The sequence below is a fragment of the Panicum virgatum genome, chromosome 9K, assembly GCF_016808335.1.
Source record: "Panicum virgatum strain AP13 chromosome 9K, P.virgatum_v5, whole genome shotgun sequence".
Lineage (NCBI taxonomy): Eukaryota > Viridiplantae > Streptophyta > Magnoliopsida > Poales > Poaceae > Panicum > Panicum virgatum.
Window position 1 is genome coordinate 14789321 of NC_053144.1, and position 66240 is coordinate 14855560.

At 48.2% G+C, this 66240-nt stretch overlaps 4 protein-coding genes across 7 annotated transcripts in view; 2 read left to right on the top strand and 2 right to left on the bottom strand.

Annotated features, from left to right (window-relative positions):
• Nucleotides 1–293: 293 nt before the first annotated feature.
• LOC120650297 lies at nucleotides 294–2011 on the bottom strand. Its single transcript, XM_039927359.1, has 2 exons — nucleotides 1331–2011; nucleotides 294–602 (listed from the first exon to the last, which is right to left on the bottom strand). The coding sequence occupies exons 1-2, from the start codon at nucleotides 1958–1960 to the stop codon at nucleotides 516–518; spliced, it is 717 nt and encodes a 238-aa protein (XP_039783293.1). The 5' UTR covers nucleotides 1961–2011; the 3' UTR covers nucleotides 294–515.
• A 16548-nt stretch (nucleotides 2012–18559) lies between these two features.
• On the top strand, nucleotides 18560–39718 carry LOC120650298 (DNA-directed RNA polymerase IV subunit 1-like). Of its 3 annotated transcripts, none has more exons than XM_039927360.1 (20): nucleotides 18560–18953; nucleotides 19315–19442; nucleotides 22018–22093; nucleotides 22346–22466; nucleotides 22577–22701; nucleotides 23754–23798; nucleotides 23871–24134; nucleotides 24661–24813; nucleotides 25941–26078; nucleotides 26799–28661; nucleotides 28762–28931; nucleotides 29018–29081; nucleotides 29183–29301; nucleotides 35358–35500; nucleotides 36657–36883; nucleotides 37018–37191; nucleotides 37283–37420; nucleotides 37912–38171; nucleotides 38307–38418; nucleotides 39103–39718. In XM_039927360.1, the coding sequence occupies exons 1-20, from the start codon at nucleotides 18585–18587 to the stop codon at nucleotides 39265–39267; spliced, it is 4854 nt and encodes a 1617-aa protein (XP_039783294.1). In that variant the 5' UTR covers nucleotides 18560–18584; the 3' UTR covers nucleotides 39268–39718. The 3 variants fall into 3 exon arrangements, with proteins under 3 accessions (XP_039783294.1, XP_039783296.1, XP_039783297.1); XM_039927362.1 differs by having other exon boundaries at nucleotides 23874–24134; XM_039927363.1 differs by lacking the exon at nucleotides 19315–19442 and having other exon boundaries at nucleotides 18671–18953.
• Nucleotides 39719–45746: 6028 nt separating this feature from the next.
• Nucleotides 45747–48289, bottom strand: LOC120650299 (protein IQ-DOMAIN 14-like). Of its 2 annotated transcripts, none has more exons than XM_039927364.1 (3): nucleotides 47237–48289; nucleotides 46843–47085; nucleotides 45747–46768 (listed from the first exon to the last, which is right to left on the bottom strand). In XM_039927364.1, the coding sequence occupies exons 1-3, from the start codon at nucleotides 47675–47677 to the stop codon at nucleotides 46061–46063; spliced, it is 1392 nt and encodes a 463-aa protein (XP_039783298.1). In that variant the 5' UTR covers nucleotides 47678–48289; the 3' UTR covers nucleotides 45747–46060. The 2 variants fall into 2 exon arrangements, with proteins under 2 accessions (XP_039783298.1, XP_039783299.1); XM_039927365.1 differs by having other exon boundaries at nucleotides 45747–46753; nucleotides 47237–48281.
• A 17225-nt stretch (nucleotides 48290–65514) lies between these two features.
• Nucleotides 65515–66240, top strand: part of LOC120650300 (VAN3-binding protein-like) — a 6930-nt gene continuing 6204 nt past the window's right edge. The window contains exon 1 of the mRNA XM_039927366.1: nucleotides 65515–65910. Within this exon, the coding sequence (XP_039783300.1) occupies nucleotides 65623–65910 (288 nt within the window). The 5' untranslated portion in view covers nucleotides 65515–65622. The remainder of the gene's footprint in view (nucleotides 65911–66240) is intronic.

Consider the following 66240-nt stretch of genomic DNA (forward strand, 5'->3'; position numbering starts at 1 on the left):
TCAAAGACTAGTTTGTCCTCATAAGAATTCTTTGGTTAGATTGGTGCTTTGATGCTTGAACTCGAACCCCATAAACCAGCTAGAATTGTCTTCATAAGAAATGAGATTATTTACTTTTGTCGAGTTGGTTTACATTTTCCTAAATAAACTCAAATAGGATAAACTCCTATTTTCTACAGGCATATTTACAGTGCCGAGCAATACTTTAAGAGTTCTTTCAAGGGAGAACGAAATGACCTACGCAAATGTTACAGAAAAGTCTGATAGAAGTCAACCACGAACACAGAAGCTCATGCACGAATAGTATAAACATTATTATTAGCCCAAGAATCGTCACTGCCAAGAAATCAATGGGGGCACAAGTTTGACGTAGCAAATAACCGAAAACACACATCAGAACAATCTTTAGCATAGCTGCACAGGTTGGAAATGCATACATTTTCATCTCAAATTTACCATATTACATTAGCATCTTTTTTATTGTAAAATTCTCTGGCAACAAACGGAAGCGATGCTCAGATCTGCATGTGTGCTTCATCTCCAGGAATGGCGCTACCTCCAGACTCTGTTTGTTTCAGCTCCGAAGTAATGCACCAGCAAACCTATATAAGACAAGTTTTTGTAAATGAATATAATCACGAGGAGGTTTAATGCCAGCGATGACAATGCACAGTAGGTGCTGCTACCAATACGATTGTGAAAGATCCACACGAGATTCAGATTTAAGAGTTTCCAAGACCATGAGGCTATTTAGCATCATGTCAAATGACAGCAGATGGTGATGTCATCCATTAGAGAAAACCGGCTTATGGATCTACCAGCTTATCAACCATTAGCACACTGCCCGCTTCAGCTAAGCTTATCTCAGTCCAAATGCTGAGAAATTTTAATGTCCATGTTTGATGAACACACTCAAAAGAAAATGTTTTTCTACAACACTCATTGACCATAAAACCAAACCCCTGCTTCTCTTCCATTCTGTACTCCAGTTGGTAACATAATCACACAATTATACAACAAGTTACCATATACTAGTAGTAATACAAAATGAACTGCCCGGTTAATCATATCCAAAAAGGTTAATAACAAAAATCTTCACATACATACTTGTCGATAACAAATCCTACCAATATATAAAAAAATAAGTATGTCTCTCTTTATTTGTTTATTATCTATGGTGAAGAGGTCGATAATCGTTCCCTTGTCTACCGACCAAGGCACTACTTGTGTTCATATGGATACCGAAACTACTGCAGTTGACCAAAAAGAAAAAAAGAAATCCATAATAATTACAGAAGAAAGAAACTAAAACCAGCAAGATGATGATTACCTGGGACCGAATCGGCCTGTGATGGACGCCGGCGTACCCTGCGACGGCGGCCTGGCACAAGGCGCTGAGCTTTCCCTCCATCCCCCCATCGCAGGATTCGCGGACCTCCTCCTTGGTGAGGTCGCCGAACTGGTTGAGGCCGTAAGCTGTTTTCCCGGCGGCGGCGGCGTTGAGGTCGACGACGACGCGGCGATTGCCCTTGAACAACATGTACCGGCACTCCTCCTCGCCGACGTCTCTGTAGGTCTTCTTGTACTTGGCCTTCCACCCCACGAACATCCGGCGGGTCTCCTCCTCGTACGATCCCTCCCCGATCTGGACCCCTTCCCCCTGGAGGACCTCCTCACTGGCGTGGGCGCTGAGACCGTTGAGGCCGGTTGTGGTCAACCCGGCGGCGTTAGACCGGGCAACGATGCGGCGGGCGTCCTTGAACAACGCGTACCGGCACTCCTCTTCGCCGGCGTATTTATAGGTAATCTTGTACTTGGCCTTCCACTGGACGAACATCCGGCGGGTCTCCTGCTCGAACGTGTCCGAGGCCGCCGGAGACAGCAGCAGCATCAGCAGCGCCGGCGATACCAGCAGCATCAGCAGCGCCGCCGCCATGAGAGCAGCCGTGGAGCCCCTCATCGCCGCAACCCGAGGCCAACGACGGGGTGGGAGGAGGATATCACTGGTGGGCTGCTTCATACATGGGCCCATACACTAAACGGGCCGGGCCTAAGACGTACAGTCGCAAATCAAAATAGCCCTAGGCATCAAATGTGTCAGATGTACTTGACCAATTCGATGCCAAGCTTCTCTTGGAATCACTGATTAACGTTGATCTTCGGATCTAGCTTTTTGTGTTTTTCTGAGCTTTTCTCTTTGTTTCTTGATTAACTTTTCGGAATCACTGAGAAAATTGTCCGGAAGATTAGCACTTAACATACATTACCCTGAAATAAAATAAAGAAAATAAACAAAACAAAGGGTGAAGCTGTTATGAGTAGAAGATTATTGGTTGTTTGAACTAATTTCATAAGTGTATTAATACTTTCTAAGTTTTAAATCTTCCCCGGCAACGGCGCCAAAAATAATTATTGACACTGCTTAGCGATATTACTAAAACAACAACGGCGCCAAAAAATGCTATAAGAGCAATGGCACCAAACAACGTTGGTATTGAAAATTACTTTGCCACCAATAAACTAGTCATGATCAACTACCTATACTTCTAGTTGAGATCAGGTTGTCATCACCAACTATATAACTAGAAAATATATCATGGCATAAATAATATTATAAGAATAGGCAGAAAATAATATAAAGAATAGTATAAATAAAGAGATATCATAGGTTCCGCAAACGGACAGATAATTATACCAATTGTAGCATTTTACCTAGAGTATTACCAGGTTGTCATTTATATTCTAGCACTAGGAAGGTGTAACATCCCTATTTTTATTACTAAAATAAAACTTATTTTGTGATTAAGCAGGCAACGTAAATTAATATAATACTATCTATATAAGAGGTGTTATATAATTAAACTACTAAGCAATCCTTGCGGTACGCACATGCTCGAGCTGCTGAGTCCACTCCACGTACGAGCTCACAAACCAGGCTTGCTTGTCTCCTACGCTTGCCTGGCTCCCTCACGGAGCACGTGGGCCCGCGTCGGGACCGCACGCTGCACCCGGCACCACGCCGTGCCGACCAGCGTCGTGCCCCCACTCCGCTGCAGCTTTGCCCGATGGCTTGCCCGCCCTCGTCGCTCGCACTGCTCGACGAGGACCTCCGCAATCCACGCCTGAGCCGTGCCCCACGGCAGGTCGAATCATCTTACCAGCCTCGGAACTCCACGACTTAGCTGTGCCGTTGTCGCCGCGCACAGATCCCGGCCGAGATTTTTTTTTTTTGCCACGAACCGCTTTTGGCCGCCTATAATTTGAGCCGGGTGCTGCACCGTGATGCTCGCACCATCCGCAGCTCGTCGCTGCTCCTTCCCGGGAGCTGATAAAAACTCTGTTTGTAGCATCCCTGTTTTGCTTGCGTAAAGAAGCTACCAAGCCTGCCTACTGCTGCGCTGCTCCGTCGTATCGCGGCTGCACTGTGCTGAGTCGTCGCGCACAGCACCGGCCCAGATTTTTTTTTCCGCGCGAACCGCCTTTCCCTGCCTTTAAATCGAACCAGCGCCCCTCCGTGACGCCTCGCACTGCCCGTGCTCGTTGCCGTGCGCCACAGCCCTGAGCCAAGCTCATCTTCCTCCTCCTGCCGACTCACAAACCACCCATCGATCTCCTCGCCGAGGCCCGCACCCGTCGATTCGAGTAGCAGGTGAGCAAGCCGAGACCTCCAGCTACCTCCCGACACCGCCCTCTTGGCTTCTCCCTCCCTCCACCATGCTCACCCCGAGCTCCAGACAGCCATGGCCGCCACGCCGGACGCAGCTGTCGGCCGCCGTCACCTCGACCCAAATCACCGCTCAAGACACTCTCCCTGTGGTCCGAGGAGCCTTTCCCCTCTCTCCCCAGTCACCCACTCCCCTCTCCCGTATGGATTTTGAACTCCAGTAGCTCCCATGGCGAGCGGAGGAGAGGAACGAGCTCTCTCGTCTGTTCTCCCCCTCAAGCTCCTTCCGTTGTGTACAGTGGCAGATGTCCACCGTAAGCCCAAGTGATAAGCCACTCATCAGCCTTATCCTCCACCTGACCTTGGGCTAATCAATTGATTTGGACCAGCCAATCCAGCGGCTCAATAGCACACGCAGAGCACCAAAACACCTCAGCCAATCACGTGAAGCTCCTTCTATTTATGTTAAGTCATTTTCAGAATTAATTAAACATCCAATATTTCAACTACAATATCTCACTCATGCCAACTCCGATTCCATTGATTCTTCTTCATAAATTCATCTAAAATCAAACTCTATTTAATGCAACTATATTTGTATAATGTATTGATGTATGTGCTCTGTTTGTTTGCGTACGATGAAGTAGAACCGGTTCCAGAGGAGAACCCGGAGGAACCAGGAGACCAGGAAACCGCCGCCACCGACGCGTACGAAAGCGAAGGCAAGTCTCATCGATCCTTTACGTTGACCATGATTGATCCTAAGTGAGGTTAAATTAAACTTGATAGACATAGGATGACATGAGATGAATCACTGAGAGAATGAGAGAAACCACTGAATGAGGCCATGTTGCATGTTGATTTACTGCCAAACCTGCATGTTATCAGATCTTGTTAAATGATGAAACTGGGTTGGTAATGAGATCAGGGCAGTATGGGATGTGTTGGTGCGTGCGCTACCGTGGTGGTAGACATGCGACCGAGCTCTGTCGTGGTGACATCTCGGGTTTGGTTGGTTATGGTTGTGGCTGCCCTGATGAACCTTAAGGACTGTGTGTTGTGGTGCCATCTCACCTAACCTACTATCAGTACGACCACATGAGCTTGTATGGGCAAGCCTTAGCCCAATCCCACTGGCTAACCTGGTAGTCGTCCGAGGTGGTTATGTTTGGGGTGAGACCTGGATTGGTCAAGACCCGGGGATTTGTGGGCGACTAGTCGGGGTTGAGCCACGGCTGGGTGTCGGCTATGACGGAGCCGTCTCTGGACGGTGAAGTGCGTGTGGGCAAAGCGTACAACCTCTGCAGAGTGTACAATCCATTCGAATGGTCCGTGTCCTCGGTTTGGACAGGTTATGGTGTGGACATCTCAACTAGTTGAGCCACCTAGCCTATGAGATGGATGACTGGTTGGGTTACCTTGAATACTACATTTGTTATTTATTCTGGTTGATTAATGGACCTTGGCATATTAATCTGTAACTCCCTCCCCGTAAGGGTGAGGTGGAGCTTGCTGAGTACTTTTGTACTCACCCTGTTGATTTTTTCTTCAGAGGATCCTGACTTTGTGCCAGAAGACTACGAGTAGATCGTGTCCGCACCCAAGCTGATCGAGTGGAGCCGTGATGGATGAAGAGCTAGTCCTGCATGTTGCTATGCTAGTTGTTATCCTATGGTTGTTCTGTGTAGCTTTGTGTTGTCACTTTACTCCTCATGTACGTGTTAAATAAAGCTCTGTATGACTCTGGACTCCACTTGATGTAACATGTATTATGCCGGAGACCTTATTCGGTATTTAATACATGGTTTAGCCTTGATCTTCGGGTCGGGGCGCTTCAGAAGGTATCTATAACTAGAATGCGTAGTATTAATAACCCCTTTATACTATGAAATAGTAATAAACCAATAATGAATAATGCTTCTACTCAATAAGAGGGTTAATGTCACAATAAAGATAAATAAATATGATAAAGATATATATGATAAATAATAATAAAGATAATGATAAATGTAGGGATCAAGCATCATAAATATAAGATAAATATTCAATAGAGTAATCTAGTCTAAGGACTCACATGGAATAATATAAGGAAAACTTACTAATGAGTAACTATCATCACATGCTATTGTCTAACTCTAATTAGTGCAAACATCTAGCTATCATTGTTAGCATTACTACTTCATACCATACTTAGGGAACATCAACTAAGAAGGATTCAATATTGAGATCTTCACCTTCCACGCGACACACGTCCTACCGTTCACTATATGCGGAGGGAGGATTACAGAGGACTCAATAGGGCTGTAACCCCTATGATCTACCACACGACTCAGCATATAGCGGGCATTTGCAGATATAACGTATCTAAGCACCACGCTTACATAAGTTATAACACCTATCTTGCATGTTACAAGATGAGGGCTATACAATCCTAAGTATGCAATCCATAATAAATATCTAACTCTACTAGACATATCAAAGCAAACAATAAACATTGCAATAGATAATATAATAAAGATGAAGCACAATGTCATAGATAAACTTGAGTAATACATCAAAGATATAAATTGTACCTATAGAACACCTTGACAGAATCTGAAGTCCAAGCCTTTTTAGACTTGAATCTCCTTCTAATCTACTACTATGTAGCTAATCTCTCTAGAACTAGAACTACCCTTAAGAACTAGGGTTTATGGCTCTGGATGACTTGATCTCTGGAACTCAGATAATGATCTTCAATACTGAATTGATCTGAATTAGGGTTTCAGGGGTGAGGTCTGCCCTTGCTTATATAGCCCCATAGGATGAATCTCGGCCATTGGATCAAACCGACTTGATTGGATGGATTAGATTTGATCTGAAGGTCGGTTGTGAGAAGCTTCTAGAAGATGGACACATGGCGTGCTTAGACACGGCCGCCCGGCCCCACTTGTTAGTAGGTGGGCCCCATATTCCTCGGGATGTCTTCTTTTGTCCTTTAGGTCCCTGGAATTTATACTAATCACCTTGTTTCGGTCCTTTTCTCCCGTTTCTCTATTTCTCCCCTTTTCTTCTATTTTCTGGATTTATCCTCCAAAACTGGATATGCAACAAAACTCGTGGAATTCATTAGTATAAACCCTACCTTGTAGTCTTCTTGTTCTTATTTGTTCTATTATTTATGATAAAAAGTTGATGTTATCCACCATCAACAGCGAGCGTGTCTACGCCATCTATGCCTTTGATTCCTTCCATATCGGCCCTAAAGAGTGCACGCTCCACGCTGCTCCACTGTGTGGCTTCAATGGCTCCCTCGACGATGGCCTAGAGCTCAGTGTTGACAAGGTGGCACTCGCAGCGGTTGCGACACTCTGTGCCGATGCTGTTTGTGCCACAGGAGGTGGCCCAATAGCATGGGAAGCGGTGGCAAGCTCAGTGCAGACCACATGCATGACGATTTGCCTATCTGGCGGGCAATGCTTCGCCGATGCCCTCACCGGCGCTGGCCCCGTCCAAGACTTCGTGGAGGCAGCGTTCTACCCATACGCGTCCTGACCTGCTGACGTAGGCTAGGTAGTGACCGTGGGACTAGACTCCGTGGCCGTGCTTGCCACGTTCTGCACGGACCACAACTTCAAGCCCCCCGCCCGCGTCCACCGCATGCTCCAGCACTTTGTTAGACACCACGTACTGCATCAATTTCCACCTGAATAGTGCCTGCGCCATCCTGGAGGCGCTGCACCGGTTCCTCGTTGCCACCGACCACAGGCTCAACGTCTCACTGGATGCGCTTCTCCACGGCATTGTCAGGCCTCGTCTTGAACCCGGCTGCAGCATGGGTTGCACCTGACGAGCTCGCACCAACATCTGCCCTTGCTTATATAGCCCCATAGGATGAATCTCGGCCACTGTATCAAACCGATTTGATTGGACGGATTAAATTTGATCTGAAGGTCGGTTGTGAGAAGCTTCTAGAAGATGGGCACGTGGCGTGCTTAGACACGGTTGCCCGGCCCCACCTGTCAGGCCGCCCGGCCCCACTTGTCAGCAGGTGGGCCCCATCTTCCTCGGGCTGTCTTCTTTCGTCCATTAGGTCCCTAGAATTTATACTAATCACCTTGTTTCGGTCCTTTTCTCCCGTTTCTCTATTTCTCCTCTTTTCTTCTATTTTTTGGATTTATCCTGCAAAACTGGATATGCAACAAAACTCGTGGAATTCATTAGTATAAACCCTACCTTCTAGTCTTCTTGTTCTTATTTGTTCTATTTATTTATGGTAAAAAGTTGATGTTATCTACTATCAACAAGCTCCCCCAAGCTTACCTTTTGCTAGTCTCTTAGCAAAACCATTTATTAATAATAAACTTGGATCAGGAGTTGCTATAAAGCTTTCATTCTTAAAAAGTACACATGCTTTTAAACAAAAACTCTACTCCGGATCAGATAACAATCATTCTGACTTCAAACTCACCCATATTACCTTAAACCATGGAGCTTTAACTTTCACTTGGGTCTTGAGTAATTGAAAGACAGAACAATCAAGTCAACCACTATGTCTCAAGTCTTCGATCAACCAATATTCCAGAGTTTTTTTTATAAATTTTCAAATAAAACTCAGAGCTTTGTATTGAATGACACTCTCTTATAAATCTGGTATTTATGGATCCTCACTAGGCAATAATAGTGTTATGCCTCCTCTCTTAAATATGTAGTATTTATGTGGAACAAGGCTGATTATATTAAGCCTTTTCTTATCTCTCTTTTACTCACTCACTCTCTAAATAAGGCTTATGTGGAGCTCATAGGAGTGGCACTCTTTAAATAATATAGCATACTTGCAAAGAATATATTATAGCTCAAACAATGGATCCATAGAGAGTTTAGCCAGTCAAAACAAGAATTGCATGTGTATGGAATATGGTGGATAGGTGTATATTTGGTGGCTAAAACTAATTCTACTTTTACTCCTTCAAAGAACATATCTCTCTTTTGAAACTTGAAAACTTGAGAGAATTTGGGCTGCATACTTTCTTTTTCTTTTCTTTTTGGGCTGCATACTTTCTTTTTCTTTTCTTTTCTTTCTTTTTCTTAGAGAGGCGGGCATCTGAGTACCCATTGTTTTCATTGTGGACACTTATCCTTTTTTCACTCTCTTTTTTTAATAGCGACCAAAATCTCTTTCTACTGATAAACTTTTGAGAGATAACAACAAAAATATATGGAGTAAATAATCATGGGCTTCCTATAGTTTATTTGGGTTGTTTATTCCCAATGTAGGAATAAAACATTTTCAAGTGGATATAGATGGAAACAGAATGGTATTGCGATTATTCCCAGTATAGGAACAATGCGTATGAATATATGTGGAAGGTGTGTGGATAAATCTTGACTTTTCATGACTAAACTCTCACAGGAATCGGCAAAGCTTGAACTACTCAATCCAAAGCTAGCAACATATGTAACTGGAAAATTTTCCTAATCTAAATATCAAATATATGGCTTTGGTAGGAATTTAACACTATGCCAAACAAGAGCTCATCATGAAAGATTTTAAATTTTCAAAAACAAATCTCCAGAAATATAGTTTCACTAAGGACAAGATAAACAGCAGCTCAGACTTTCTCATATCATATCCCCCAATTACCTAGACTTAGATCAAGTATATGCTACCCACAAGTTTAGGTTTAGAGCAAATCTTAGATCAAAACAAATGTATCCAAAACATCGGAGGAATTTCAATTTAAAATCAAGGTACTAAAAAGGAATTAGAGCAGAGCAACTATTCATCATTTCCAAAGCAAATTTATTCTAACTCTAAATTTATTAACCACACCTTAATATGTATATATCTAAGACAAACTTTATTTAATTTAATACGTTATGCATATTTTTATTTCTTTTCAAAGCAAGCAATAAAATAAACTAATAATAATAAAGAGATACTTATCTCGATAACAGGGGGTGCTTTCCCCTAAGCTAAATTTGAAGACGGGAGATGTAGACAGATGGAGGTGATGACGTCTTTCCTTGGTGGAGCATTGATGATGATGGCAGCATGTTGAATTGATGCTCTACCAAGTAGTCGGTTCCTCCTGTTGTCATATCCTGTAATTCCTGTTGATGAAACTCAAATAGACAACAAAGCTCGTAGAATTTGTTAAGCGTTAGTAGTTGGATATTTAAGCTTTAATTATCTAGAGCTTCTTAATGAAAATTAAAGATTAAATTTCAACAGGGATTAAGCAAAAGCTAATATTTTTGAATTTTCTTATTTAGTATGCATGCAGAAAATTAATAAGGTAACAACATGAATGAATGCAAACTTATTTTTATGCCTCCACAGTAATCCTGAGGGTGTTTATGCCACAGAAGTACTTACATGGGGCTTCAAGTTTTTAATTGATGACATGCATGAACATATTTATTTCCTTTTCTAATGTAGATATATGTGATGAAGTAAACATGCTAAAAATTACTTATGCAAAATAGTAAAGTAAATATGCAATACTAAAGTAAAGGGAACACGAGTTCACGGAGTCGGTGCTCCTGTGAAGACGGTGAATGTACCATGTCCAGCTTAGGGGGGTGTTTGTTAGCAATAATCTGAACATGAGAGTGTTAGTGTGTGTACGCGTTGCGTTTGTCAGCATGTACGTGTGCGTGCATGGCGTGTGTCGCCATGGACCGGTGCGGGCAGCAGTCTAGCTGCGTCCGTGCGCGTCGTTGATCGAGTCGGGGCCGCACGAGCAGGGATGCTGCATCGTGTGCGGACGGAGTTCGTTGGAGGAGTGGCGTGAGAGTCGCTGCGCCGTTAGAGCGTGGCCATGTCGTACGGGGCAAGCGACGCGCCAGTCGCGACGTGGTGCGTGGCCACGGGCAAGCGAGGAAGCCGGGGCGTGGAGGTGTGCTCCTGGGCGCGCGGCAGGCTATATGTAGCATGGTTCTCCTCTGTAACGGGTGCCAAGTCAGTGAATGAAAAGGCCAACATACAGGGCGTTTTTCGCCCGGAGCGTTCGTCGCCGAAAATTACTGTTCATCGTCTTCCACCTCGGGTCGCCGGTGAGTGAGCGAGAGAGAGAGAGAGAGAGCGAGGCAAGCGGCGCAGCAGCTGTCCCTGGGCTCCAACAAGATCGTCTTCTTGCTCCCTTCAGATTCCGTTCCACTCCCTCTGGCTCTACCAGATTACCACCCTAGTCTAGTCTGCCCATGCATTTTAAAGAAAACAAAACTATCAGAGAAGATGCATAGAAAAATTCAGAAACTGCCTGCCAAGGCGAGGAGGAACCGGTAGAGATAGGCCCCTACCTCGTGCCACCGCGACGGGCTGCCCCAGCCGCCAGCCGGCCGCCGTCCTCAGCCTCCCGGGCGCTCGGCTCCGCGCCGCCGGCGCTCATCGGCAGCTTGTGAAAAGTGAAAATCGCTGCTCTGTGTACTTCAAAGTCATAGACCTCGTCAAGAGCTTCAATTTCATTGTTTATATGAAAAAAATCTGATTTTTTGAAGTTGTCCCACGCAGAGTTGGGACCAAGGAAAATTCCGCCAGCTGAACCGATTACAGCTATTTCAAAAGGCTATGTATGTGCAGATTTGCAATTTTTTACCCAGACAATTATTTCCGCAGAACACCAAATTAAAAAATATATAAAGAAAAAAAATCGAATTCCGAAGACCAGCAGCAAGCCAAATAAGGGAACACCTCACTCATGGGCAATACAGTAAGCACGGCCGCCGAACGAAGCCGCTAGGCCGGCGCGTTCCGATCAGCGGGACAGCGGCCGCTCGCGCCTGCGCCCGCTGCGGCGCAGCTGGATGTGAACGACGCATCGCGCGGGTCATGTAGTGCACGGACGCATGAGCATCTACTGATGATCATCAGAACCTTTTTGGTTTTCCCGTATCTACGTCTTTGTTTTCTCCATGTGTGCTGTACACCTTCACCAGCTTCCATTTAATCTGTTCGCCCAGCTTCGTGTTTGTACTACTAAGAAATGATTTGCGGTTTGGAGAAACACAATGTTTTTTCTAGGGCAGATCAAAACGTAATTCGCACGAACGGGGCTACTGTAGTAGTTCACCTGTTTTTTAAAATGGCATTTGTAGCTAGGAGCAGGTGACGGGTGGGTGAGTACCGCGAGCAGAAATTTATGAGAATTCCCATTCAGAGATTCGGCTAGAGGATGAATATACTGTAAACTTCTGCAATAGCTTGGGAAAAAATAGAAAATACACGAAGAATCTTTACCCAGGTTCAGGTCTTCCGGAGGATAACAACCCTACGTCCTGTTTGTCCGTATATTTTGTGGTTCTGTCAATCTGAGAATATATAGGTAGAGAGCTCGTACTTGAGCTCTAGAATCTGAGAGAAAAGACCCCTTTTTCCCTACCCTGACTCCTCTTTTATAAGGGCAAGGCCAATGTGTCGTTGCATACTGACCTTAAAGTCGGATAAGATATGAGCAGGCCATAGTTATTTCTATTACCACAATGTATAAGTAATAAAAAAGAACTGTTCACATCACAACATGGAACAGAGAGAGAAGAAATATGAGAGAGAGAAAAAATTCCACTATTTTTTGTTCTCCTATGGTCACACTTTTAAGTTTAAGATGAATTTTAGAAGATTCTCGTATATATGGTGGAGTTTCACAACGGCTAAGGTGCATTGTGCAATAACATTAGATACTTATGATCACTTTTTTCTCAATATTGTGGCTGTTCTAATCTAAAACTAAAAGGGATCTTCACATCGGCCGTATACAAAAAAAATAGGTGAGATGTCCTCCCCGAGGCCACGTGCCCTCCATGCATGAGCTTTCTTTTTAATGCATGCAGGTGTATGTATCTACTACATACTTGCACTTGTGCTTGTGTGTGGTAGGAGCCCCCTCTCTCTCTCCCGTGCAGCAAGTGGGCAAGAGAGATACAACTTTTAACATGCATGTGCCCTTTTTAATGAGCATGCATCCCGGATAGGTGTTTAATGTGCATGTACCCCGGGATGCATGCAGTCCACCCTTATTTGCATGTCTTGTCTTATCCCTGAGACCACACCTTAGGCTGCCCGCAGTGGGCGCGCTAAACCACTCGCTACGCTCTTTACATATCTTTTTGGCACAAAAAAGGCTGCAGCGGGGTTCTGTAAAAACAACGCTATGATTCCGAGCCATTCCGATTTCTCCATTTCTAGCGCGGTAGAGAAGCTCTCTAGAGGCAGACGTGGCCGCCTGGCGCGGGGCCCGCGTGCTCCACCCACCCTCGCGCTCGGACACACCGGCTCGCTGGCGAAGGGACCAAGGCAGGCGGGGAGGAGGCCGCGACGGAGAGGAGCTCGGCATGGCCTCCGCCGCGCGTGGATCCTGCCAGCGGGGCGCCGCAGCTCCATGGCCTCCACGCCACTGGCTGCCGGCGGAGGCCGCCCCGCCTCGCCATGGCCGCCGGCGGAGGCCGCCCCGCCCGCCATGGCCGCCGGCGAAGCTCGAGGAGGCCTCCGCCTCCGCTGCTCCCCCGCTGCCGCCGCTGCTGGCCCGCGCGGCCTCGCGCGCTCGCCGGCGCAGTGAGCAGGGGAGGGAGGGGGGAGAGGAGGGGGTGGGTTGGGGTGGTCACGGCGGCCCCGCCCAGAGCCGAGGAGGGAGGAGGAGGGGTGCGCTCGGCCGGCGTGGGAGGAGGGAGGAGGAGGGGTGCCGGCAGAGGCCGCCCTGCCCCGCCGCGTCGTGTGGGCCGCCGCCGCCCTGCGCCGCGCGAGCTCCGGTCCGTGGGCGCCGCCGGGCCTCGGAGCAGGGGCGGCGGAGCTCGGAGCAGGGGCTTCACCGCGCTGGAGCCGCGGCCGGCGCGGGGAGCGGCTCGCCCGCCCGCGGGCTGCGGCGGCGCGGAGCTCCCCGCACGCCACGTCGCCGCACACTGAGCAAGGATGGAGAGGAAGGGAGGAAGGGGGCGCGGCGTCCTGCTCCTGGAGCTCGCCATCTCCGCACAGAGCTCCGGGGGCAGGGCCCGCCGCCGGCCTCCGAGCCATGGCAGGTCAAGGGGGAGGGACGAGGGAGGAGGGGGCGGCGTGGCTCGGCGAGGCTCGCGGCGGTGGCCGGGGGAGGGTCGAGGTGGAGGGTGGCGGAGGGAGAGAGGAGGGGGAGAGAGAGGGGCTGCGGGGGAGAGAGAGCGGGGAGGGAGGGCGGGGGGTAAAAAAAGGGAAAAAAATACGACACGTGGGCCCCACGGTCTGGTAGTTGGTATAGAGAGTGATATAAAGAATGAATGGGTGCGGAGAAACTGAATATAGAGAAGAGAATCTCGATGACCAGATAGGAATATTTCTTTTAGAGAGTGAATTTAGAGAGTGACGAGTGCGGAGAGCCTTAGAATCTCGTGCATATATTCCTGTAGAGGAGTTTTCCTTGGTCTTGTCTTGTCTTTTCTTGTGCTATCCTGGTGCGTGCGTGCATGCAAAACATGCAAGGCATGCAAACTTCTGCAGGAGCCATTTAGGGCCTGTTTGGTAGGGCTCCGGCTCTGGCTCCTCAGTTGGAGCCGTTTTAGAAAATGTTTGGCAAAACAGTTTCACTTGTTAGATTGATGTGTAAGCCGCGTGAAGCCACGATTTCATGGTTTCACCTTGCTTGTGTAAGCCGCTGATGGCTTCAGGACCGGCTTCACACGTGAAGCCGGTTACAAAACAAACGTTTGGGAGGGCTTCACCTAGAGCCGCTCGTGAAACCGCTGGTGAAGCCCTCCCAAACGGGGCGTTAGTGTTGCCTGTTCTTGGGAGCTACCAGAGCGTTTTCTTAGGGAGAAGGTAATTTTTAATCCCCCGGATGCTTTTGTAGTAGTATTTGGGGGTCCTCTGGGCTCTCGGGGCTTGAGAGCGGGGCATGCCTACTTGGCGGCTCAGCTCCCGTGTCATAATGTGGCGGATGAGCATCTCCACGAATCACTAGCGTTAGGACCCCCATTTCTTAGCGCTGACAGCGGGTGACGTGACGCCATCACCTGCCCCTAAAATGGTAGAAAAAATACAGCTGCACCTTCTTCTTCTTCTCAACAGACGCTTGCTTAGAGGAGGTGCTACTTGAAATTAAAAAAAAAGAAAGGTGGAGGGAAGAGTTTAAATTTGATTTCCTTCAAGTTGGAGGTTGTAGGAGGTAAGTTGGTGATAATCGCGTATCTTTTTTAAACTTTTAGGATAGATTTAAGGTTTAGATGTAGTTCTCTTTGTCTCTAGCTAGATCCGAATCTCTATTATGTGGATTTACTATTTGAAGTTCCATTTGACTCAAATTTTTAGATGGAGTTATGTTATTTGCTGCTGGACACTCTTCAATATTTACCATTTGGGTCTTGTTGTTTATTTCCTCTCTCCTATGAACCTAAAAATTATTATTTTAATAAACATATATAGTGTTTTATAACAAATATTCAAACTTGAAGAATGTCTATGGACAAATATAAGTTGAGTAGTGTTCAACAATAAAAATCAGCATTGAAGAGTGTCCAGCAATAAATTTTCCCGTCTTTACAAGGTTGTCTGCACAGGCACCTTGTACCGGTTCTTGCAGTACGCTTTTAGCGTAAAATCAACCGCACTGGCGTCCGGGAAAGCTCACGTTAAACAAGCAGAGCCATTCTGTCCAGCTAAATCTAGCATGCTCCCAGAAAATGCTACAAGAGAGAGAGGTCGTCGCCCCAACCACCAGGTTCCCCGCACACTTCCGCCGCCGCCCTGTGCTCGCGTTTGCCCGACCTCTCCTGCCTCGCGGCCGTCGTCGAGACCCGCCGTTGGGGGCGGGCTGCGCCGCCTCTGGTCGAGAGAAGAGAGAGGAGTTCGCGCCAGATGCTACTCTCCTTTTTCTCTCTCGTTTATCCCTCTTTCTTCTTCCTCCAAACACCAGTGCTAGAGCTCGAGCAGAGCCGTTGAAATCACCCGCTCCGACTATCCTGGACCGCCGCAGCTCGATTCCTTCGTAGGGTAGCCGCGCCACCACCACCCAAACCTCCTCTCTCACTCCACCGTCCTCGCTCGAGCTTTCCCAAGCCAGAATCGAACTCTTTCCCCGCTGGCCACCATTAGAGCCTGCCCAAACCTCCACCCCTCCACCCCGCTGCCCCTTCCCCGGCCTGTTCCCATGCTGCGCCGTTGAGAACGGCCGGGCTGGAGCACGCTGCCGCTGGCTGCCGCCGCCGCACGCAGCGGGTTGGGCCCGCGCTGCCCTTCGCCGCGCTGCCGCGTGCGTAGGCACCGACCGGGCCTACTGGTCGCGCCTTGCCGCGCCACGTATAATAGGATGATACAAGTGGGCTGAATGAAGTGCCACGTCATATTTACAGTGAGATTGATGATGGAGATAGAAGAAAAGCGGGCTGCAAGTTATATTTACAGTGAGATTGATGATGGAGATAGAAGAAAAGCGGGCTGCAAGTTTTGATCCGACTCTCACCCGGCTGCAACACAGATTCCAACAAAAATGGAGAGAGAATGAGAAAGTACTCACTCCGTCCTAAAATATAGATCATTCTGTATTTTCGGAGGTAGAGAAAAAATGTATGTACCTCTTATTATTGCTTATTTTTCAGCTGTCCGCATCAAAAATAAGAAGGTTAGCATGCCTATTTTTACTCCCCTGGTCCACTGAAATTGATTTCTTTACAAAACTAGTACCAAAACTAAAAATATTAACATGTCTTTTTATCCAAATGATCTTAGAATACCTTACATTTAGTTACAAATTTTAAATTCTTAAGTATCTTATATTTTAGGATGGAGGGAGTAGATGTGAAATTAAATATTAACGTGTAGTCCATATATATATAGGCAACTATTATATGGATATGGATAGTCTATTAAAATAGTTAAGGATGATATGACAGCTGATGTGCCAACGTGCTTTTGCTGTAAAGCATTCAACTGGGAAAGATGCTGTCAAACTTTTGCTGGACGTGGAGGACGGAGAACAGGAATTTCAGATTTTGGAGATGTAAAATTTAAAATTTTAAAATTATCATATTATATGTGTGCGCGGTATATGTATGGAGTATTATATCTAAACAAAATAAAAAACTAATTGCTTGTAAATTGCGAGACGAATTTAGTAAATCTAATTAGGTCATGATTAGTCATTAAATTGCTACAGTAATTAATAAATATATACTAATGAAAGATTAATTAGTTTTAATAAATTCATCTCGTAATTTATAGGCGAGTTCTGTAATTAGTCTATGTTTAATATTTTAAATGTGAAAAAAATTTAAAAACTTTACGCAGTCTAAACAGGAACTTTTAGCAAAATTGAGCGCACTAGCGAGGCTGCAAAAGCTCGCACACGCACCGAGGAAGACTGTCGTTGCTGACGGCTTAGGGGGTGTTTAGATTCAGGGACTTCAAAAAAATCCTAGGGACTTTTTAGTATTTAGAAGTATTAAATAAATATTAATTATAAAACTAACTGCAGAACCCTGGGGCTAAACTGCGAGACGAATCTAATGAGGTATCTTAATCTATGATTAGCGAATGGTTACTGTAGCATCATTGTAGCCAATTATGAATTAATTAGGCTCATTAGATTCGTCTCGTAAAAAAGCACTCAGCTGTCAAAAAACATTTATAAACAGATTTTATTTAATACTATAAAATAGTAAAATTTCTTTTGATGTGATAGGGACTTCTGGAAAAAGTCCTGCAACCAACCAAGGCCTTACTCCGCCGCCAGATTCTGCTGATGGGACCGTGGGAGACAACTGCCCACGACCCAGCGGCGTGCACGGCCGGGCAGAGCCCCCAAGGGAAGGGATAGGCGCGCACTTGCTGTGTGGCTGGCTGGCTGGCCAGCCACTCCGAGGTGCGGAAATTCGATGTTTTTTCTAAAAAAAAATCAAATTCGATGCTTCAATCTTGGCTCATTCGGTTGGCTATAGCTGGTGGCTAGTGATAATTTGCTATAAAAAAATATTGCTAGTTGACTGATGGCTAGTGCTAATTTGGTATGAGAGAAAAATACTGCTGCTGATTGCCAGCAGAACAGAGCTTCGTTAAAGCATTAATTTTACCACTGCGTGTACCGATGCTATATCGACGAATGGATAGTCATAGATGCTCATCGAATAAATTATTATTCCTCCACCGTCATAAGCTGAACTTCAACCTTATCACATTAAACAAAATTTTGCTATTTAATAGTATTAAATAAATCTAATTATAAACTTTTTCACGTATGGGTGATAATTCACGAGATAAATCTAATAATCCTTAATTTGCTACAGTGAAGCTGTAGTAAATATCTGTTAACTATAAATTATATTCGTCTCACGAATTAGCCTAGAATCGTGCACATACATCAACCAACACAAAAGATTAACCACAATGGCTACGTTGCTAAAAAACCAATCACGCTCGCTGCTCCGGTCCCCGCTGGTCATGGTAGGCATAATCTACCGAGAACTGAAATAATCAAAATTGAAAAATCAGTTCCTATTCGGTTCCAGAAAGTATGGAACCAAAATAATCGGAAAAAATTCGGTTCCTACTCACAGACAACCCAATTAACCGAAAGAATCGAATTACATAAATTTTGCATTTTATAAGAGTATATTTAGTTTATATGCGATGTATCATATTTCAATTTCTATGTATTTCTCTTATTGTTGTTCTTTTCTTAATTATTATTTTTTAAAATAGAGGAAGTATTGTCTAAATTTTCTATAAAATATGTACATTTTTTAATCTTTGTTTCAGATAAAAATTCGATTAGTTCGGTTAGAACCAAAATCGAACCAAAATAACCGCGAACCAAATACTCAGTTTTTGAATTTTTTTGAATCCGATCTGTTCTTATTTTTTAAACCAAATTTCTTAAAAAACTGGGAAACCGAGCTCAACTGAAGAAACGAATACCCAGCCTTGACCCGCTGGCACGCTGCCGCCCGGCCGCTCCGGCACTCCCCGGCTCCCCCGCTTGGCTTGATGGCTTCCGCTTTACGTGTAGAGTCGGGCCGCGATTCCACTTCCACGAGGGGGAAATACCAGCAGGGGGGCTCTCTGGCAGCGGCAGGCACGCAAAACCCGAGAAGGCGAGAACCAAACTGGGAAAACCTCAAAAGGAAATTCTCCTCGCCCCTTCCAGCAGCGCAGCCGACGCCCGAGGCGGCGAGCTCGCCGGCGACGGTAGCCGCCGTCGCAGCCGCCGCCTCCGCCTCCTGCCGCTCCTCTCCCGCGGTCTCGCAGGGCGCCGCGCCGCGCCGCCACTGTGTTTTTCGAGGGCGGCTCGGAGGACTCGCGCCCCCCCTCGGCTTATCCGCCCCCGCCCCCGCCCCCTCCGCCGGCGCCATCGAGGTGAGCGATTCCTCGCGTCCACACGGCTCCTGATCCCGGCGCGGTCCAATGCTCGCGCGCAGCGCTCGATTGTTGGGTTGTTTCTCTGATCGCCGGTTGGGGTTTCCCCCCTCGGTTCATGCTCTGTTCCCGCTGCGTTTGCTCTGTTTCGCCCCCGCATTGTGCGGGGGTCTGGATTTGCGTGTTGGGGTCGTGGTCCTGCGAGACTGGGGTTGGTGAATCGAGCCGTGGCGTAGAGCGGTCGGGATCGGTGGCCGCTGATCCCGGGCGTGATGTTTTTTTTTTTTTGGTGTTGTTTTCCTCTTCTCGTCAAGCCTACGTCATTGCAGAGGATGATCAGGCTTCCGTATGTTAACGGTAGAGGACCCATCCCCAGCCACAGGGGGCCGCGCCGCCCGGGAGGCCGCTCGGCACTGGGGCCCGGCACCAGAGCTGTTCGCACGGGCGGGCTGGGCGCAGTCTGGAGGCGAGGAGCTCGACCTCTTCGTGGTGAGGACCTCCCGAACTCTTTCGCCTCTCTCTCATGGGCTTAAGCTGTATAAGTTTGCCTGGTAGCTTGTTGTGTGGATTTTGTGATTGAATTTGGGGCGGATTGTGTGGCTAGATGGTGCAACTAGCATGCGAAACACTCTGTATTTCCGAAATTCGCTAGTTCGTTCAAAATGGATCTGGAACCAACCAGGCTAATTATATATTCGTAGCACCGGAGTTGGAAATTGAAGTGTAAAATTGCTTCATGAACTGAAGATGCCATCTCTTGACTTACATCTCTTCCTTAATTGCATCGCTGCTCTCTTTGCCAAGGTTCTGAATAGCGAGCTCGTTTTTGTACTTTTCCGCTTACTTTTGTGTGCACCTCCTTTTTCATTTTGAAGGGGTAAGGGTATACTTGTCTTTTATAAGTGTGTTTATACTTGTTTGATGAGGATATATTATAATAATGGTTATAATGTCCAGCAGCAAATTGACACTGAATTGTAGTGTCTACTGACAAAGACTTCTTTGTTCAGTGTCCAGCAGCCAATTTTGCCAAAAATTAGAAATTCTGATTTCTGATGGGGTTCTTCAAGGTCCCGGTCACCAGGGTGGATCCACAACATGGCGAGGTCTGGCAGTCGCCATACCTGCCGGCTGGCGAGCAGCCCCTTGTCCCCCCTGTTTTCTCTACGACTATGATCGTGCGATGCAGAGGTCTGCCCCTGCTGTCCTAGGCCAGGCCTGGAGCTTTGGCCCACCATGGCGTAACCCTCATATTGCTGCCCCACGACGTCTCATTGAGTTAGCACCAACCGGTGGAAACAGTTTCTGTGGAAAGAATTTTCTCAGCTACGAATATTACCAAAACTGATTTGCGCAACAAGATATCCGATGGCGATGAGTGGCTTAATGATTTGATGGTATGCTACACAGAGGGTGAGATATTTAAAGGACTTGATTATTAGAGAATTATGAAGCGCTTTCATGCCATCAGAAATAGGAGAATGAATTTGCCTCGATCTCCTCGCCATGATTAGCTTAAGTGGTATGCTTAAATTAGTAATCCATGTCACAAATTTTTTAAATTTATTATCACTTGACTATGATATTCAGCACTCCATGTCATTTAGTGCATGTTAATTATTCTATCGACCCCAATTATTTTGCGTATAAGCTTGCTTACAAGCACATTACCCCAAGTATTGCTGGTAGGTTCGCCATAGGTGGATTTTATTCCTGGAACCGCCACCGCCGGTCACCATCAATTCCATCGATGGAATAGCCCTGATCTCCACCGTGGCTCGTGTTGTTAGAGGGTGCCTCAAGGAATTAGTCCTTGAAAAGGCCCGCGGGTTGTGGTAAGGGAATTGCACTTGAACACTTCCCCAGAGCTAGTTACCTGACAAGCTCCTTGTCAGGACAGTGTCAAACGGTTCTCTAGTTTGGTGACCCACCCTGAAAACCGATCTGTAGTTGCTCCTTGAAATTCTAGTTTGAAGTTAGTGCATGAGAAGTGCCTGGAATTTGCTTAATCAATATCAACGGACCCTGGAGGTCAGAATGTAGCTCGGAAACCTTCATTTATCTTCATAATTCAGAAGCTTTGTTTGATGTTATGGGATAACGTCTTCTGTGATGGCAAGAAAGAGAGTGTATGATAGTAGGCTGTTTGTTCATTTGTTAACATTGGTGTTCCGATTGGAGGTTTTCATGTGTACTAGCTGAAGTGAAAAGCAGTTCATACTTTATGTACGATTGGTTAAAACTGGCTGTTTGATTACTTTTCCATTCTTCGTTGCTGTGGTTCCTTCGATAGGTAACTACTTTGGGCAACAGAGAGTGATATTGTGCAGAAAGGTACATGTTTCCACTGTGTTGTATGTTGTGCGCGTGCGTGTTTTTTTGTGTGTGTGTGTGTGTGTGGTGGTGGTGGGGGGGGGGGGGGGGGGGGTTGTCCCATGAGACAGTGATGTCCTTTTAATGAAATATATGGATGCTTGCGGCATTGGCCTCTATCCCTGATATTGTTTCTTGCATAGAACCTATATTACATTGGTTTAGGTCCTTTCTATGGTTTATGAAGGCCATTTGGTGCTATTTATATTTCCATTTCCAAATGGTGCTCTTCAGTTCCTTTTTTCTCTCCAAGTAGTTTCATTTGTGATGTAAGTATTTTAAATGCTGTGTAGTGTAGCCTGCTAACAGTGAAACAAAGTAGGAATACTGGATACTCTACATGCATTGCCAGAGTGTGGTTGTAGATGTACACCTGGACCACCTAGGTTCAAGTCCTCGTCGAGGCAACTTTGGGTATTTTCTTCTTAAAAAACCACCAAATTCCTCCTAGGCTGGTCTTTCTTTTAAGGTTTGCCATTTAAGGGCAGGTCTATCATTATTGTAGTCTTACTTGTTATGTTCCTTTTTCATTAAAACTAATTATACTATTGATTGAAGAACTTTAGTTTGACAATCATATTCAGAACTATCTAATACCTTTTGCTGCTTACACTAACATTCTTGCTCTCTTATTCCTTCTGTTTGGTTTCTACTTCGTCATAATGAAATTTCCCATGTGACTGTTGTGCAGGATGGAGCTAAATCACGAACTTCCTAGAGCTACTCTTAATGCCATAAAATTTGATCTCATGACCAGTACAGATATGGTATGCTTTTTTTTTTGTATAACTCACCTTTTTTCCTGGGAAGTAAAGCGCTGAACTTTTTTTTTCTTTACTTCTATACTTCACCGTCTCCTTTTGCAAGTAGTAAGTTTTTACAATTTACAACCCATGCTTCTAGTCATTGATGCAAATGTTTATTTTTTTATTAAGTCAGTACATAGGGTAATTTGATTATTCTATTCATTGCTTTGTGTTGTCAGAGATATTTTTTTTACAATCATTTAACCATGTCAGGAAAAATTGAGCAGCATAAGCATAATAGAAGTAAGTGATGTCACTAGTCCCAAGTTAGGACTACCAAATGGTTCACCGCAGTGTGAGACCTGTGGATCGCAAAGTGAACGTGACTGTGATGGTGAGTAAAATTAAACACTTACCTTGAAATGTAATATTAAGCATGCAATATCGAAGCATGTGGTTTGTGTGCATTTCAGTGCTAAGGGATCCAACTTTTCAAATTTTTAGGGCATTTTGGTGTGACTAAGCTGGCAGCAACTGTACACAACCCATACTTTATCGATGAAGTTGTTCACTTTCTAAATCAAATATGTCCTGGCTGCCTTAGTCCAAGGGAAAGCATGTATTTGAAGGTTTGTACTTTCCACACCGAACTATTTTCATCCTCACTAAGCACTACATGTTTTGTATCTTTGCCAAATTTCATTGATACCATAGTTTAGTTGCCGAATCACTTTCAGATTATCGGGGGCTTTGTCGAGAGCTCTCCTTGTTGATCTGATGAACTAAAATGGGCCAGAGATTCCTAGATACAGAATAAAAGACTGCAAAATAAATAACAGTAGTACACTAGTACTTATCTTTACTAATGCATCTACAGTGAACCTGTAAATGCTATTCATTAATGAATTTGTTTGCTGCATATTACCTTTTAGGTAACCAATTACTTATTTATTTCAGTAGGTGTTGATACATATAAAAACAATAGAATGCTTTTCAAGAAAATTTTGTATACCAGTTTGATGCTTATTACCTAATAAGTCTCTTTTGTTTGCGTCTCGTGTTAAGTCATCTTGTCCTGAAAATAAATATCATTTATTGTCTGCATCGAAGTTTCATACCAGAACATTTCTTTTCACATTTTATAACTCTTTGAATTGTACTAATAGTTAATCATACAATTGAATCAACTGTAGGTGAAACTGTAGAGTTAGCATTCTCAGGCATGATGAATTTATATAATTGCTTTATTCCACTTATAGATTTATTTGATGTTATTCAACTGCTTACAAGTGACTTCACCCAAGATAGTGTATCTAGTTTTTAACATATGGAAAATGTTTAGGTAGGTAATGGTTTCTTTATTAGTCCCACACGACTGCTTGTCATGTTTATGCAGGATATGTTTGTGCTAAATGGGCTTTAGAAATAGGTTATCTTTGTGTGTGTCATAATAGGCTACCTTTGTTTCTTCATTGTTTATGTTTTCCCTTGTGTGACCCTGCTTCTGGTATTCCAAGGGTTGCTCCTCTTAGGGAAAGTAGGACAAACAAGTGTTTACTATGGTATTATGCCTACTGCATTCTCTTACCATGGTTTTATCTATTCCTAAAATTAATAGAGGTGCACTTGTTATGACACTAATGTTTCTTTCTCTTATACATCATTCTTTGCTTTGTTGAAGAGATTGGAGAGCGAACCTGTTCGAACAACATGCAAGTATTGCTCTGTAAGTGCATATTTAGTTCTATTGGTGCATATTCTTCCACCTTGTATTAAACCTTGTGTTTTTACTGGACAGAAGGATGGCTCTAAACTTTACCCTAGCGTAATCTTTAGGACACTGTCAAGTCCAAGAGTATTATTATCCAAGAGTAAACTTCACAGAAGCCCAAGCGTGATGGAAAGAATTTCGATTGTTGCAGAAGCTTCTGACAGAGTGTCTAATAAGTCAAAGGGTAAAGGTTTGCTTGAAGGCCTGCCCCAGGATTATTGGGATTTTGTACCTTCTGAGAATCAGCAATTGCAGTCTACTATGACCAAGATAATATTATCACCCTACCAAGTAATGTTTTCATTTCCAGCTATTCATTTTTGGTAAAGGCTATTCTGTGTTGGCTTCCAGATTAGATGTACTCGTCCACCGTTCTTTTCACCTGAGAAAAGACCATGTATTGTCTGATTATTATTAATAGGGTCACTGTTAATTTGGCTCATGTTTTTGTATCAGAAACCGATGATTTAAAATGTACCGTGAAGGACACATAAAAGGGGGCATGGGGTTACTTGTATTGTCTGAAGAACTTAATGTACCAAACAAGGGCAATCTGCTACTCATATTCACATAAATGTATCAAAAAAAAAACTCGACCCGCGAGGGGCGAGCCGCCCCCCGGGCATTAATGTAAGAAGAAGACCTCTCACGCAAGCCGAGAAAACCCCCGAACCCCCTGCCTCATCCTTACACAGGGGCGCCGTAACCCATACCGTAACCCGTGTGAGAGCGGGCCGGGGTGAGCCGGGACCTATTTCCAAATGTATCTTGTTTCAGAAAGTAAGAATGTCCCTGATCTCATATGCCTTATTTACAGGTCTTTCACATGTTGAAGAAAAGTGACCCTGAACTTATAAAACAATTTGTTTCAAGGCGGGAGCTATTGTTTCTATCATGTTTACCAGTGACTCCTAATTGCCATCGTGTTGTGGAGATTGGATATGGTCTTTCAGATGGGCGGCTAACTTTTGTAAGTAGCATGCCTTTTTTTTTTGAAATATGTTATGTTATCTATTCATCATTTTCGATTCATTCAAGATTTTTTTTTGAACCGAAAACAGCGAGGGAGACCCCCGCTGTAGATCATCCATTCAAGATTAGTACCCTTCTTTTCTTTTAGAGTAAATCTTTTGGTAAGTCTATGGAAAGTCATTTAGTTCAGGGCAAATCCACTTAATGCCTTTGGAGTAGTTCTTCGCTTGATTTGCTATCAATTAGTCATCTCTTTACTGTCCTTGTCGTGACTGTTCTATTTGTCTACCGTGTGTGGATGTATGGTGCGCGATGTTTATCTTTGTTACCTTTTTTAATTCCTTGTTTAATCAAATAGCACGTATCTCTCTTGCGTGTTTGAGAAAGGAATGGTGAAGAAATCTGAAATCTGGATGGCTTGCAGCAAAATCCAAACTGTTGGATGGCAAATCATGGAACCAAATTCTCCGATGTGTCCCTGATCATCTTGGATGCTTGGGCTACCTGGAAGCATCATGATTCATGCATCTTTGAGGGAGTGTTTCTGGAGGTCCAGACGGTTGTATGTGCTGTTTTTGTAGACGTTGATCTGTGGACTGCAGGCTTGAGCTAGGGGATTAACACAAGTATTGACCCCAAGCCCCCAACCTAGTCTGCAGTCTGACCTATGTGGCGTGGCGTGTGGCTTTTCTGTCTCTCTATCTATCCTTCTCTTTCTTTTTTTTTTGTTCCCAAGGTGGGTGGTCCACCCTTGTAACTCTATTTTCCCCCTCCTATACTGGAACACGTGCAATTTTCCTGAATGTTTGAGAAAAACTAGTGAGCTCAACATATGCGACATGGTGAGAAATAATTTCATCACTGTGCTGCCAGATGCACAAGCTTTTTTTTTACTCATTTCAAATGGAGCTAGAATTTTCTTTGTTTTCGTTATACTCCATCTTCTTTTAGATATATGAACTAATTAGCCTGTCCTAATTGACATTTATTTAAAAATGGAGGGATTAGGTTTGTTCAAATGTCCATGTTATAACAGTCTGACGCACTATACTACACTTCACATTTGAACCATGTTGGCTGTTCAATTGTAAACATACAATTTCGTTCATTGCATGTTTGAAGTAGGATGACAGAACAAAGGCTTACAAGAGGATGGTTGATGTCAGTAGGAGAATTGATGACTACCGGCAGCATCCACAGTTCAGTGTTCTTGCAAGTTCACTTGTGTCAAGCCGAGTTTCAGAATGCCTGAAGTCATCCAAGGCAAGAAATCTAGTGTTGTCTTCTTTTTTTTATTGCATGTATGTCATCCTGATCTGTTAGATCTGCTAAATTCTTAGACAAATACTGTGTTTAAATGCAAACAATTCGACCATACTTTCTATTCTGTCCAAACCCATTTAAATTACTCTAATCTAGCTGTTGTCGATGAAACATTATATTTAACAATTCTAGGTTGATTGGGTCATCAGACAAATGTAAGGTGCTTTTATTTGAAGAAGCTTTTGTTTATTGTGTTCAACACACTCATATGACCTACGCAGCTAAGCCTGTTTAGTGGAACTTAACCTGACCGCAAAAGAGAATGTCAGCCTTCTTTAAATGCATCTTACAGGATACACCGTAAAAATCATGAACATGCTCAATACTTGTCCAATGATTATCAGAGGAATATCTGTGTCTGACAAATATCGAAGGAAGATCAATATGTTATGTGTTGTTAAGTTTCACGCATCATATTCATGTATCCCCACACAAATTCAATCCAATTGCACTGTAGGAACTTAAACCTTCATTTTGTTGAAACTTATTATCATTATCTTCATAGCTTTAGCCCAAATTCTTATGAAACTTACTTCGGAATGAGGGAAAATGAAAACAATTTTGTTAAGTGCCTATTAACAATAAGTTCTAAGATTTTATTACAACTGTGGTACTGGCAAAAATTTTTAGCTTAATTCATTGACATTTTTTTTCTTTCAGTTATACTCTAGAAAGACAGAGGGGGAGACAACCACAGATACGTACGGAATGAAATGGCTAAAGGATGCTGTTCTCAGCAAAAGATCAGATAATGCTTTTCGAAGTATTATGGTTGGGGACCCAAAAATTAGGTTATGGGAAATTGGCATTCCTGAAGGTTTAGCTTCAAATTTGGTTGTTTCTGAGCATGTTAGTTCTTATAATTTAGAAAATATGAATTTGAAGTGCAACCTGCACCTTCTAGCTAAGGAAGAACTGTTTATTCGCCGAAATGGGAAGCTAATGTTTATTCGGAAGGCAAACCAGCTAGAAGTTGGCGACATTGCCTATAGACCATTGCAAGATGGCGATCTTATTCTCATCAACAGGCCTCCTTCAGTTCATCAACATTCACTGATTGCATTATCTACAAAAATTCTTCCAATTCAGTCTGTTGTATCAATCAATCCACTATGCTGTACGCCTTTTTTGGGAGACTTTGATGGGGATTGTTTGCATGGATATATCCCACAATCTATACAATCAAGAATTGAGCTTGGAGAGCTGGTAAGCTTACACCAGCAGCTGTTGAATATGCAAGATGGTCGAAGTTTGGTGTCACTAACACATGACTCTCTTGCTGCTGCACATTTGTTAACAAGTACAGATGTTTTTCTGAAGAAATCTGAATTACAGCAGCTTCAAATGCTATGCCTTTCAGTATCAAAAACACCAGCACCAGCAGTAGTTAAATCTATGGACTTTCAAGGTTCTCTGTGGACGGGTAAACAATTGTTCAGCATGCTTCTTCCTTCAGGCATGAATTTCAGTTGTGATAGGAAATTGCACATAATAGACAGTGAAGTTCTTACATGCTCTTCAGGGTCCTCTTGGTTACAAAATAGCACATCTGGTCTCTTTTCTGTCATGTTCAAACAGTATGGTCACAAGGCACTTGACTTCCTCTCTTCTGCCCAAGAAGTACTATGTGAGTTCTTAACGATGAGAGGTTTAAGCGTCTCTCTTTCAGATCTCTATATGTTCTCAGATCATTACTCAAGGAGAAAGCTGACTGAGGGAGTCAAACTGGCTTTGGATGAAGCTGAAGAAGCTTTCCAAATCAAGCAAATATTGCTAGATCCAATCAACATACCTGTTCTAAAGTGTCATGATGAAACTGAAGATGTAACTTACAGACAATCTGATTATATTCAGAACAATCTATCAATTGTCAGATCTTCAATCATGGCATTTAAAGATGTCTTCAGTGATCTCCTAAAAATGGTGCAACAACAAGTTAGCAACGATAACTCGATGATGGTGATGATTAATGCGGGAAGCAAGGGTAGCATGTTGAAATATGCGCAGCAAACTGCATGTGTTGGTCTTCAACTTCCAGCAAGCAAATTTCCCTTCAGAATTCCTTCCCAACTCTCATGTACTAGCTGGAATATGCAGAAGTCATTAAATTGTGAAGCTGAGGGTACCAATGGACGTGTGGGTGGTCAAAACCTTTATGCTGTAATCAGGCATTCCTTCATTGAGGGTTTAAATCCATTGGAGTGTCTTCTGCATGCTATATCTGGCAGGGCAAACTTCTTCAGTGAGCATGCTGATGTGCCTGGGACACTAACGAGAAAATTAATGTATCACTTGAGAGATCTACATGTTGCTTATGATGGAACTGTTAGAAGTTCTTACGGGCAGCACATAACACAATTCTCTTATGATACTGCTGATGATATGTATTGTAATCGTGACCGGATAGATGAAATCGGTGCCCCTGTTGGTTCTTGGGCCGCTAGTTCGGTTTCAGAAGCTGCATATGGAGCTTTGGATCACCCAGTTAATGGTTTAGAGGACTCCCCTCTAATGAATCTACAAGTAACATTCTTCTATCTGTTTGTCAATGTCTATACTTATTGTGTGGCCACTGCCCTTTGTAATTTGTTCCCCTAGCAATATGTTTTATTTTGCTGTGCAGGAAGTATTTAAGTGTCACAAGGCTACAAATTCTGGTGATCATGCTGGTTTACTTTTCCTGTCAAAGCATTTGAAGAAGTATAGATACGGTCTGGAATATGCATCCCTAGAAGTTAAAAACCATCTTGAGCGAGTAAACTTCTCTGATTTGGTTGAAACCGTCATGATTATGTAAGTTCACTAAAATATTGTTTTTTTCTGCCATCTTACCTTTTAATATCGTGCACTTGAACAATATTAGCTGCATTTTTTTCTAGATATGATGGATGTGAAACAACAAGAAAAGGAGGACCTTGGACCACCCATTTCCATATAAGCAAGGTTATGTTCTGTTTTAAGTAAATGAACAATATTTTTTGTTTTTTTTTTGCGTGCATTAAGTTGGTATATAACTATCTGTTTCATTGTGTGCATATTTACAGGAAATGATGAAGAAGAAAAGGTTAGGATTGGGATTTGTTGTAGAAGAGCTTACAGAAGAGTATGACACCACTAGAAACCAGCTAAACAATGCAATCCCATCAGTTCGTATTTCAAAGAGGTAAATACCAAAGCTATTTGTGTTTTGACGAGTGTCTACATCTATTTATTTGCTTCTTTCTGTAGTGTTGGTTCGTTGCTTTTCTTTTCATCTTGATACATAGGTAGCTAATTTAACACCCTTTTTTTTGCCAATTTTTTATGGGTGTTTATGTTAGATTTCTTGATGTGTACCAAGGAGACAGGAAATGCTCAGCATTTGCATACTGCACATTACAAAATAATTGTATGTAAGGAGCATTAGTTTATAGATAATAATTCATTTCTTCCATGTACATGACTCAGAAGATTAAAAAAATTATTGATGTAGGTTATTTATGCTGTATCAGATATTTAAACCTCAAATTTCATACAATATATCCACCTGAACTGTTAGACAGAGAATAGGAGAGAATCATTGCTTGTATTCCTCCAACCCTAGAAGGGTGGGTATATTTAACACATATACATGGGCCTCTTAATGGGCCACTATACATGGGCTCAATATACTCCAACACCCTCCCGCAGTCTGAACTACCGGCGCAGCGGTGTTCAAGACTGGATAACAAGAAAGCCAACACCCTCCCGCAGCCTGAACTACCGGCGCAGCGGCGTTCAAGACTGGACAAGAAGAGAGTACAAAGGGCAAATACCCCCCCCCCCTCCCCCGCAGCCACAACTAGCCACCGGCTACGTTGAGGCTGGAGCGAAACTCCGAGAAGGTCGAGGAGGGCAGTCCTTTGGTGAAGATGTCAGCAAACTGGGAGGTAGTCGGTACATGGAGTACCCGAACATCGCCGATGGCGACTCTATCGCGCACGAAGTGTAGGTCGATCTCCACATGCTTCGTCCGCTGATGCTGGACGGGGTTGGTGGAGAGATACACGGCGCTGACGTTGTCGCAGTAGACAAGCGTGCTCTCGGCGAGCGGGCTGTGGAGCTCCGCCAAGAGCTGTCGTAGCCAGGACGCCTCCGCCACGCCGTTAGCGACAACCCGGTACTCCGCCTCGGCACTGGAGCGGGAGACAACCGGCTGCCGCTTGGACGACCAGGAGACCAGGTTGCCGCCCAGGAAGACGGCGTAGCCGGAAGTGGAGCGACGAGTGTCCGGGCAGCCAGCACAGTCAGCGTCGGTGTAGACCACCAGCTCAGCAGAGGACGAGCGGTGAAGTACCAGGCCGAGGTCCACAGTGCCACGGACGTACCGGAGGAGACGCTTCAGCGCAGCAAGGTGTGACTCCCGAGGATCATGCATATGGAGACAGACCTGCTGAACAGCGTAGGTGAGGTCCGGCCTAGTCAAGGTGAGGTACTGCAAAGCGCCGGCCAGACTCTGGTAGGCAGTAGGATCAGCCACCGGATCACCCAGATCAGCAGACAGCTTCGCCTGAGTGTCGACAGGAGTGGAGCAGGGCTTGCAATCAGTCATCCCAGCCCGCTCCAGGATATCGAGGGCGTACTGCCGCTGGTGAAGGAGAAGACCAGACGGGTGAGGCTCAACAGTGACGCCCAAGAAGTGGTGGAGCTGACCAAGATCCTTCATAGCGAACTCCTGCTGAAGAGAGGAGATGACACTCTGAAGTAACTGCTGACTGGAGGCTGTGAGCACAATGTCGTCGACGTATAGCAGCAGATATGCAGTCTAGTCCCCACGGCGGTAGGTAAAGAGAGACGTGTCAGACTTGGCCTCGGTGAACCCCAATGTCAGCAAGAACGTGGCGAACCGAGAGTACCAAGCCCGAGCTGACTGCTTCAGTCCATAGAGCGACTTGTTGAGCCGGCAGACCATATCCGGACGACTCGAGTCCACAAATCCCGCTGGCTGAGAGCAATATACAGTCTCTGACAAGGTGCCGTGAAGAAATGCATTCTTCACGTCCAGCTGGTGCACAGGCCAAGTGCGCGAGATCGCAAGCGAGAGGACCGTGCGCACCGTAGCAGGCTTCACGACCGGACTGAAGGTCTCATCATAGTCCACTCCAGGCCGCTGAGTGAACCCCCGGAGAACCCAGCGAGCCTTATAGCGCTCCAGTGTGCCATCAGCTCGACGCTTATGCGTCCAGATCCACTTGCCAGTCACCACATTGCAACCAGACGGACGCGGCACGAGGTCCCACGTCTGGTTGGCAAGAAGAGCCGCGTACTCCTCTTCCATCGCGCGACGCCAGTGAGGATCCGCCAAGGCGTCGCGGACAGAGGAGGGTACCGGAGAGACCCGCGACTCTCCCTCGGTGGCGGAGAGAGTCGCGGCCTGGGACGCCATCCGCCGAGTCACCATGGGATGGATATGCCGATGATCCCGATGGATGACCGGCGGGTGGTACACCTCCGGCTCGGCTCGAGAGGGAGCCAGAGGAGGCGGCGGCGGCGACGGCTCCGGCGTCGGCGTCGCAGGAGCCTCCGGAGCAGGAGGCGGTGCCAGTGTCGGCGCCGAACGACGCCGGTACACCTGCACCGTCTCAGCGTACCGCTGCGGCGCCGGGTTCGGCGCCGAGCGACGCCGGTACACCTGCACCGGCTGAGCGTACCGCTCAGGTGCAGGGGACGGCACCGGGGCCGCGCGTGGCGCAGCGGGAGACACCGGGTCCGCGCGCGGCACGACCGGAGGTCCGAGGGCCGCGTGTGGCGCGACCGCGGGCACCGGGGCCGCACTCAGCGCAGCAGGTATCACCGGAAACGGTGCCGGCGTCCCGGGAAAACCTGTTGGAAAAGGACAGACAGGTAACGGTGGCTGAACCACCGGGTCAGTCGGAAACAGAGACGCCAGCTCGGGGTCAGGAGAAGGCGTAGAGGCGGTAGAGTAGGGGAAATCCGACTCGTCAAAGACGACGTGTCGGGAGATCTGAACGCGGCGAGAGGTGAGGTCAAAGCATCGGTACCCCTTGTGGTCAGAGGAGTAACCAAGGAACACACAACGAGTCGAGCGGGGCGCCAGCTTGTGAGGAGCGGTGGCGGAGGTGTTAGGGTAACACGCACACCCGAAAACCCGAAGGTGATCATAGCGAGGAGGGGTACCGAAGAGAGCGTGGTGTGGAGTGGGAGCAGGAGAAGCAGTGGTGGGAAGGCGGTTGAGCAAGTAGGTGGCGGTGTGGAGGCTCTCAGCCCAGAAGCGCGGGGGCAGAGAAGCCTGGATCAGAAGGGTGCGCACGACGTCGTTCGTCGTGCGAATCATCCGCTCAGCCTTGCCGTTCTGAGGAGAGGTATACGAACAAGACATACGCAGTTGAACACCCCGAGAGAGGAAGAAGGAACGGGAGGTGAAGTTATCGAACTCACGCCCGTTGTCACACTGGACGGCCTTAACGGTGAGGCCGAACTGAGTGGACACCCAGGCAAAGAAGTGGAGGAGGGTGGGGAAGGTCTCAGACTTGGCGCGCAAAGGAAACATCCAAGAGTAGTGCGAGAAGTCATCGACCACCACCAGATAGTACTTGTAACCAGAAAGGCTAAGTACAGGAGAGGTCCACAGGTCACAGTGAATAAGGTCAAATGCATGCGTCGCATGCGAAGAAGAAGAAGAAAAAGAGAGGCGAACATGACGACCGAGCTGGCACGCATGGCAGAGGGGCTCAGCAGGAGCCCTAGTACCAGGAACATCGGCACTACGACTGAGCTGAGCCAGAACGTCGCGGCCAGGGTGACCAAGACGGCGGTGCCAGGTGGTGGAAGACGGCGTCGCGGCAAAAGCGGCAGACCAAGACGGCCAGGGCAAAGAAGGCGAGAGTGGTGCAGCGGAAGAAGGAAGGCGAAGAGTGTAAAGGGGCCCCGTGCTGTCACACCGGAGTAGCGGACGCCGGGAGGCCGAATCCTTTACAGTGAGGCCGAATCCTCAATGGAACAAGAATTGTCAGCTGTAAACTGACGAATGGAAAGAAGGTTATGAACCATCTGAGGAGCAACAAGGACATTGGGAAGACGAAAGGAGCCAGGAGCAGAACCCACGGCGGTGACAGGAAGATAAGACCCGTCACCAACCATGATAGAAGAGGGACAAGAGGGGTGTGGAAGTCGGACAGAAGAGAGGATACCGGCATCCGGGGTGGTGTGGAAGGAGGCACCCGAGTCGGCGATCCACTCGGTGCTGACCGGCGGCGTCCGCCCCATGGCGCTGAAGGACTGCGCCAGGGCGGCCTGGTCCCACCCCCCAGGCCAGGTCGGCTGCTGACTGGGTGGAGTGGGCGGTGTCCAGAACGGCACGAGCGGGGGAGCAGCAGCGGCGAGCATGGCCGCCGGCTGGGGCTGAGGACGAGGCCCACCCCGACCCTGAAACGGCCACATCGGGATGCGTCCTGGCCATGGGGCGCTGAAGGATGGCCAGGGCGTACCTCCAGGGCCAGGAGCACGAGTGGGAGCCGGAATCGGGTCCGGAGTGCCCCGAGCACCACCACCGCGTCCCCTCCGCCGCCGACGCCCTCGGCCGCCCCCACCCCCGGTCTGGCCGGTGAGAGGAGCACCAAGGAGGGGGTCGGGCGGGTCGATTCAGGGTCCGGATCCAGAGGGCAGAGTCTGGTGGGAGGACGAAGCGTCGTGCTCGGTGAAAGGGACGACGGGCGGGGCAAGGAAGTAGGGCTGCTCCGCGGCGACCCGACAAGTGAGGGCGTCGGCCGCGGAGCGCGCGCGCTCCCAAGTGAGGGTAGCCGCGCGGGCCCGCTCCTGAGCCGCCGTAGCCTCGGACTTGGCGGCGAGGAGGGCCGCGCCGAGGAGAGGCACCGCAGGCGCAGGAAGAGGCGCCGCGGGCGCGGCCATGGATGGCGTGGGCACCGCGCCGGGAGGCATACCAAAGGCCGGCAATGACTGAGGACAGCGGACGGCGGGCGCCGCGGTTGACCTCCGGCGTCTGTGGCGCCTGCGACCATGGCGAGCGCGCCTGCGTGGCGCGCGCGTCGGCGGGAGTGGCCGCGCGCTGCACCGCAGCGGGCTCTGGCGTCAGCGCGCGGTGCTCGCGTGGGCGCGGGGCGACGCGCCGCGCGCGTTGTCAGCGCCGCGGCGCACGCGGTGCACGGGCGCTGCTCGGCGGCGGGTTGCTGCGGGCGGCGGGCAGATGGGCCGGCGCGGCAGGGGCCGGATGGGCCGCAGGAGGGACTGGCGGCCCAGGACGAAGGACCAGCTGCGGCCCAAGAAGGGGCGGCACATCTACCCCACCACCAGAGGAGCATCCGGCCACGGCCACGGCAGAGCAGAGAGCGTTCCACCACGGTCTCCACAGGTGCTGGCGCTGCCGCCGACCAGCGAGCTGCGGCCGGCGCCGGAGGGATGGGCCGCAGACCCCGCGGCGCGCTCGCGCTCGGCGGCTGGGCGGCGGCGCGCTCGCGCTCGGCGGCTAGGGCGGCGGCGGCGGCGGATCCGGGCTCCCCGCCCTGGGGCCACGCGGCGCGCTCGCGCTCGGCGGCTAGGGCGGCGGATCCGGGCTCCCCGCCCTGGGGCCACCCGCGCAGAGCCGGGGAGGGTGCCCCGCCGGCACCAGAGGCTGCGCTCGCGCCCAGGACGGCGGCAGCGGCGGCCGGAACCAGAGAAGGAAGGGCGGACGCGCGCGGCGCACGGTCCTGGGGCCACGCGTGCGGCGCAAGGGCGCCGGCAGCAGCAGAGGAGAGAGGAGAGGAGAGGGGCGGCGGCGCCAGAGGCCAGCCGGCCATGGCTGCCGGCGGCAGTAGCGGCGGCTAGAGGTAGGAGGAGAGAGGAGGGCTAGCTGATACCATGTTAGACGGAGAATAGGAGAGAATCATTGCTTGTATTCCTCCAACCCTAGAAGGGTGGGTATATATAACACCTATACATGGGCCTCTTAATGGGCCACTATACATGGGCTCAATATACTCCAATATGAACTAGCTTGTTTAGTTTTTTGAATTTTCTATGGCTCTCGTTAGATATAAATACTGTATATTTTTTGTTGAGAATAATTAGACTCACTGAATTATTGCAACAAATTCGGTAATATGTTTAAATTTTGATTTGGCAGAAGGTGTCATATGGGGCACAACAGAGACTTGTATAATCATACAAGCATGTCTATATGTAGTCTACTTCTCTCTTTGCATCTCTTATGCTATATCTTTTGACGTAAATATTTCTCTGCAGAAAATGTTCAGTAGGTGATGAGTGTGTTCAAAATTCAACTTGCTGTATCACAGTGGTAGCACAAGCTGAATCCAACTCCATGGCCCAGTTGGACACTATCAAGAAAAGAGTGATTCCAATCCTGCTGGATACACTACTGAAAGGTTGTTATGGTTTGGTACCTTTTTTACAAAATATATCCCATATATCTATTGTGACTTTCCTGTAGAACTTAGAAATCATGATCTTAGCTATAGGATTCCTTTCTAAGCTGCAGTGAAGGAGGTAAAATATTTCCAGGTGCACCTTGTATGGCTGTGTGTTTTCTGACGCTTTGTGAAACCATAGTTCGGTTCATGTGGCTTTTTATTATTCTAATATCACATGATTTTGTAGCAACAGATTGTATTGGCTTAAACAGACACGATAAATTTAGCTATGATATTAGTCCATACTGCAATTGTGATTTGAAGTTTGGTTGATTCGAGATCTGTAGATATATAGAGATTATATATAGAGATCTTAGGAATGTATCAAGTGCAAACCACCCATTTGCTAGCACAAGCTAAGCCCACTAGATTTGGGAATGAAAGCAATTAACAATCCTAAAAAAAAATTATAGTCAGTTATCGATGTGCATGCTGCTTCATAAGTCCAGACAGTCAGACACACTTTCTGCTTGGAAAATAAAGTAGTTTTTTTTACGGAGACAAAAAAGCAAAGGTACCCCTATTTGTTTCCCAGTTGACTCGATGATTGAAATTTTTGTTGGTGGTTGATCACATTTCAGATATATTTACAGATCTTTTAGGAACTTCTCATGTTAACTTGCTGTTCGTTTGGATTGTTGCACTAGACTAAATAGTAGGTTACACAAAGTTACAGATAATGCCTGTGCCAGAGGTTCAAAATCTGACTTGCTATCACCCATGACCAAGTTGAACAAGTCACACCAATAAACCAACTTACTTGGCAAGGAATTGAATGTGTTAACCACTCTGCACCAAGTTATACCGATTCTATGGATGGTTTTGAGAAATCTTATCTTCCTTCAAAAGACTATTCCTTTTAGTATAGTGCGGCAGATCATCAGGTGATGTTTTACAAACTTGGGTAAAAGGGAATCTTCCTCAGATGCTCATTTTGATGATCTGGGAGTTGGCTCTGGACTGAAGCTATCACCAGCCAGAAATTGCTATTGTATTTAAGTTTTCCCTAGAAAACAACACTCTTGAAGATCAAATTTGTCGTACTTATTGGTATGTCTATTATTCTGATAATATTTGATTTTTTTACTACTCAGTTTTATTTCCTGTGCAGGTTTTTTGGAATTTAAGGATGTTGAGATCCAGTGTCAGCATGATGGTGAACTTCTTGTGAAAGTTGGCATGTCTGAGCATTGCAAGGCTGGGAGGTTCTGGGCTACTCTACAAAATGCTTGCATTCCAGTAATGGAGTTGATTGACTGGGAGCAGAGTCAACCAAAGAATGTATATGATATTTTCTGTTCATATGGCATAGACTCGGCATGGAAATGTTTTGTTGAAGTATGTGCCCCTATATTTGTCGCCATTGGTTTTCGTTTCACTTGTTGATGAAGATTTATGTTTGATGTTGCTCAAGCTTGATTGCCTGCTATCATTTCATCTGTAGAATTTGATTTTACTTGTTCTATTTTCAGTATTTAAAATCAGTAATGGCTGATATTGGAAGGAATGTTCGTCGGGAGCACTTACTAGTTGTTGCAGATAGCTTGTCTGTGACTGGGCAGTTCCATGCATTAAGCAGTCAAGGTTTAAAGCAGCAGCACACTCGGTTATCAATCTCATCTCCATTTTCTGAAGCATGTTTTTCTGTGAGTAATCTGTGATTTAACTAATTTGGTTTACATGAATTGACTGTTTAAGTGCTCCCATCCTATTGTGATTTTATCATGCTTTCTGCAGAGGCCTGCACAAAGTTTTATAAATGCTGCAAAGCAATGCTCAGTGGACAATTTGTGTGGAAGTCTAGATGCAATTGCTTGGGGCAAAGAGCCTTTCAATGGGACGTCAGGGCCTTTTGAAATTATGCATGTGGGAAAGGTGTGTAAACGCGCTACCAGAGTAACACATGCACAATATTTTCAAGATATACTTAAACGCACTCCCAGAGTGACAATGACAGTCTTTCGGGGGGCTTGATTAGCATCTAGCCACCACACCAATAGTTACCGTACTGCTTTATAATTGTGGAATTTACTTTTCCCAGAAGCTGGGATAGGTTATTTATAATTCTTTTCTCTCAATTTCGTGCATACTATTGTTTATTGGCCTCCATGCTTCTTGATTGTTTATGGATATTTAACAAAGAGTGTTTGTTTTTTATTTTTTTACAATATCAATGTTAGCTCTTCATGATGTTTCGACTGGTGTAGTTGCCCATTGAATTTAACCAGAATTTTCTTCAGAAAAAAAACAGAATTTGGTTGCTGCATTTAGTTATGTAATTGATAATTGATGAAGAAAATAAATATACTTCTAGAATGTTCAGATATTCTATTTGATTTCATGCTAACAGTTACCATATTTTGCAGCCACATGAACCAGAAGAAAATGAGAGCATCTATGGTTTCCTATGTGACCCTGCAGTTCGGAATTTTGAAAAGAATCATATGGATACCTGCAGACATAGTACTGAAAATTCTTTGAGATGTAGGTTAGCATGCAAGTCTAATGGCAATGCAACCGTCAATGGTGGCGACATAACTATCGACCAAGGCTTTCTTCATGCTAAAGTTGGTGTGTGGAATAACATTATTGATATGCGCACTTCATTACAGAACATGCTAAGAGAGTAAGACAATATCACCCTCGGTGGAGCTAGTTTTACTGGTTCTGTTTCTCTATGGCTTATGCGTATTTTTATTTTCCTTTTTGAATTTATGTCTTCATTATCATTTATGTAATTTCTTCTTTAACTTGCATGAAGGTACCCATTAAATGGATATGTGATGGAGCCAGATAAATCACTATTAGTCGAAGCCCTGAAGTTTCATCCCAAAGGGGCTGAAAAGATTGGTGTTGGAGTAAAAGAAATTAAGGTGATAATTATATAAATGGTACCTGTTGTTTTCGGAATATCTTTGCCATTTTACTCGTCTTAACTCTGATAATTGTGAAATCATGAAATGGTTAGAAGGGATCCTCTCAGTTTACGAAGAGTAGGTTTCTTTTAGATATATGGTTCCTTTACATTGTTGTGTGTGTGTGTATATTCTTTATCGACCTCGCACTCGCAGGAGAGCTGTGTAATATTAAGAAGATAAAGAGGGTTAAGGAACACTTGCAACACACCCGAAGGTGCAAAAACGCAGTCACACCCAGGTTTCAAAAATTACATATGCGCCTGTGCTAAAAGAATAAACTACCACGACCTGGTTGTGTATTTAACATGTCATTTGGCCAAGTTTGTTTAATGTCATTGGTTTTAGAAAACATCACTGATGAGCTGTCCAATTTGCTGTAAAATGATCGTGTGCACTATCATTGTAAGCCTTATTATCAGCCTTGTAAGCACTGTAAGCATCTCAAGGTGCAAACAATAATCCTTCCCCTCAGACCAGATGGCACTAAAGGTGGATTACAACCTGATATATCCTGGTTTAATACTATTGCATACCATAAACACATGATGCGAAAAGTATTATGCAGTGCACTAAGGCTGACATTTCCTATGGTGTTTTCTGATGTTGTGACCATTTCTTTAACGTCTGTCCTCCTTGCAGATCGGACTGAATCCTAGTCACCCAGGGACAAGATGCTTCATTTTACTGAGGAATGATGATACAACTGAAGACTTTTCTTACAACAAGTGTGTTCAGGGTGCTGCAAATTCTATTTCACCTCAACTCGGAAGTTATTTTGAGAAGAAACTATATCGTAGAGGATAAGTTGGCATCCTGGCATTTGTCTTGTCCTGACCAGACCATATGACCAACTTCTAAGAAAGAACTACCTGTCGCATATGAAGGGTGCTCAAATTGCTCAGAAAGAGCGAATCAGCATAGGTCTCATGCATCTTCCTAGCTTCTATTCAAAGGATAGAAGCTCAGAAGGTCGTCAGCATTGGGATGAATATCAACTCAACTCAACTCATTGGGACTACCGAAGGCAGGTCTGAAAGAGTCGTGACTCTGGTTTCATGCCTCCATTTCCGTAGTCCGTAGTCTACTCGTCTGCTAGTCTGCATGTTTATTGCGAGCATATTACGTCACTAGAACATGATGTGGTGCAATATTCGTTTATTTTGTTTCCGAGAATTGTTGGTGGCACGGTACAATAGGCTCTACCACCTCCTTGTATTACTTGCACCTCCAGGCATTCTACTGTTGTGCTTCAATTCGATATTTCTGACAAACCTAATCCGGAATGGTAAATGCAGAAGGCGCGCAGGTGGTGTCGCGCAACTTGCTGATTTGTGGTACTATAACAAATGCACCCCATCGCCGCCCATGTACCGGCAACTCCATCTCCCTCAAACCCTCTCATCCTCCTCCCAAGTCCCAACCGCCTTCAACTCCCCATGATGCTATTGCCAAAGAAGCTCCAGCGACTCATCCTATAGCCCACCTCCTAACCCTAGGTGGCGGCCACATGTCGAATCCTTTGCGATACTTCAACCTGCAGTCAGGTCATTGACGTGCGGCCTAGCTCCACATGTCAATGATGGAGTACTGCATACGTCATGTGTATCATCCTGTAATTTTTACGGAATGTTATATTCTCCAAAAATGTTAGTTTTCAAAAAAAATTTGTGTGCAAGTGATAATAACTAGAATAATCTAAGAATGTCCTCTTTTCTATCTCAAAATTCCTAGAATTTGAAACCAAATAAATATAAGGATCATATTGTTAGAGTGATTTATCTGGATTTTATTTGGAGTTATCGAATCTACCTTGTTTAAAATTGTTTGTTGGATTTTATCCAAATTATTTTGAGCTTGTTTGATTGAATTGAGTGGAGTTCAAATTAATTTGAGCCAATTAATTTGAACTCAAATGCTAACAGACCTAAAGCCTCCAACCCACCTAAAACCTAACGTCGGCCCGACCACCCAGCCTGCTAACCCTGCAACCCAATCCAGCCCGTGCCCCCCTTTTCAGCCTGCCCGCTCGCCAAGCCGGCCTGCGACCAGCCCGAGCCAATCGTCTGGCCTGTTACCGCCCCGACCAGGCCTGCCCCTGGCCCGTCACCCGCGCACCGGCCCGCTCGGCCATTCTGCCTGCGCGGCTCGCAAGCCAGCCAGCCCAATCGGCGCCCCCCCTCACCGTTTCCCCTTTTGCTGTGTCGCTGACGCCCCGACCCCACCTGTCGGCTTTCTTCCACCTCCAACCACTCCGCCGCTGCCTCCTGTGTCAGCGCTTGCGTCACCTCGCATCCCCCGCGTCGCGATGAAGCCCTCCAACCGCCTCTCCTCCGCGCCGCGGAACCCGCCGCGAGCCGCACACCCCGCCTTGACCAAGCGCGCCGCCAAACCCTAGGCGCTGGACCGCCCGATGGACGCCACGCGTCCACACACGCACCCCGCGGCCGGACCGGCAATCCTCGGCATCCGTGCCGCCTTGGAGCCCTAGCACCTCTATATAAGCCCCAATCGGCCGTCCCCAAAACCCTAGCCATGGGGAATTTCTCCCCGTCCCATCCGCCGCCGCTAGGAGAGAAGAGGGGAAGAGAAAGCAGAGGAAGGAGGGAGAGGAGGAGGAGGATGCCGCCACCGCCAAGAGACGTCGTCGAGCCAGCGCCCGTACGCCTACACCGCCGCAGCTGCTCGGCACGGCACTGCTCCGACCCGCCGGCCTCGACTCGCCACTGCCACGAGCGCCTCGACTTCGAGTCTGAACGGCGAGCCCAATCCGCGACGTCCCTCGCCGACCCCTCTGTGCTGCCGGCCGTCATGCCGTTGAACCCCTCCCGTAGCCAAGACCATAGGAGCCCCGCCTATCTTGTCGTGCAGGGACCCGACGGCTGCTTCGCCATCGCCAGCCTCGCCGCTACGCCGCCCAGCCTCGCCACGGCCGTGCCGTGTGCGATGGCCGCGCGTACGAACGCCGCCTCGCCGCGTTCAACCCCTAGGCCGCCATTTCTTCCGCCACCGTCCGTTGGCCGTGCCTGACCCTCGCACACACCTGCACCACGCTGCGGCCACGCCTCGGCGTGCGCACGCACCCGCACCGGCGACCACCCGTGCTCGCCGGAACGCCACCGCACGCGCCCGTCTCGCCCTGGCCCGCGCCACGGTCGTGCCGCACGCGGAGCCCGCGTGGACACGCCACTCCCCCGCTGAGCCACCTCGCTTGCCTGGTCTCGCCTAGCCACCTTGAACCCTGTCGTTCTCGCCTTCCTCGCCGGGTTCCCGCCGTCGTGGCCATGCTACGCCGACGCCGCCCCCGACGCACCACGCTCGCACACCCACAGCCATCACCGCCGTCTTGTCTCCGCGTCTGCTGGAGACGCGCTCGCCCGCGACGTCGCGTCGCAGCGAGCCGAGCCTTGCTCTGTTCTGCTCCACTCTGGCCTGCCCTTCCTCGCCACTGCGTCACTGACCCTCGCCGCAGGAGGACCTTCGTCATTTGGGCCTGACCCACCGCCTCGCCACAGCCTAGCTTGTGTTCCCGCCTGGATCTTGCTCTGCTCTGCCTAGGTTGGCCTCACCACCGTAGTTGCCTCGTCGCAGCGGGCTCGGGAAGCCGATGTCCCACGAGCACCTCCTGGCCGCCGCCGCCGCCACTGCCGGATCCCTGCCCTGGCCGCCGAGGCCACTCTGCTTGCCGTCGCGCCCCCTTGGCGCGCCGCGGCAGACTCCTCTGCCCCGAACCACGCCCTCGCCGCCGCCGCGAACTGGTCCGCCAGTGCCGCGCGCGTGCGATCCAGGACTGAGCCGAGCCCCGCCTTGACCTCACCCGGACCCAGCCGAAGGAGCAGGAGGCACGTGTCGCCGTCATCGCCGCCGGGAAACACTCGCCGCTCGAAGACCTCGCGCGCCGTCGACCTGATCTGCCCCCACGGCACGAAGAGGCGAGCCGCTGACGACCGGGCTCCACAAGCCAGCGAGTGAAGGAGAAGGAGAAAAGAAGAGATGAAAAGGGAAGAGAAGGAGTGGGCCGCCAATGCCCCGCGGGCCCAGACACCAAGTTAAGCGAGCCGGCCTGCCAGCCAAAGACCAAGCCGAGCCAAGTTTATGGGCCGCCAGTAAACCAGCCCGTTAAGCCGCAAACCCGAGCCAGCACACGTAACCGAGCCGCGGACCAGGCTGAGCCAAGCCGAGATGATGGACCTCCGAACCGGCCCAATCTCTTTGCGCCCGTTTACACCCCCTTGCCCTTTTTCTTTTTCTTTTTCTTTTACCCAGACCTGACACGCGGGACCCACTTGTCAGTGACACAGTGCCACTGACATGTGGACCTCACACAGACGTGGACCCAGTTGACCTGTTGACTTGGTCAACATTGACCAGGTCAACGCTGACGTCATCAGAGGCCATGATGACATCAGCATTTGGCGGACCCGTGCTGACGTCATGCTGACAGCAGGACACGTGGCACTCTCTGGTGCTGCCACGTGTCAGCCTGTGTGTTTTTCTTTTTCCGAAAACCTTTTATTAATTCCAAAAATTATTTTAAGCTTCAAAAATTTATAATAAATCAACCGGAGCTCCGAAAATTATGAAACCAGTTTTCATAATTCTTCTAAGATCATGATCTATGTGTTAGAGTAGGTTTTGTTGTGAGTTGGATCTTATTTGGATAGTTTTGTGCGTTTTTACACTTTGGCCCTTATAGTAATTCGTAATTATGAATAGGTCCTGCTGCTGAAGAGAAGAACGACGACCAGGACCACCAGGAGACCCAGGAGCTGCTGAAGAGAATAACTCAGATTCACGCCCATCTATAACTTGAATACCTATTAGGTATTGCTTGCTAGAAATGCTATTGCTCTACTTGTGTGTATGTGAGATAAGCCTGCATGGCCTACTTATACCGCATTCCTTGCATCCCTATTACCCCTTGACTGATTCTTGGATGCTTAGCTACTATGAGAGTGAATGGGTATGGGAATTCCATGATATGATAGTTTTGGCATGCATGAGACCCACTTTGTGAGGAGCCCGAGATAGGGCTTTTAGCGGGGGCAAGCTACTGGCCGGGAATTTGTATTGGGCACATTCTAGGGAGCACCTGTGACGGGCGCGGGAAGAGAAGGAGGGGCAATACCTGTTATGGGTGCCCAAGGAGAGGCGAGACCTGTTATGGGTGCCTTTGGCGGACCACTGCGGAGGACTGCGATGAGTGCTTGCCGCGGCTCTTATGGACATATGTGGTATCTGAGATTTGTAGGACCTTTCGTGCACGCCACTTACCCACTGTGATGGTGGATCCGGACCGAGCTAGCTATGCGCGTCACCAGACCTGTCAGGAGTAGGGTAGTGCGGGGGAGGCCCGATGCGGGAGGAGCATGGGCGCTTGGTAGAACTTCGGATGGCAGGAGGAGAGCCACACAACTCCAGGGCGCCCCAACCACGAGGGGGTTGCATCCCAACCTGGGGGGACAGGATGGTGCCGTAGCGGTTAGTCTCGCTCTTCGGAGTACTTCGGTAGGCCGGTTCCTCGGAGATAGTCAGGTCGCTCCTAGCTGGATTCGTGGCGAGTGGGTACAGGTGTACAACCCCTGCAGGGTGAAATCTATACGTATAGCTGCGTACTCGGTCATGTACATTTTCTACTCTTCTGTTACTTCATCTAGAGTAGCAAACCCAGCTTTCTACCTCCCTCTAGTCCACTTTTCCCTGTGGAGTCAGATGAGGTGCAAGGAAGAGGGAGTTCCTGCACCGACTTGGGATGGGTGAGAGACATGATTATGGATATGTGTGTGTGTGTGTGTGTGTGTGTGTGTGTGTGTGTGTGTATATATATATATATATACTTGTGCTTGTATAGGAAACCTCAGCCTATCATTGGCTACCTTTTGTACCTTTGCATCCACTTAAAGCTTGCATACGGATGGTGATGTGAACCTATCCCGTCTTTGGGGATAGTTTGGCAAGATGCAGGATCCGATTAGGAGTTCGACACCAAAAATGACAGATGGTACGATTGAAGCTTAGAAGCCCGTGCTACGCTCAAGTGTTGTCTGTGGAGGTGAAGTTCGAGATGAAGGAAGGCATGAAGATCAACTACCGCCATCATTTTCTGTTTGTTCCAGTTTAGCCCAATGGGCTTGTAATAAATTCGTACTACAAATCTTCTAGATTTTGTAATAATTAAACTCATGTTTGAATTGTTTAAGTGAGTATGAACTGATTTACTGCCTGAAACGAGTTATGTATGTGATAGCTACTGATTCAGTGACCATCACGACGATACAGGGATTCGGTTCTTCTTTCGGAAACCCGGGTTGTTACATCATGGGTGTAGAGACGTGGTAGGATAAAATGAGAAATAAAATGAGTTAGCACGCTCACATGTGAACAGGGTGGATATTGGAGGCGACTTATTGCTAACCTGATACATTATTGGGGAGATATGCTCTTAGAACTTAGTTTTACACAATTTACCTTTAGTAGCAAAGTTTACAATACTAGCTTCTATCTTTTTGATATGATTATTGTACAATCATGCGGGTCAACAAAATGGCATACAACCTTGCGTAAAACATGTGATTGGTGTGGCCTGATCTCTTGATTTGCATGAATTCACCGACAGACTTCTTGCATATAAAGGCACTGTCAACAAGCAAATAGAATTATTAGGCCAGTCTCAGTGGGAGTGTTATCGACATAGTTATCTAGACTGAAATATTAAGAACTGTGCCAGTGGAGTATCATGGTGATGACACTCCTCTCACATTTCATGACACTCCTCTCTTCTTCTCTCCTCGTACTATTAGTATATGTTAGCAAATTTAATGTTATGACACTCTTATGATACTCCCACCGAAATTGGTCTAAGGCCGCACCCATGACGTATGCAGTACTAGTGCAAATGCGCATCCAATTTGTCATTTTTGTAACTATTATATCAGATCGAATTTGCACCTCCATTTTCCGGCGGCACGTATGTTCAGAAATGGAGTAAAAAAAATCAGTCCTAAGGGTAGGCCGGTAGGGACATCCGCATGGTCGTGCACGATTTCGGAGCGCGAAGTGATCTCAAGAAACGAAAAGGTCAAACAACGAACACCCCCCGTGATGCCCAATAACAACCGTGCGCGGCAGCCATGTACTGGTAAAAATGGAGCTAAGATTCCTGACAATGGAGATGGAGTGCTCCTACGCGCTCAAAAGTCATGGTGTGAGAACTGAAAAGGGATCCCAACTTGGGCTGCCCTTTACAATCTCAGCAGGTACTGCTCAGTGCTCATTCCGGAGCAACAGAAAACTGATGATTCCTTCTCATGCTTCATTTGGCTCTGAAACGACCAGGACTTGACAGATCGAAGGGCGACACAACAAAGTACTACGAAAAGACACATTATTCTTGGCACGCAAAAACACCAAAAGTGTCTCGTCGGTCACGGAATCCTTGAATAAACACTCGTACAGATTGTTCAAAAACTTGCAGAGAGTTCGAGCCCAGCTTCTTCTACTGTTATAACTACAGTGAGCTACCTTCCAGACGTCCCTACAGGCCCAGCAGCATTTGCATTTCCTCTTCCTCCTTCAGAAACCACGTGAGCGCGTCGCCCCCTCACGCCATGCCGGCGTTGTCGGTGGCCAGCGACCAGCAGTACGTGGTGGTGGCGGCGGTCATCACCGTGCTCGTCGACCGGCACTCGCTGTCGTGCGCCGACGCGCTCCACCGGTCCAGCCTCGCGCCCCACGGGCACGCCCCGGGCGCGCTCGCCTGCGACGGGCACCGCTGCACGCGCACGGGCCCGTGCCTGGGCGCCGCCCCGCGCGCCCCCGGCGTGGCCTGCGCCTGGCTCTCCAGCGACGCCCTGCGCCGGCCGCCGCCCGGCGGCTGCCAGGCGGCCGCCTCGGCGGCGGACGACACCGACAGCCGCTGCCGCGGCGCGCTCTGGGACCGCGCCTTGGCGCGCGACGACTCCGTGTTGGCCATGTAGCTGGGCACGACGAACATCGGGTGCTCGGCGGCCGAGGGCCTGTCCGCGCCGTCCTCGTGGTGGTGCGGCGGCCACGGGCTGCTCCGCGCGGTGGCGAAGGAGAAGTCGTCGTACCGGCCGCTGTACGTGCGCGCCGCGCTGGCGTCGGTGAGCGCGGACGGCGTCGGCGATATCTTCTGGTACAGCTCGTTCTTGGACGGCGTGCGGCAGAGCGGCGTGGCGTAGCAGCTGCTGCGGCGCGACGTCCGGGGCGTGCCGTGCAGCACCTCGCCGCCGCCGGTGTCCACCTCCACGATCTTGACGTTCTCCTCCATGTCCTGCGCGAAGCATTGCTGATCGAAATAAAATCCCCTGTTCAGGCTGGCAGATGGCCGGTATTAACGAGAAGGCACGGGCCGTCGCGTACTTGGTGGTGCCGGAAGCGCGGGTGGTGCGGCGAGCTGCGGCGGGTCGGCGTCGTCCGCGGCGTCCGGACGACGTGCTTGTCGTCGTCGAGCATGCGCAGGCGCGCCGCCCGCGCCCTGTTCTGCGCGGCGACGAGCGCCTGCATGCAGCGCAGGGTGTGGCTGGCCTGGCGGCGCACGAGGTGGCCGCGCACCAGCGCCTGCAGCTTGACGAGCCCGCGCAGCGCGCACAGCGCCTTCCTCGCCTGCAGCAGGCACCAGGCAGCCAGACGCGACACGTCACGACACGGAGCCCAAGACCCGATCGATAGATATTCCAAAGTCAATGCAGGACTCGTCACGCCGTCAATGCAACTGCCCACGCACAAATAGTGATCTATCGCCGGCCGAACTCACCAGGTAGGATCTGAAGACGGCCTGGATCTTGATCGCGGCGGCCTCATCGATGCCGATGACGGTGGCGCGCTTGGACGACGAGAGCCTGACGACGGCCGCGGCGGCGTGCTTGGCCGCCACGGCCGCCTCAGCCGCGGCCGCCGTGGCGATGGCCACGGCGACGGCGTGCTGGTCCGGGTCCAGCGCCCGCGGCTCCAGGGACCCGTAGCGCGCGAGCCGGCCGCCCTGCGCGTCCTTGGCGGGCGACGCCGCCGCCGGGCGCCGGAAGCTCCACCGCCTCTTCTCCTTGGCCCCCGGCGTGGACGCCGGCGTCGTCGTGGTCGCGGTTGTCGTCCCCGTCCCCGGCAGCGCCAGCGTTAAGTCCGCCGGGTCCCCGGGCTTGTCCCTGCCGCCCCTCCTGCCCGGCAGGAAGCTCCGGAGCCACTTGCCCGCCCTGCCCATCCTTCCGCCGCGGGATCACAAGCTCTCACCACCAGTCACCACCGGCCCGCCGGCCGCCGGCATCGCAGGCTCGCGGTGCCGCGCGGGAGACGCAAAGCGAAACGTGAGCCCGGTGGCTTCAGCTGAGGAGTCACCGCTGGACGGCGGCAGGGGCGGCAGTGGAGTGCAGCGGAGGGGAGCCGGTGGAGGGGACGGAATATATTACGGCGAGCGAGGGCGCCATGTCCATGTGCGGCGCTGCGCTGCGCGCGGCAGATCACGCCTGCAATAACTACCGGGAGAGGGCCAGCCGAGCCGGGCAGGACCAGCGGCCGGCAGCCGGGGCAGGGAGGAGTTCCTTCCAGGCGGGCACGCACGCCTCGGCGATGGCGCGCTCGTGGTTCGTTTGGTGGCGGATCGTAACCTGCGGCGGCATAGATCCACGTGGCGCCCGACGGCAGCACTACCTCCGATCGATTCCGGCGCGCATCCGAATGATGGAATTCTCCGGCCCTGAAATCCTCCGCGCTGAGCTTTTCCTTTTTTTTTTAACAACCCGCGCTGAGCTGATTGATCTGCTCCAAACGTTCAGGACTTGAGGCTGCAGCCTGCAGAAGAGCAGAGAGGGAACCATCTCTTTTTAAACAGGGCCTGTTTTCACCATCGTTGCCTATGTTCCGATTATGAGCCGTTGAAATGGCTGATTTTGCTACTGCACCATGACCCCCATTTATATTTGAAAAGGGTTGGGCTACTGAACTCGATACTGCTGTTTTCAGTAGTTTACTGGGATCCATCCGCTCATGATATGGATCCATGACGCCACGCGATCGCCATGAAGGGTAAGTTGTTAGTATTGATCTCCGCGAGATGGCCCAACAGCAAACTGGACCCTTGTCTCGCGTCTTGATCGGGGACGCCCAGCCCAACACGGCTGGTGGGCCCCCGTCGCGCAGCGCCATATAAAAGAGAAAGGTGGGGACTGTGGTGGTTATCATGAGGTTCGCCGCTGCTCAGTTTCCCCACTAAAAACCTAGCGATCGATCTCCGCGAGGCGCTGAAGCGACGGGAAACCCGCCGCCCCTGCGCCACGCCGTCACCACGATGCATCTACACCGCCCGTCGCTGCCCTAGTGCAGAACTACGCCGATGGACTTCGACGTCCACGGCGGTGACATGGGAGGTGGCTACGGAGGGTACAAGGTATTTCTCCACCGTTAACGTTTCACCCACTCGATCTACTCCTAGGCGATCCAATAGTTATAACATAAGTAGCTTTGACCGCGGCTTGTTTATCCGAGAGCTGGTCAGAGTCAGAGCTGCTGCTGCTGCATGTGGTGAGGGTGAGCAGGTGAGGTGGTGGTGAGACTACCCTCCACCTGCACAGGCCACAGCGACCTCCATAAACAAGTTACAGTTGCGAGCTTGTTTATCAGAGGCCACACATGGCACAGCTCAGCCGGCGTCAAATCTGATCTGACCCCTCCTTTTAACCACCATCAAGCAAGCTTTCGAGCGCATGATCCGAGGCCGGCCGATCCAAGCCAGGATGGGCTCAACCTAGCTTCTTTCCTCTCCCAGTCTCCCTCCCGGGATACAGCCATACTAGTACAGCGCACGCTTGTTTTGCTACCGCAAATGCAAATGGCCCGGCACCGTACCTGCGAACAGCGCCGCCGTGCGATGATAGATCGGACGGTCCACTTAAATCGGCCGCAGCCGCCGCACGCGTACGGTGGCCGAATTGACTAGGGCGCGCGTACGTAGGGTCCGTCGTCGTCTGAGGTGGCGCTGTAGCCAGGTGTAGGGCTACAGATGGTCGACAGACAGGGGGCGGTGTCAATGTGCAGGCTCGTGGCTGCAGGCTGTGGCGGGCGAGGGGGAATGCGTTTGGCTGTGGACGAGGGGGGCCAGCCAGCGGCATCGATCGTGTCCCTCATTCAAGCCGTGGTGGGGTTAATTTCCGACCGAATTCATTCCGTCCGGAACATGGATTTTTGAACGTTGTTTCGCTGTAGATCCGACTGGCTGGAGGGACCATGCGTCAGCAGCGTGCGTGGTCGCCTGTCCGGATCATCGCTCCCAAACTTGATTTTACTTCATGACCGATGCGGGGCTGCCTAATTTTGATTTTTGAACTGGGTTGGCTCATATAGCTAGCACGCGTGCCCAAACTTGAATTCCCTTCAGATCGATGGTCGATCCAATCCAAAGCTTCATCAGATCGGGTAGTCAGTGGCCCTGCCTGCTGTTTGAACGTGCTTCCCGGCAAGGGTTCGCAGCTTCCAGTTTGTTGTGATCCAGTCTCGAGTGCTCGCGCTTTGCAACGCGCCTCCTTCACAGCGAGGGAAGTGCGGCACTGAAGCTGGTTTATTAGGCGTTTAGCTAACTCTAGCCACTGATGAGACCATAAGCTATAATCTTTCTTAATTAACCATCCAGTTCTGACCGTATTTTTCTTCTTCGCATGATTGTCCTTAAGATAATGATGACGTAATCGACCGTCAGGGCGGGATCAGAGATCCGTATCTGACTTCTGCGCAAACATAAAAAAAATTAGGATCTGTTTTTCTAATAAGGAAACTGCGAACGCGCGTGGAAAGGGGTTGGAGGAAGAAGAAGACACTGTAGAACAAATAGCTTAATTAGATCTTGTTTGGATGGTCTAAAGTTGAGCGCTAAACTTTAGCACCTATTATATTAGCACTTATATCATATCTCGACTAAAGTTTTCAGTCTTGGCTAACGTTTAGCTCATCCCATCAGCACTCCTATTTGGATCGGATGGACTAGTATTAAAGTTTAGTATTTTTGGATATTAACATTTAGATGCATACACCCCCCCTTAGTAACGCGTACCTGGAAAAGAAAAAGGTGGATAGGCTGGAAAGCACGTGTTGTCCGGATCTCGCGCACAGAGCGTCATCGCCAATTGGCTTGGGGTTGCTTATCCACTGCTGCCGGGGGGTCACTTAGGAATCCATTCTTCCAAATTTAAGTATATATCTGTTGCATTGTGCATCTAGCTAGACGGGTTGAGCAGGTCACCCACTGCACAAGTTGATAAATAAATAAATAAATAGCCTTGTCCATATTATCAGTCGAGTGCTCATAACTTGCTAGGCCGGGCACAGCACATCTTGGTCCAGCTGTGCATGTTGCATTACATGGCTGCCAATGCATTACACGTGTGCATGCAGCTCGGCGCAGTGCCATGCATTCCGGTGTTTAGATCGACATATACGCCGTGCCATGATGGAGGGTGATGCTTACCTTGCAAGGTTGTTGCAGGCACGGATCATTTCAGAGATAGCCAGAGCTAGCTGTATGCGTGTGCCAAGACCACAACCTCGTCTCGTCTGTCCCCTCCTTTCCCCCTTCGGTGGCTGTCGGTTTGCTTTACAGGGTGAAAGAGAGACGCGTGCACATGCGAGCGAGGAGGAGGATCGCTTCCAGGGCTGGCGATCCCGATCGAGAGAAGGCGGCTTCCTTTGCAAGCCAACACGTACGTACAGAAGAGGAAAAGCTCTGCTTGCTTGACGCGAGCACGGATTGTTCGCTCGATCATTCTCCAGCCGGCACGAAAGCAGGACACACAGGTGGCGCCACCCCGCGGCGGCCATTGATAAAGTGAGGAGTTGACGGGATGATGGGCGAGAGAGAGGTTTGAACGACGGGCAGAAAGATACTAATCCGAAGGGATTGAGATTAAGTGACATTGTAACAGTGACATTCCCGTAACATTAAGTCACTTATGTGTGGGACTCACATGAGCCCGGAAGACGTGGGTCCAGTCCAAAGATACTAAGGAAAAGTTTAGTTTACACCCTCAAACTATTACAAAAGTATAATTTCCAACCTTCAACTACGAAACTGAATAACAGAGACCATCCAACCTATTGAAATCGGACAAATTTATCCCCTTACATGGTTTTCAAGGCGGTTTCTCATTTTGTGAGAATTAAAAATATTCAAATCTAAACTAAAAAAATCATAGAAAATCATTTTAAATCACAATAATACGAAATGGGTATCAAAAGTTTTTAAAAAATATAATCTTTCTATTGGCATGATACTTATTAGTTATTTAGATCCAATTTTTTATGTTCATAATATTTGGTTGCTTGTAATTATGTCTATTATTCTTAAATAAGTAAGATTCAAATAGAGCAATAGTAGATTGTTTACATTTTTAGAAAAATTTTGACACGAGTTTTATATTTTTTATAAAAAATTAAAGAAATTAGTTTTGACTTTTAAATTTAATTAATAATTTTTATATTTTTTTAAAATATGAAACCACCTACGGCTGAGTACGGCGGAGGTCCGGCGAGCCGCCGCTGGAGGATGCCAAAGGGTGGAGCCATCTCATGGGGGCTTGCAATCTCCTCGATGGTGGCTGGCTCGACACAGTTACTCTCTTCTCAGATGGGCTCTGTGCGCAGGAGGGCCCGGGCTTTCACTTCCCCCGTCTGGCTGGGCTGTCTTTTTTATATATATATTCCAGACTTTTGCGTTGAATACGGTTGGTGGGCTTTTGTATGCAAAGAAGGATAGAGATTTAGTTGGGCCCGTCCAGGCAAAAGCCGTAGCAAACACACGGTCGTGGGCCTCGAGGATGGAGGGCCAGGCCGAGCAGGCCGTACGTGGGCTGACGTTTGTTTTTCACCGGCGAGCAGGAGACCCACGGCTCCAGCTTCCGTTTACAACTCGTCGTCGCACAGCGCTGAGCTAGAGCAGGCAGGCAGTGGGGACGAGTGGCAAGCCGTGTCCGTCCGAGATGGCGGCCCTAGCCAAGCCAACAGGGGCCCGGCCGCCCCAGGAGGCGTCTCCTTTCGCCGCGCCGCTTTATCGATCGGGATCCCCTCCGGCGGCGGCCACTTGCACGCGACAGGCCGGAACGGACGACCGGCCGGTGAGCCTGGTCGCCCCGTTCGTCCATCGGCATGCTGAGGTGGAAATTCCATTTCCACGGACGTACGCACGCTCTCCTGCCCATGCATGCACTGCAGCAACCAGTGGGCGGCGATCGCTTTTGGCAGCATCCCCAGGCCCAGGCGCGCTTTGCAGCCTTGCACGCGCGAGGCCGCGGCACGCAGCCTGTGGGGAACGCGGCAGAACAGCAAGGAGTACGGGCGGGGGCGGGGCGCGGCCGTTATCTTTTGTTGGGCGCCGCGCCTGCCGGTGACGTCCGCGGCCATCTTCTGTCCGACTGGCTGCCGCGTCCAGACGGCCGGTGTCCTGCAACCTCCTCGGCCTCCCGGGCCCTCTCGCCCGGCTCCTCGTCCGTCTTCCCTTTCGAAATGGTCACATGGACACGACGCGGCCTCTCACCGAGCCGTACAATTAGAAAGAACGGTGAGTATTCGAGTGAGAATTGTGCGCCAATTTTTTTTTATTTTGGCCCTCCACTATTATATAGTATGTGCGATGATGAGGGCCATTTTGTCACGTGTCAGGCTGATCGAGGCCCGGCCCGGGCAGCCGCATGCACACCGTACGACCTACACCCGCCCGCGCGGCCGGCAGCGACGGGGATTCAATAATTCGCGCAACAATCATGCGGTGGCGGATCCATGATCCATGGACCGCGCGCTCCGCGATCGTCCTCCCACCCGGCGCCAACACATCCGCATCGGCGGCCGGCCAGCTTCAACACCTTGACTACTCATCGCGTACGGCGGAGAGGAGCGCGACCCGCCGCGTGCCGTGCGGGCGCGGGCGTGGTGCGCGCGCGCGGCGAGCGGCGGCGGCCACGCGTGCGCACGGACCCAGCCAATTCACCAAGCCAGTAGCAGTGCGTGATGGGGACGAGATGGCAACAGGCAACAGCTTCCCGTGGGGCGCCACACGCACGCATGCACTGCGAGGTGAAGCAACTGGGCCTCTCCCCCGTGATCCGTCGATCGATCAGGCAGGCTTCAAACTGAACTAGCGAGCGAGCGTTTGGTTAAGTTCCTGTACTTGCATAGCGGCGGATTATTATTATGGCATCTTGGAACCATCGAGGCATATAGCACGTACAGGCGCGCCCAATTTGACGACGCACCTACCAAGCCGCCACTGTTCCGCTGGGCGCACGACGACTAGTGCTGTCACTCGCTACACGCACGTACGAAGCTCGACCGGGCGCATTGACCCCGACGCCGACCCGTGTCGAGCGAGCCAATCATCGCCAGATGCACGCACCGACCGGCGGCTGATGGAAAGCGCTAGCGACGCTCTCTGATCGGCTCTATTATTACCTATAGTAGCTAGTACCAGTCGTAAGTACATGGTGGACCTAGATAATGGACAACAGGGTCACCGCTCTTTTCAATCTTGATCAGCGACAATCTATCCAAATGTCGCGGCAGCAGAGAAGATAGATGCGATGCGTTGCATTGCATTGCATTGCATTGCATTGTATTGTATTGTATTGCATCTATTATCTTAATACAATAGTGTTAAAAGAAGCCACCACGTTCGTCGAGAGAGTCTAGAAATTCTCACGTTAATCGAAAAAAACGAAAGATTTGCACCGTTGGATTTTATGAAGATCTAATGGTCTAAATTAATCCAAACAATCTATATCAAATATGAGTACTAAATATATCTAAACTCGGAATTAAAAAAAAAAGAAAGAAAGCTAAAGTTGATTTCAATACGGATTGTAGCGAACGACCGTTGCATGCCATCCATATATTACCATATGTAATAAAGAACTAATTTAGCAAGCACATGTACTCCATTGCTTGCCAAGCACACTATCCCATAGTAACACATGTCCACACACAATTTGATATGACCATATGATATGCACCATCGCGATATATCCACCTCCATGATATGTTTATTCTTTTCGGTTCATCCAATCAAATAGAGTCATCGAATGTTTACACAAAAAGGAAGGGATGGAAATAAAGTGATGGATGTTGTTACACAGATTTGTGTGTCTATTAAGTTATTAGAAAATCAACATCCAACATTTCTTTTAAAAAACCCGCATGTATTAATTATTTTAATACTTAAGTGTGATACAAATCCATGACATTCGCTTATAGAGCATATAAATTACATGTTAGTCAATGAAAAAATAGAGATATCTCCGTGATTGGATCCAGTGCGACTATATCATCACAGCTCTGATTATTTGATACAGAGTAAATTACAAAAGTACAACTCTATTTTAAAATAACGGCTCAGATTATTTGATACTGATTAAAGTACAAATGTACAACCCTATTTTTAAATAAATCTTAACCTACAAATATAGCCTTCAGTGGAAGGAAATGTTAGAGATGAGGGCTTAATGCAATGCCAAGGAAATAAGAGAGCAAAAAAATGATGTAAGAAGATGGCATGGCAAGGATGTGGAATGACTAGATGAGGAGCAGTGTCACACCTCAACCAATGAGGAACCACAACCCAAGATCATCGCAATGGTGACCATGTTGCTTATCCACATATCGCATACATACTTTCTAGAAAAGGGTAAAATAAATGGGTTGGGCATGATATTTCATATTAGCACATTGTCCAGCACAGTGGTGCTCTAAACGCTGGAAGGATAGTGCAACTGAAAGCACCCATTTTTCAAGTGGAAACGACTGACCATGACAGCACCTTTCGTAAGCCGAAGGTGTCTTTAGAACATAAACCAAGATGCAAGTATACTTCTGGGATCCAAATGATGCTCTTAGGAGAAGTGATTGGAGTAAAAAAACTCACCAATGATTGTATTGCAACATTGTATCGCCGGAGTTGCAAACAAAGCATCCAAACAATGCATTACAACTATTATTACCTCAAGAGTGCAATGGATAAACACTGGATAGAATCAGTAGTGTGTGAAAAGCGAAAAGAGTTGTTGATTTCCACTATGCCATGGATTGTCGTCCTAGCGACGGTATGCCTATTGAGCAGGTGTGAGAAATAGCTATGAAGGTATAGGTGAAGCACCTTATGGAAGGTTGAAAGGCTTCTCAAATTTAGGTGAACACACCAAGCAATTGTGATGGTGGCGAGATTGAAAGAGAGTAGAAGAGACAAAAATAGATAAATAAATAAATTTTTCTAGAAGTAAACAGATGACCAACTACAAAAGACTAGGGTGGGTCTCGAGGGTATATCCCCTATTAGTTTGCAAAAAAAACATTTATAACTCATGAATTTTCATAAAAGTGTATGAATATTAAATGGACTAAAAATTTAAAGCATTAACTATTACTGTATATCAACGATGGGCGCAGAAAACAATAGAAGGAAAAATAGCAGTTTATTTTTCATAAACTTTGGAATGTAAAGTAACTAAACAATAGAAATAAATACTAAAAGTCCATTATTACAAGAAAGCTAAATTTATCTTGAATAAATAGTTCAAAAATATGATAGAACAAATATAGTCAGGTTATTTTGCACGGTTGCTACACTTGGAAAGTACAGTAATAACCCATATATAAAGATTAGGGGCATAGTAATAAGACGACTTGAAAATATTTATTTAGTTATTTTTCTCATTGAAGAATAGTGGGTGGTCTGGTCCAAACCCAAGCTCTCCTCAGCTTGGCCCAAATTCGCTGGCTCTGTATAGCTGATTTTGGACCTAAATTAATCAGGCTTTTTATTGTTCCAACAAGAGCCAGGTTCTACCCACAAAATGATAATGTTTGTTTTTCATGAGCATCCATCCACAAGCTAAAATACAATCAAGAATTTTTCTTCATCTTTAAAAAAAAGGTAGCAGGAAAAGCTACTTGGAAGCAAAAATAGAAGAGAGAGAGAGCAAAGCAGAAGGATATATGTTACTAGAGAGAGGACGAGCACAAAGGAGAACTCTATACAACACAACGTATCGTAATATAATAAATTAGATGACCCGGGCAGACGAGTTGTGCTAGGAAAAGGATGTAGAAGACGTAAGAAAATATGAGAGCATAAATGCAATAGGGCTGTGGTAGATTTCGATTGGAGAATATTGAAAAGAAAAGAGATATGGATATGATGAAAACTAAAAAGAATGCATTCACTTCTAAACAAGATTTCAATGCAAACTTAAAACTAAATTATGAATATTGTTTCTGGTGGTACACACACAATCACTCGCTCACATATTCTTCTAAAAACTCTAAGGATAATTTATCACCGTGAAAAAACCCCGTACATTGCTGATAAAAACAATCAAATATAATTCTATAAAATGTAAATATTTATATATATTATACAAAATCTTTATATTTATGATTCGTAAAGATATGGCATAGAATATAATAATGAAAAAGTTTTGACATACTTTGATATGTGCCGTTAGAGCAAACGAAATAAATGACATGACTAAAAACTATTTTCAATAATGTTTTTTCATGTAAAAATGTATATACTAATATATAAAAAAACCTAGCCACCCGCGCTATTTGCGCGGGCAATCTTGCTAGTTGTATTGTATTGTATTGTATTGTATTGTATTGTATTGTATTGTATTGTATTGTATTGTATTGTATTGTATTGTATTGTATTGTATTGTATGCCCAATAAATTAAATTAATTCCGAGGGCATAAGGGCATTGCATGCTGCTGGCTTCAGTGGAGTATTTCTGTAATACAAATATACAATACAAAACCGGGGACCTCCCTCCCCTTATCGATCATCACGAAACTAAAATGTTTGGGGGAATATTCGCTGCCCGCGTTATTATCAATCAATCACACGCGCTGCTGTGCTGAATTCCACTGATCGATAATGCAAGTGCCGGCCTTTGGATGGCGATAAGGACGCGCGCTGTTGGTCGAGCCAAGGCTGGACGCCATGATTTGAGAGGCGGCACCACACCATGGCTGCTGCTGTTGCTTGCTTGCGCTGTCCAGCCAGCGTATAGGAAGTGACCGAAGGAGAAGGGCCGCCACCGCAATGCTCCCCCAATCATGTCCTGGCTCTGCTAGTGGGACGGGCACATCCAAGGGACGTGCATGATTGGTTATCTTCTTCACAATCACATACGGTGATTTTGTATCTCCCAAAAGCAGAGCAGCTAATTAATCACCTTATAGCTAGCTAAGCTAGGGTCTGCTTGGAAGATCAGAGTGGGTTTCCCCGTAGGTTTCGATTCAACCATCCGAGGAGGATTCGTTGTGTTGTGACCTACTCCATCTGCGTGTGGTTTCGATTGAACCATGACCTAGGGTCGACCTAGCGTGTTCGCAGTGTCCGCCGGCGTTGGGTAGCGCCGGTGACGCGTCGGTTCTTCTTCAAGCCTTGGATCCGAAACGTGAGCTGATCGAGACGATGACGACGAGGGCGACCGGTCATGATTCCGGCGCCAGGACCCGGGGCTGCAGGGAATCATGGTGCCGCCCGCCCGGTGGACGGCGACGTCGTGCGTGATACTGTCGCCGCCGATCGTGCTGCTGGGCGCCGCTCCTCCTGCTCCTGCTGCGCCTCTGCCCGATCGATCGGTGTCTCCACCCCCCTGGAGGGGCAGGGCACAGTGCGGGAACAAAAAGGAGATCTCCATCGAGCGCAGCACACTGGCTGGCCACAGTGCCACTTCGCTATCGGCGGTGTCTCTGTACATGCACGGAGGCGGTCGTTGGCTGTGATCTTGATCTGACGGGGGGGATTAGGCAGAGGAGGAAACACGAAATGAATGCGCTCACATGGCTGAATAGCATCTTCTACACACCAAGAGTACCCTAACTAATCACAGTACTTGGCAGCGGTGCAGATGCCATGAGATGCAGCTGGGTGAATTGACAAGTCGGTAACCCCTCCCGGCCCCCTGTACGCAGAACGCACCAATCCTCGAACAGGCCACAATTAGGAGGTACTCTGCGACGTACAGAGATTGATTAATTGATGACAACGACGACCTTTGTACTGTACGGGATGGTACTCACTTCAACTGTCGCAAGTGACGCGTGCTGCTGGTACTACACTACTATGCGCGCGCGCGCATGTTCTTTGCATCCGAAAGGCACCGAGACGAATCGAAGAGAGAGAATCATAGCGGCCGTGCATTCGTTTCCACGCATCCAGGACATCATAGCCTTACCGTAGCAGCTTGCATGCATGCACACTACCACAAGCGCTACTCAAACCTTAGCGAACAGCTGAGCATGGGCACCAGGTCGATCGATCCTTAACCGTGCAACTGCACGCTCGCACCGCACCATGCATGCCTAATGCCTTTGGCCCTTGGGCGGGCTTGGTATTGATTCAAAGGTATTCAGCTGAATACCCAAAATTTTTAGCAAAAAAGTTTTTATATATAGTATATAATATGTATATGTATTAAAAATATAGAAAATAAGAGCATATCTAAAAGAATTCTTAAATCCTAGTAACTCTCTATATCCTTTAAGTATAGAGGCATCCTAAATATTACTTCTCCTTGTATTCTTGTGTCCCCATGGTACTTCCCCGGTACCAGATATCCTAATTATTGTTTGAACCTTGACATATTAGAAAAAAGATGATTTAGGGTGTCTCTTGGAGATGATCTAACATCACAAAATAGGCTTCCTAAATCTTATATTGCCTCTTGTGCTCAGATGGCTCACTTCACCTCTTCTAGGCCCGGTCGCTTCCCGTGCGGCCCGTCCTTTCCGCTTCTGGCTAATGGCAGCGAACCCTAGCGGCGCAGCGGACGACGTCTGCATGCGATAAGATGTGAGTGACCTGCACTGCTCGGAAGAGCGCAGCGCACAACGGTGGCAAAAAAAAAAATGTCTCCATCCTTTGAAAATATTGAATACCCAGATTCCAAATCCTAGGCCCGCCCCCTTTACCACATCATATGATGATTCTATATTCCCTGGTGTATGTATCACCAGCACCTCTACAACACACCTATGTGGTCCATGCAACGCGCGGTAAGCATTCTGGCACAATCACACAAAGCAGCAGCACAAGCATGAAAAACCATTTCGTTTGGGTGGGTCAATAATAATATTCCTACGTACCAACACATCCAGGCAGGCAGGCACGGTCAGTTGGGACTCCAGGTCAGTACCGTACCCTCTTAGCTTGGCGGCCTCTTGCTTGGCCAATTATATATATTGCCACATTTTAGCATCAATCGTCAATGCGTTGCGTGATTCTCCTTGGATCTCCGATCCGCCGGTCCCTCACTGTGGTTCCCGTAGAGGCATGCGTACGGTCCATACTGATCGAACGCATGCGTGGACATATGCTAGCTCTCTCATCACACCCTCACCATGCATGATCGTCGTGGCATCGCAAGCAGCGGCCAGCTGCTGCGACGACCTGTCATGGTCATCAGTTCTTCATGCATGCGTGGATAGTGCAAGGGGACAGGCACTCTTGTAGTTGTAGGCAAGCGCGCGTTGACCGTCGCACAGACTCACGGGCGGGCAAGGAAACTCATCACGTTCATGTCGTCGATGGAGCAGGTCCTCGATCGTGCACACTGCGGAGCGCTGAAAGGGCGTTCCCGGGAGACTGTGCTGCCAAGCCCACCTGCCTGCACCCGCAGCCACGACACGTTAGTGCCGGCCGGCAGGTTCGGCGAGGGAAGCTCGGCAATGCAGGTCGTCGTCGGGTCAGGGCGAGGAGGAGCTTGGAGCTACAGATAGTGTTGGGCGGTTGGCGACTTGGGACTGAGGAGGACGACGACAAGGGACCCGGATCGGACTAGATGTACGTACGTGGGCCTGAGCGACACGACAGAAGAAGGATTGATTGGATCCAACCGCCGTGCATGCACTGCAGGGCCTCTCCTCGGTGACCGTGGCGGCTTTGCTGTCAGCGGCCTGCGCGGGCGCGGCGGCAGCGCCATCTCTCTCCTGCTCATCGTCATGTCCGTGCCTTGTGGCTAGCTACGCTACGGCGCGAGGCCACTGCGCCGCGGTCACTTCCTCATCAGGTGCAGTGCAGTGCAGGGCGCTGATGCGCGGCTGCGCGCTAGCTGGGGCCACGCGCCATCGGAGGCCGCCAAAAGGCTGTGTTTACGCCCTGTTTCCACGGGCTGTAAACGCAAAATATTTTTCGACGGAATCTTACCAATTTGAAGTACTAAATGAAGTCTATTTATAAAATTTTTTGCACAGATGTGTTGTAAATCGGGAGACGAATCTAATGATACTAATTAATTCATGATTAATTAATAATTAACGGTTGGTTACTGTAGAATAACTAATGCAAATTATAGATTAATTAGGCTCATTAGATTCGGCTCGTGATTTATAGCCCATCCATGCAAAAAGTTTTGTAAATAGACTTCATTTATTACTTCGAATTAGCATGTTTCCTTCGCAAAATTTTGTGTTTTTACGTTTTTGCGTTTACTGGGTGGGAACTAAACAGAGCCTTAGTTGCAAAATCTCTCTCCAAACTTCACTATTCATCTATCATATCAATTTTTTTGTCTCGTGCATGGAAAATTAAATGTAAGTAAATAAAAAAACTAATTGCATAGTTTTGATGTATGTTGCGAGACGAATCTTTTGAGCCTAGTTAGCATATAATAGGACAATATTTATCACAAATAAACGAAAAATACTACAGTATACTACAGTATCCGATGTGACCTTTTTTACGAGTTTTTCGCGGATAAAACACAGGCTGTGTTTAGATCCCTGGAAAAGTGGGAGAAAAAGTCACATCAGAGACACTGTAACACACTGTAGCAATTTTCGTTTGTTTGTGGTAAATATTGTCCTACCATGACCTAACTAGGCTCAAAAGATTCGTCTCACAACGTACATCAAAACTATATAATTAGTTTTTTTATTTACCTACATTTAGTACTTAATGCATGGGTCATTTGCTATATTTAATATTTTGATGTGATTTTGATGTGATGAAAAATTTGGATTTTGTGGGGGGTTTTTGATCTAAACACGCCCACAGCCAAAGTTGGGGACGCTGTCTTATCCAGGCGGGCAATGAATGCGCCCCGCGCAGGCGGAGGGGGATCGACCGAGGCTGGCTCGCCATGGCGTCGCTAGTACTCGCGATGGTTGCGCTAGCGCTCCCCGGGCGGCCGTACGTCTCCTCCCCGGCGGGGTCTCCTCTGACCTCTCCGGCCGCGAACGGGGAACATGGTTACAGTGACCCGTATCCGAACCACCACACCAGGCGGCAGAACACACTGCGACCGGCCACAGCAGCTTGTCCAATCCGCCACGACGCATGTCGCCACGAGCGCCGGCCGCGCGTGCCATGCGCGCCTGCCTGTTCCGCGGGCGGGCGGGCGGCTTGCTGCTGTGCTGCGGCTGCGAGCGACGGAGGCCGCCGGGCCACCGCGCCGCCGCGCGGAATCGCTCTACGACGACCTCACCGCGAAACAGCAACCCTTGTCCTATCCGATCCTCCTAGCTGTTGCCTGTTGCTGCCTGGGCGGGGCACTGTGCGGCAGATCCCGTGAGGTCACTCCCCACGCACTGCACTGCAGCGAGCTATCTAGCTGCTGTGCCGGCCGGGGCCTACGCGCACAGTGGCCGTGTCATGGGAGCAGCACACCGCCCGCAGCCGTGGCGCGCGGCGCGGCCACAGCACCGTCGATCGGGGGGGGGGGGGGGGGGGGGGAGCAAGGGCGGGGCAAGCAGCCGCTGCCCGCATCCGGCTGCCGCGGGGTGGGGGGCGATGGGATCGGGAGAGAATCCAATCCAGCAGCAGCAGCAGCAGCAGCAGCACCGGGCCGAGCTGGCGGGGTCCCCCCGGCCGCGGCGCGACGCGCTCCACCTGTGGCGAGGCCGACGGCGTGTTCACGGGGCGGCCCCGTGCCCTGGCCGGCTGCTGGCCTGGTCGCGCGGGAGGACCGGGCGGCGTGGCCGGCGGCCGGGGGAGGCGGCAGCCCGCGGTGGTGCGCCCAGGCATAGATACGCACTCACTCCGTACGTGCTAGGATGTATGGTTGAGGTCTACGTATCTGTGGATTTGATGCCGTACGGCTTGGTGTACGTACTCTACGCACCAGGATCCATGACCCATGCTGCTACTGCTAGTGCCTGGCCTACCGTCCCTGTAGCCTGTAGCGAAAAGGTTGCCACGGTACGATGTTACCGGAAGCGTCCTACGTTCATCGGTGTACGGTACAGATAAACCGACTGACCGAGTATCTCGTCCTCGAGTTACCGCAGGATACAACAATGTGCGTAGAGTACGTGTACGTATATGTGTGCCTGGGCGCACCACATATGCCATTATAAAAAACAATGCAAATAACCTCCTAAATTTTCATATCTAATTATATCATTATTAAAAGTAACCTTTAATAATGATATAATTAGATAATTTATATGTATTTATATGTAAATTTAGGAGGTTATGTGCATTATTTTTATAATGCCATATGTGAGTAATTTACACGAAGATTGAAGATTAGAAGGTTACTTTAGATTTTTTTTTTATAATGGTATAGGTGGGTAATTTAGATACATTTTTAGGAGTCATTACTTTAGTCTACTTTATAACGGCAAAGATGGATAATTTATTAGAAAAGATAACAAATACAATGACTATCAGGTAAAGATGAATAATGGCAAAGATTGACAACATGATGTTTTCATATTTTTTTGAGAATTTCTAAAATCTCTTAGATTTTTTGAGTGTCCATCTAGAATGACTTCAATACTTCGAAAAGACCCTCTAGCAATAGTAAGATGGCCCGATTAGTTTGAGTCACAAGGTGAGTCGCCACGCCACTATCGTACTCGTAGTTAAAATTCCTTGATCTGTTATGAAAGGAAGCGAGAGTTGTATTTTTTTTATAAGCGGTGGTGGTAATACACGAAGTTAAACTAAGGATGGGAGGATCTGATCTTGTAGCGTGAAGGAATTTTCGTTACTCCTGTTTGTCCGGTTGAGCCTCAGCATTTACTGTGCTCCACTTGAATTAACTCGCTGCTGTCGTGGGCCGCATGGCCTGTCAGCTGTCACGCCGTGGCCGTGCGCGACATGCATTTAAAAAGAAGGTCCCACAACAGTGAAAAGCAGTACTAGTAGATGGCTTCTTGTTTCTTTCTTTACCGTAGTTCGTCAAGAATTTTGGACCGCCTTCTTCAGTTCTTCTTTACACTACGGAAGTACTCTGAGTTCAAAGAGTACTTTGGGGTAGGACAGCAGAAGAATTGAGTCAGCCAAGAAAACCAATTGGGTGCTTAGAATTAATCACTTCCAGTGCATCCAAGAAAACCAAATACTTTTTTGAAAAGTGGAAAATCAAATACTAGAAGTCTCTCTTTTTTAAAACGAAAATACTACTGTCATGATGCCACAAGTGTACTGACAAATACAGTCCACAGTTCACACTCAACTGTCACACTGTCATCTCTGAGACCCTGTGAGCACTGATGCAGTCAGTGAGCGCGTGAGAATCAGCGGCGCGTAAAATTTTCTTCGCCCTTTTACCCACGGCAATTGTAGCATGACGGATTAATTAGGCTCATTAGATTCGTCTCGCGATTTACAGACGAGTTCTGTAATTATTTTTGTGATTAATCTATGTTTAGTACTTCAAATATAGAAAAATATCTTTTTAAAAATTTTACGGGAGGCAATCAAACAGGACCCAAAGCTCACCTTTTCAGTTTTCACTGCTAGAGGCGTCGGGCTCAGGCAGAGCAGCTGAGCAGAACAAAGCACATCGCGCGCGGTCAACCCACCCACCCTAGCACCGGCGGTCAGGTGAGAGCTGGAGAGTGTGGAGTGGAGAGTGAAGAGTACCCAACCACCCAACAATGGCCTTGAGCGAGGAAGGACAAACTCCATTTGGAGAAAAGGTGATAACCGTTACACGATCACGTTTGGGTAGAGGACTCGCGATCAGCTTTGGTAGACCATCCAGCAGAAACCGCAAGCTGATGAAAACTTTGTTCTGACAAAGCACCCTTGGTTTCATGCCCGCGGTCTCGAAAGATCTCCACGGTACATGCTTCGTACAAACGAAACCACGCTTGAAACTCCGACCGCACCAAATGCTAACAAAAAACTTTTTTTTTCGTGGTTCCATTCAAACAGATAACTTTTATAGCTTTTTAACTTCACATTGCATGCATGGTCCTTCGAGTCGATCAGCTACTAGATTTTTTTTTTCTAGTTTGTATTTCCAATTCGACATTTTGGCAGGAAGGAGAACTATATATTGCACGAACACACAGTAACTCAACTACTTCTGGAACTCGGAGCGAAATGGATTTAAACAACTGAAGCTGAAATTATGGGTCACATTGCACTAACCGTCAGAAAAATAGGTTCAATCAAAATTTATTTCTACAAATATGAATGGCAACGAGTGAAACAAACATCAATCCAATCGCTGACTGCAAGTATAATTATCTAGCTTTATTTATTTTAAATTTGATATGTGGCAGAAATGACAAGTAATTAAGTAGCTCAACTCCGATCACTAGGGGATTTGGATAATTCAACCTTCAATAGAGATAAAGAAAATGCGCAATTTTTTTTTGTCGCGATCCGTTTTAGAAGGTCGACTATTTGTTCCCTGTGCATGCATGCAGAATATGTCGCCGTCATCCTATCCCAGCCTGAAATATTAACGCCACCAATAGCACAACTGTAAAAGAAGCATCGCGGTAAAAAAAAATAGACATTGCAGTTCGTCGTTGGTAGAGAATAGGAGCAGTCTCTAGTCAGTAAGGCCCATATACGGATAACAGTGGCACTATGCCAGCAGGAGAATTAGACTGTAGTCGTAGAAGGTAGAACGAAACCGAACAACATCTGGTAGAACACATTGCTGTGCTGTATGCCAGTACGATGGATCACGCGGTACACGCAGCCCTTTTTCCACCATCACTAACCGTGAAACGTTTGCTTGCACGGTTTGAAAAGTTGTACAAATTTCGACGAAATGGCACGGCCTGCGTCGCGAGCCTATAAAACCACCGGAGGCCTTAACCACCCGCATCGCCCGCTCTCTCCACTTCCGGTCACTGGTAACGCGCCCACTCGCTCCCTCGCATCACACTCTCCACCTCCTCCGCCCTCCATAACTCCCCCCGCGCGCATGGGCGATCCCCGGGCCCGCCCGTCCGCCGCGGCCGCCGGCGAGCTGCGGCCGCCGGAGCCGCCGCTGGACCCGCTCGAGTTCCTCTCCCGGTCCTGGAGCGCGTCCGGGGGCGCGTTCACGCCGCCGCCGCCCACGCCGCCCCCGGCCGCGCTCGTCAGCCCCATCGCCGAGGACGCCGCGTGCGAGCTCGAGGACTGCGGGGCCGCCGCCGCGGCCGGGAGCTCCTTCTCCTTCGCGTCCGCGGCCACGTCGCAGCTCATCATGGAACGGATCCTCGCGCAATCCGTGAGAAGCCTCGTCCTGTCTTGACCCCTTCCTCCTCCCTCCTCTCCATCTTTTTTTCCCCGCCACCTTCTGAATCGCTCTTTTCAATCGTTGCTAGAGATCTCCCTTCTGTTTTGGCATTATCCGGACAACTTTGTGTGCCTTGGTCATTTTATTGTGCCGATTTCTTCTCCTTTTTCCCGAACTGCATTTCACTGCAGATTGGCTGGTTCCATGTGTGCTGTACAAGCATTTTGGCAAACTTTTATGGGAATTTATGGATCTTTCCGTCATCTGCACATCGGGTTAGATTGCCATTTTTTTGTTAATCAGCTCTTTCCTAGTACATCA

Coding starts and splice junctions, on each gene's coding strand:
- LOC120650298 (XM_039927360.1), top strand. CDS start 18,585: ATGGCTTCCGCTTTACGTGTAGAGTCGGGCCGCGATTCCACTTCCACG. Junction 22,702..23,753: donor GGGAAAGCATGTATTTGAAG/GTTTGTACTTTC, acceptor GCTTTGTTGAAG/AGATTGGAGAGCGAACCTGT. Junction 37,192..37,282: donor TTTCTGAAGCATGTTTTTCT/GTGAGTAATCTG, acceptor TGCTTTCTGCAG/AGGCCTGCACAAAGTTTTAT.
- LOC120650299 (XM_039927364.1), bottom strand. CDS start 47,677: ATGGGCAGGGCGGGCAAGTGGCTCCGGAGCTTCCTGCCGGGCAGGAGG. Junction 47,086..47,236: donor CCGTCTTCAGATCCTACCTG/GTGAGTTCGGCC, acceptor TGCCTGCTGCAG/GCGAGGAAGGCGCTGTGCGC. Junction 46,769..46,842: donor CGCGCTTCCGGCACCACCAA/GTACGCGACGGC, acceptor TATTTCGATCAG/CAATGCTTCGCGCAGGACAT.
- LOC120650297 (XM_039927359.1), bottom strand. CDS start 1,960: ATGAGGGGCTCCACGGCTGCTCTCATGGCGGCGGCGCTGCTGATGCTG. Junction 603..1,330: donor ACAGGCCGATTCGGTCCCAG/GTAATCATCATC, acceptor TGTCTTATATAG/GTTTGCTGGTGCATTACTTC.